Source organism: Notothenia rossii (genome assembly GCF_949606895.1).
Source record: "Notothenia rossii genome assembly, chromosome: 1".
NCBI classification, from domain to species: Eukaryota; Metazoa; Chordata; class Actinopteri; order Perciformes; family Nototheniidae; genus Notothenia; species Notothenia rossii.
In genome coordinates this window covers 70160514-70232602 of record NC_136912.1, presented here as the reverse complement: position 1 = coordinate 70232602, position 72089 = coordinate 70160514, and the positions used below count along the sequence as shown (strand labels likewise).

The following is a 72089-nucleotide window of genomic DNA, read 5'->3' as shown; positions in this document are numbered from 1 at the left end:
CAGCATTACAAATGATACATGGAGTAAATAATTAGTTATTATTAAACGTTTTAAACAATAATAATATAATAATAACTTAACATGTTCATGATTGACTGATTTGATACGCGTTGATAGGCTACTAAGTTAGGCTAGGGCCTACTATAAATCAGGTCAGAATGAGACAGAAAAACACTATTTTACAAGGAAATACAGTATTTCGTGCATGAAATCTGTTTACCACAAATGTATAAATAGCACGTATTCACGTAGCCTATTCGCTAAACAACCAAACAAGTTTAAATTATGTTTGGGTCATTTTTCAAACTCTCGTCATATTTTTTTTAACTCGCAAAGATAGAACAAACCCGTCCAAAGATTTTGAAATCACACTTACAGTAAAGAAAACCGTTGTTTGTCTCACCTAAACATTTGTTTTCCTCCGCGTGTTCCTCCGCGCTGTGTGGAAAGCAGCGGTGTGATGTTCAGATGAGCCCCGAGCAGAGAGCCAACACTGCGGCAGAGTGATGCCGCTGCTCCCGCCGGGCTGCGGCTCGTCCTCCGGCCAGCAGGCGGCGCTGCTCGCACACAAACCCGGCGGGGCTCCCAGGCCACAGCTGGTCCAAAGCTGAGCATGAACAACAACAAACTCTCCCTAGGTCACAACTGTCCTGAAAAACAAAACAAACACACATTTGTGGTTATTAACAAAGTATTAGCTACGTCCAACTCACCGACTTTTTATAAACATAAATTATATAGCCTAGGCTCACTGTTTATCACTTTTCTTCTCCCTATTTAATCTTTTTGTATTCTTTTTTCTGATCTCCCTATCTCCTCTCCTTACTTTCTTCCTCTCCCTTCTTGTCTCTCCTCTCCTTTAACAACATAATTGTTTTCTCCTTGTCTTTTCCCTACTTTTAAAGTTGTTCTTCTTTTCCTCTCATGCTACTTTGCTGTGTTCTCCCAATGTCCCCTCTCTCTTTTCCTTTTCTCACCATTTATTTATTTTTCCTCATCTAACTTTCTTTCCCTTTTTCTTTATCTTTTCTCTGCCATTGCCTTCTTCCTCACATATTATTTAATTTCCTCCCTTCTTCTTTCTCTTTGTTTTTATACTTCTCTTCTTCATTTATCTCTGCTCCTCTACTGTTATTATATTATTTACATTTCTCCTCTCCTCCCCTCCTCTCCTCTCCTCTCCTCTCCTCTCCTCTCCTCTCCTCTCCTCTCTTCTCTTCTCCTCTCCTCTCCTGCCTCCTGGCCACGCTCCAAGGACGGATGGAGGGGGAGCATCTGGAGCACGCTCAGTGGCGCTGACAGCTGTCACTTTGGCTGGTGCTAATGCAGACGGGCTAACCTGAAATGAGCAGGGACAGGCCTGAAGCTCAGCGCGTCACTGACCGCCGCCGCCTCCTCCTCCTCCTCCTCCTCCTCCTCCTCCTCCTCCTCCTCCTCCTCCTCCTCCTCCTCGGGGAGCGGTAGCAGCAGAGTATGTGGTGAGGGCTGAGGTGCAGGGGGCTGTGGTGGGTTGGAGAAGATAAGGCAGCGGATATAAGAGGGGTCAGCGAGGTCACAGTGTGGTTAGCACTGACAGCGGGGCTCTGAAAGCGATCCAGCAGCAGTGCTGCTAACAGAGAGGCACAAAACGAGACGGGGGAGGCAGGAGGAAAACGAGGGAGGAAGCCGAGAAGATGAGGAGCAGGGTTGGAAGAGGAGAGTTTATATGGGGGAAACATTAGAGCATGGGCTCATAACTTTTATGGCTTATGATCACTTATTTGAACTGTTTTTAGATCATGAAGGTGAGAAAATGGTCCAAACAACTTTGGTCGCAGGAGAAAATAAACACACAAAAAAGGATTTAAAATTAAACAACAACAAAAATGGAACACAACTATTGGTTATTTTTTGTAAAAGATCATAGAATTGAGAAAAAAAAGTGTATTCTAGGCTTCAAGGACACAGACTGTCTTTGAAGAGAAACTTTGAATGTGAACACTCCTTCGTTTGGTTTTAAAAGAGAATATATGTCCATTTCATAACCAATCAGATGAATCCTGTGACCTCATCTGGGGTCCCCATTACCATGACGGGAACCACTTCTGAGGAAGAGGATGGAAGAGAGACAAAGAGGGAGAGTTAAGTGTAGAAAAACAAAACAATGAAGGGATGAAGTGACGGTTGCTTCTCTAAACAGGAATCTGCTCATTATAACGCCTGGTACAAGTCTTTGTCTTTCTTTCTGTATCTTTAGGAATGTCAGATTCATGCGTGTGTGTGTGTGTGTGTGTGTGTGTGTGTGTGTGTGTGTGAGTGTGTGCGTGTGTGTGTGTGTGTATGTGTATGTGTGTGTGTATGTGTGGCCCTTTGCATATCCACAGTGCGTGCTGATTCAGCTCGTTATCTGATGGAGCCGCAGACAGAATGAGTTTAAATCTCAGCATCCCTGCAAGCTCTCACACTGCTTCATCTACTGTTTGCTCTCTCTCTCTCTCTCTCTCTCTCTCTCTCTCTCTCTCTCTCTCTCTCTCTCTCTCTCTCTCTCTCTCTCTCTCTCTCTCTCTCTCTCTCTCTCTCTCTCTCTCTCTCTCTCTCTCTCTCTCTCTCTCTCTCTCTCTCTCTCTCACACACACACACACACACACACACACACACACACACACACACACACACACACACACACACACACACACACACACACACACACACATACACACACTCTTACTGTACACCGCACATATTGGGATTCACACACACACTTGTGAGGAGTACAATAGGCAACACAAAAGTATGAAAGATGGTATTTTCACAGAAGTTTGCATGGCTGTGAAGTGAATTCCTTCATCAGAAGGGAAGAATATGGACACTAATTGCACCTTTTATTTTATACCTGAAAATCTAAATTCTCCACTCTTCTAGTTTCAGACTCTACACCTGACTTTACCGCCTGGTTGCAGGGATTTGCTCCCATTCAGACGCTCTAGAGCAGGGGTTCCCAACTTTTTTCCCAAGAGCCCTCCCCAAATGACTCCTGTTGGAATTTGCACAGGAACATTGTGATGCTAAAACTGGAAAAGGAACAAACACAAAATGTGACAGAAGTTGGAAGGACATTGTTATCTAAAACATAATTGTGGGCTATTTAACATCCCCCTTCATTGGAACTTAAAGACGTTAACCAAAAGAAGTATGTTGACAGAGATGTATACACATTGGGCCGCAGTGTATAAAACGGTAGCAAAATGTACAGCAACAGCAGCGTATCCTGCGAGTCCGTATGGGGCCAGCTTTGCAAGTCTGCGTGGGATGGTCGGGGATAATAATGGTGATACTCTAGTATGGATTGATATTATTAAAGCATTATATTAGCCCAAAAGCATTAGTGTATAAGTAACCAATATTTTAAAATGTTGACTGCTGTAATAATTTGCAGAATAATACAACAAATAATGATAAATGTATCATGATTATTTTCCTGAATAGTAGCCAAGTACAGACAGCATACCCAACCATATGGGTTTAACAGCAAAAACACACTGAAAAAGTGGCATTGGGTACTAATGGCCATGGATATAAAGAAACAATAAGAAAGGATGACATAAACAAAGTTCCTGGCAGTAAGCTTGGCATTTAAGACAGAGGAGAGCTTTAGACAACGCACCGTCAAAAGTGCTAAGTCAGTCATGTTTTATGTTGTTATTCTTGTATTGTCTTTCACTTCCTGTTTTGTTTTGTCACTCAATTGTCACGTCTCAGTTCAGTTCCTTGGCCCTTTCTCATTTCATCAAATCCCCCTCCTCGACTCCTCGGTCCTCCGGTAGTGACCCGGAAATGAATTTCAGCGCGCCATGTTGAAGGACATCTCATTTCTCTAAATGCACTTCGAGGACCGAGGATCGAGCGTCGAGGAGGCTCTCTGGAGGAGCTCTAACCGAAGATACACTGATGGGTCCTCCACGGTCCTATGCATTTCCGGGAACAGAGATTTTTCAAAGAGTCGTGACGCCCGGCCGGACTTATCTCACCCAATGACAGCTCTGCATGCATCCCCTGGATATTATTTATTAACTGCTCTCATCGCGACGCGATGTTTACAGCGAGAATAGCTGTGAGGTCCGTGCAGAAAGCAGAGCAGTGTGTAAAATATATATCACTCAGTATAACAGGCGTACTCTCTTTATTTGCTGTAGTTTAGTAGATATCTACAAACAAAGAGTCGATATTTTTCTAAAACCCTTTAGTGCTTCACATAATAAAACACGGCTGTAGCCTGATTATGTGCTTTGGGGCTGTAGATGTGTATGGTACAGTGTGTAGGTGCGTGTGTGGTACAGTGTGTAGATGCGGCGGACAGACTGGTCTCAGTTGGTTTGGTGTCCTCTGCTTACTTTTAATACTTGTAAATAAAAATTGTTGGCCCGTAATTTCAATTCCTCATTGTAGCGACCAGAGAGGGGAGGGGGGGGGGGGGGGGGGGATATATCCAGTCTCTGATTGTGTTGCGTTATTATGAGAGTGCTCTGTTTGATTCGGAAATTGTATATATTTATATAAATATATACATATGTGTAAGTGTGTAAGTGTGTGTGTGTCCGCATCTGTAGCCTGTTATTGTCTCATTATACCGCACTGTGAATGAATTAAAAGTAAATATATAAGTGGTCATGAACACATCTGTCCATCAGACAGAGGGCTGCTGTGCCTCCTGTCATCCTTAATGGACGTCTCTTTAAAATGACCGCTCAGAGGAGAGGAGTTTTCATTTCTCTAACCGCCTGCTGCTTCCCCTCCTCTCTCCTCGGCTCCCCTCCTTGGCTCCTCCGCTCGCATCTCCTGTGGGCGGGACTAAGTCTCGAGGATAGGAGTCGAGGAGGGGAGTTAGAGAAATGAGAAAGGGCCCTTGACTCACTTCCCCAGTGTGTTCCCCCGCGCTCATCAGCCCAGCCCCGCCCCCGATTGTTTTCACCTGTGCCCAGTTATCTCCTGTTTATATTCCCCTGTTTCCCGTTGTTTGTTGTCAGTTCGTCTTGTCCTGTCCTCGTGCCAGAACGCTGCTCTTCAGTATTTGCTTTGGATTCAAAGCCTATTTCTGCTCCTGAAACTTATGTTAAGTTTAGTTCCTCATGTTGTGAGCGATTTCCTTTTATGCAAATAAAGTATATCAATTATACTTTACCTCTGGCTCCCGGGTCGTGCAATTGAGTCCTTATCTTTGTGTATCCAAGTTCGTAACATGTACTGAGAACTTCAGTTGTAAACATCCCAGGCTATGTGACATCTTTGAATTGTTCAATTAGTCCAACCAACAGTCCAAAACATGTTCAAATGATAATGATATGAAAAAGAGAAAAGCAGCAACTCCAAATCTGTCCTCAAAGACATTTTCCAACCTCTCATCTCTAGACTAAATTTTAAAAAAAAGGATGGCACCTTAGACAGTTACCACATTCAGGCTTTACAGGATAATGAATCCTATTTAGGGATTATTCCAAAGTAAAAACTGACACATTTTAAACCAACTCCTCTGGGTAATTTGGGCTCAGGGCCGAGTGAGCCTGTACTAATGTAATAATGAAGATAATCTGCCTGTAATAGCTGGATTACATCAGGTTAAAGAGACTGAACTCTTCAGCAGAGACCGCCTCTGGATCTAAAGTCTAATTCATTAATCAAATAATGCCCATTCAAGGCCTGCTAAGAGACCAGAGGGAGCAGAGCTCTCACAGAGGGAGCTTCAACTCACTGTGTCTGTCTTAACACAGACAGGCATTGCTCGAACACAAGGAACTGTATTTTAAAGGGTAAGCTGAATAATTGTTCTTATGGTCAACAAATCCTATGAAAACACTAAAATGTGAAATTTGTTACAGTTTCTCAGTACTTTTTGACATTCCTGTCCAAGCCTTCGGAAAACTTGAATCATACATAATGGCTAACACATTTTTTAAACTCCTGGTGTTTTTAAAGAATATAACTCAGAACAGGAAATATTGCAGTTTAGGGGACTATTTTCACCGGCGGATTATTCCACATTTGATACTTTAGGGAGTATTTGCCTTTTTTAAAGAACCAAAACCAGTATGATTTGTTTATTGATATGATTTGGTATTTTCATGGAATTTATTCATGTTCATATGAGGATTAAGAACAAGTTCAATTTCAAAGCGTCATGTTCAACGCATTTTGACTTAGGAATTTGCACCGTTGACCAATAGCAAACCTTTAGCTCTGCATGTTGTCCCTGCTACAACATTTATTTTTGCCAGACTGTTATTTCACTTACAAGGCATTGGCTTACACATTGTGCTTTTTCCCCCCAAACTCAGCTGCCTTCTTATGGAAATATGTCTAAAGAATACAACGTTAACGTTCCGCCTTTCTAAGGAGTTAAAATATGCTGAAAGTAGACATACTGTACAAAACAATTGGATCATTCATTTGATACCACACAAGGGAAAAGGGAAGGGACAATCATGATTTAGGTTCAAGCAACCACATGATATGTATTTGTATATGTTTTAGGATAAGTGCTGATGTTCATGTACAATACATCTCTGTCTCAAGCATCAATACCAAACATACTGAATCTGTGACCCCCCTCCTCCTCCCCCCATGTAACCACCAGCCCCTCTGCGGGGCCACAGGTCCGGTGTGAAAGGCACGCAAACATTTAAATATTTCAGACAGCACTCTTGCTCACCAACCACACATTTACACACCCACCACACACACACACACACACACACACACACACACACACACACACACACACACACACACACACACACACACACACACACACACACACACACACACACACACACACACACACACACACACACACACACACACACACACACACACACACACACACACACACAGAGAGAGACGGCGGCGACAGCTTCATAAATAGTCCATGAGGAACGAACGGCCCCTCCTCACCACAACCTGTCAAAGGCCCGCAATGATTTATTGATTTCTTTATTTGTCACATAAAAAGGGAAACTCTCTCCTCGTGTATATCCATCTTTTCTCTCTTTCTCGCACGTGTTTTTTTTCCCTGTCATCTCTGAAAAAAAACAGAACAAGGGAGGACAAATCGCCACTTGACAGGATGAACAAGAGGAAATGATGTGTGTTTATTTGTGTGTGTGTGTGTGTGTGTATTTATTTGTGTGTGTGTGTGTGTGTGTGTGTGTGTGTGTGTGTGTGTGTGTGTGTGTGTGTGTGTGTGTGTGTGTGTGTGTGTGTGTGTGTGTGTGTGTGTGTGCGTGCGTGCGTGTGTGTGTGTGTGTGTGTTTGTGTGGGAATGACCTGTTACTGCATGCAGACGACTATCTTGTGATTTCAATTTTTTTTTAAATTAATATTGCAAGCTTTATATATGAGTTAGTAGAGCAAAGAAGTGACTTTACGGTGTAATATAAAAACACAGGTTGTAATCCCTTCTTCACTTTATTATTTCCATTTAGTTCTTGGTTGTCATTTCTACCTCTTTTGACTCCTGTTCCTCTTTGCTTTCCTACCTTCCACCTTTCCTTTTCTTACATTTAGACCATTCCCTAAATCCTGTCCTTTCCTCTTCTCACTCCTTCTTTCTTTCCTTCATTCCACTCCTTTCCCGTTGACCTCACTCGTCTTCCTTCCCATTTGCTTCACTTTCTTTCCCTTTAATGTTTCATTTTATTCCATTTTTCTTTAATTTCTTCTAATTCCTCCCTTGCTTGACTTCTTTCTTCCTTCTATTTTAGCCTTAATTTTTTCACTTCCTTGTTGCCTTTCCTGCATGTCCAGCATTATTTTGCTTCCTTCCCTCATTTCCTCTCCTTCCTTGTTTGGTCCCCTTACTTGTTTCTCCCCCCCCCCCCCCCTCATGATACTCTGTCCTTTCATTTCTTTCTTCCTTAATTCCTTCCTTTCCATTGCTTTTCTTAATTATTCCTCTTTTGTGCTAAATCGTATAAAACACTAATCCCTTCCTGGCCGTTACAAACTCTACTGTCCCATTTTTGGACTCCACCATCCAGCATCTAAAAAAAAAAAAAAACACAAACATTTAGATGTTACATGAGTCTCTTCACAACATCATTGAGTAGCAAAGCAGAGGTTGACAGGGACAGTCGTTGCTGCTGAGGACACGAGGTTGACAGAACAATGTCTTCAGGTTTTTTGTATTCCCTCCAGACTCTCTCTTCTCTTTGAGTCACCCTTCAGTCTGTCTACTCCCCCTTAAGGTAAACCTCACTCAGTTAAACATATGAACCACCTTGTTTTACTCACCCCTGACTCTCTAGCTGTCTGTTCCCTTCTCTCTGTCCCAGCCCATCCCTCCCTCCCTGTCCCCCCTCTGTCTATCTGTCCCCTGCTTTCAGAGCCCCTCTGAGCGCTGGCAGTCTGTCGATGAGAAGCATTGGTTGGCGGCCGGCGCAGTCGATGACCCTGACAGTGTGCAGTTATCGTTCTAATTAAGATGCCACACTTGAGTTAAACCGCAGCATTAGGATTTGATGGGGAATTGATCAGGGTGTCAGAGGCGGAGTGAGACAGAGAGAGAGAGATGGGGAGGGGGAGATATGGTGGGGGAGGATGAGGGGGTGGGAAGGGTTGACATGATGTAGGGGTATTTGGAGCGAGAGTGGAGTAATAAACAGGGCCGTATAGAGACACAAAGAAGGAATAGAGTGGACCAACTCATGCAGGTTTTGCTTTACGTATTCTTTCTGCATACAGTATCAATGACATGTAAGATGTGTATGGCGGCCCTGAGTTTCCAAACAAATCATTTTAACAGAACAAAATGACTTTGATACGTTTTGTTGTGGTCTTCAGTGACAGAATGTCTTTGCATAGTATTTGGCTTTTAAATTCTAATTAACAATTACTTACATTTAAAAAGAGGCATGATTTCATTATTAATGCAATTTTTCTTTCTTAGTTTCTTACAAATAATTTTTTTTAACAAACAATGATAATCCTGTACTGCACAGAGAACCTGGGAAGTTATAAAACAAGCAGACTTCGAAAATGTAGATCCTTTTTCTGTCATCTCAACAGTTATTTTCCCATGGTTATATATATAGGTTTTTTCATATACAGCCTTCATGGAAACAGTAATACTTATTTTGGTGATTATAAAGAACAGGATCAATGTGCAACTTATTTATAACTCCTCTGTACATTTATATATTAATGACAGTGTCATTAATATCTGCATTTATGACAATATATTTTAGTACTGTATTCATGTTTAATCATTTTCATAGTCTCTATTAAGGCAGATTTGATCCTCCGTAGTTCTCACTGTAATGGAGCTTCCTGTATGTTTGTGGAGTCTGAGGAGCAGCAGGGCGAAGGTTAAGATGATCCTTGATACCACTTGATCACCACGTCAATATCCTCAATGACAGGACCTGAGTGTGTGTGTCTGTGTGTGTGTGTGTGTGTGTGTGTGTGTGTGTGTGTGTGTGTGTGTGTGTGTGTGTTTGTGTGCATCCTCTGCACATTAGCTTGACACTGAAAGCTTTCACGGTTTCTTATTGCTTCTGTCTCTTGTGGTTTCACTTGAACCGCACACACTTAAATGACGGAGCTGCTGCTCCATACAGAACATCGACAATAAGTACATTCACTCAAACTGTTTGCAAACACAAAAACAACAGAACACACTTGAAAAACTGTAAGTGTGCGATTACACGCACTATAACAGCTGTTTGTCCGGATGCATGTATGTGCAGCAGATAAATATAAATGAGCAGCAGCTTCATGCATTAAAGTGGGTGCGGCGATGCATATTCACTCAGCTCACTGCACACATTCACATGCATTTTAGACACATTCTCACATAGGACTTTACTAACAACTCTGCACGCACAACACAGTGGGCACTCTGGCCTTTAGAGAAGGGACTGGTCGAGGGTCGAATTAGATCCTGGCTGAGAAGTTGTGTTTATGTGTGTGAGCAGCGGGTCTGTGTGGTATTAGCTGTGGAAGAATAATTCAGTTTCTTTATTTCATTCATAAAACTTTTCTCAGTGCTAACAATAGGCCTTATTAACTTCACATAGTAAAGATTAATAAGTATTTTCAGTTAAAAAAACGTAACGCTAGCCTGCTTTCAGACCTTTGAATCACCTCCAGTATAATCTCTAAACACATGCATATCATATGAATGCACAGTATTTAGGCAATCACCAATTATTGTGACCAATCACAATTAAGATAGCTTTGATTAATACAGGTAAGCAGCCTGTATAAAGGTCAACATTTGGGGAACAAATGGGCTGAGATGCAATCTAATGTCTTGGCTATCATCTGAGACAATTTACCTTTACAAGCTTTTCGATATATTTATCTGCATTCAATTACAGATATGTGTTTATAGAGATGAGTTAAGACGTCTCTCAACTTCACGTTTATTTCACGCCTCAAGTTGCTAATAGAACTGCAAACAATGACGAGGAACTGAGGAGGAAAATCCCGATATCCATAATCAAGATATCACATCCAAAATATTGGACATTGCCTCATTGGTCTATATTGCAGACCGTTAACAGATGGATTCCAAAATGTCCTCCAAAAAATACCCACTTTATTCAGAAGCACAAATGGTCTGGCGTTCTGCTCACTGCTCCCTGACAGCTATTTCAAGTTGTTGGAGAAACTGTTAACGTTGTGTAAATAAGAAAGATAGAAAATGAATGCGCCATAGTCGAAGCTAGCTAGCTAGCGACCATAAAAACAACAACAAAAATGGCGGATGAGTTTGATCTCAATGCAGCTGTGCAACTATGTTATTGAGCCACACGTACCCTTCGCCCTTGGCTGTGTTAGCATGTCTCCATGTGTGTGGGTGTGTATGCATGTGTTCACTTGCATGTGTTTGTGTCAGGTCTGGTCAATCAGAGTGCTTTCAGGCAGCTGTTAGCAGCAGACAGAGTTCAGCCATGTGTCAGGTGTCATTCATGCTTCCTGTCAGGGTTGATGACGAGCTGGTCCCTTAGGTGTTTTATGTCACTATGTCCTTCTTCCACTCAGACAGCAGGCTTATCACGACAGACACAAGGTAAAGCTCACAACATGACAGTAAAGTTAGATGTGGACTGATGGCTAGCAAGAATCTTTTTATCTCTCAAGCAACAGTTTTTTTAAATGAATCCACTAATTTGTACAGCCACAGTATGGCCAGTTTGGAAACTGGTTTGAATGCAGCAGGGCTAAAGATGCTAGTTCTCATAACGTTTTCAACCACCGAGATTTTCACTTGTTTATTCCTCCAACAATGATTCTGAGGCATATTTTTAAATCTGGTATCTTTGTGTCCTACTCTCTAACAACATGCTTGTCTTCTTCGTGTTGGCTGTGACAAAAGTTCCAACGGTGCCTTGCCTCTGAAAACATGCACGTTTCACGCTTTTCAATGTTAAATATCTCCATGAGTTGTTACTTTGCAAGATAAATGAGCTACTGATCATCCATAGTTGCCAGGTGCTGAAAACCAAATAATTGTTAAAAGGTTGCAGGATTGTTTCATTTCGGGGCAACTGTTGTAAATCCAGTTTGCAGCATACCTAGAATTGAGTTTACAATGAATACAAATCTGTGTCAAAGGTCAGCGACAGGGTTCACAGGGAATCCATGTCAGGTTTTTTGTCAACAAGAGTTGGATGACATTGGCCATGGAACAAAGAACATTTTTACTCTCTTATTGAGGATCAAACAGATCGACTACAAGAAAGATTAGTAGCAGGCTGAGTACTCAAATATAACATAAAGAAGTCATCTTCAATTGAACACCCTTTTCAAATGACCATTATGTAAAACAGGGTTGGAAGGAATGTGACCCCTCATCTTGTCTTACAAGGCCGTTATAACCAAGCCGGCACTGGGATGCTGTTTAAATCGAAAAGGTTCTCAGTAACATTTAAGACCCTCAAGGCTATTCCATCCATTGATTACCACTGATGGCGATCATTTACATAAGTATGGGAATGTTCAAGGTTAGTTCATGCTAAAATCATTTTTCTGAGACCGTTTCAGGTCATTTTCAAAAATAATGCATTTCCTATATAATATCAAGGTCCATGCATGCCCATCTCCATGCTCTCTTTCTCTCTCTGACGAAGGAGAAGAGCTATCGACTAACCATCAAATCTTCTATCTTCACGGCGGGCCATTTCTCCTTGTCTCAGCACTCCACACCTCCTCCATTATAGCTTACAATCTCATCTGAACAGGCAAATGACCCTATGAGACATACAGGGAGAGGGAGAGATGGAGAGAAGGGAATAAGGGAGAGAGAGATTGAGCAAAATGAGCATAGCATGGTTTTAATAACATCCACCTGCCTGGCAAAAGAAATGCCTGCTGGAACAATGGGATGGGTATTTGAGGTGTGCATTTGTCCCTCAGAATGACAATAACACATACAAAAACAACACAAAAGGAATTATGACACACTGTTTTCAATGCTGATTTGGGATAATTCAGCTGTGAGTTAAAGGAAAACTATGATGGTATTATTTTCGTTCTTACTACCAACACATCCCATGAAATGGACATCAAAACCAACAATGTCTTTTTGTGTCTGTTTTAAATCTTTCTGACTTCCCTACTACAGTGTCTGTGTATCACAGCACAAAACCTACTAATTGTTATTGAAGATGTAAATCTTTAAAAAAACGGAAAGGTGATTTAGTTTAACCAGTTGAACCCCAGGGCCTCGCGGGCGGGGGCAAAACGCAACATCTTGCAAGAAACAGCGTCTGAGGGCTTCTTAACATTTAATAAACTATGAATGTGTCATACTCACTTAACGGGAAGAAACTCAGCTATCAAACAATATTAACCATGTTTAGCTAAACGAAACATAAGGGGAATAACAAAGGCTCTGAATTAGCCCTGAGCGAAGAAATGCTAACACAATTAGCACAGAACTCAAGGTAAAATACCCTTATTACTTATCGTATTTGCACAAACAATATATAAATTAGCAAACTGAGATTCCACAGATTCCAGACATATAAGTATCATCACCGAGTGATCTGAACTCGCGACAGGGGAAACAAAAACAGACATCACACCACGTAGCATTACGGAGCAAACACGGGAGAAATGTTTACCTATGCTGTTGTTCTGATCAAAAGTTGTGTTCAATGGCATTAAAACGATGAAAACGCTGCTGAAGGTTAATCCATAGGTTAATCCAATGTGTCTGTGTCACTTTGAAATGATTACTGATAATCCATCTTCATGTTTATGTCACTAACGGAGATTTCATATTAGCTGCTACGAGAGTTTATGGCAGCTTCCGGTTTTGGGCATTCTGGCTACGCATCACTCTATTCACCAATGGGTAATGTTTAGATGGATTTTAGGAACTTTCCCTCGATTCTATTGGCTCTAACAGTTAAACAGAGGTGTCAATCATCAAAATCAACCAAGGGGGGCCATAGATATGGAAAATCCACCCAAATGACCCCAGAAGTGGGTTTTTTTCTTCTAAATCTCATTACAAAGGTCAAATGCCACTTGTTTTGCATCAATATTGATACAGGGTACTTATTATATGTTATAGTTTGGATTCCTAAAGCTTTTAGTCTAATATTCCATCATTCAAGGGTGGTTTTCACTAGGGACCTGGAAACAAACACAGGACCCAAAAAAAAATTCTATAGTGAATGTTAACTTGTTTTCTTACATAACATACTCAAATAGCAAGGTAAATAACAAACATACTTAATTTACCCAAACTTTGATATTTTCCTACGCAAAACCCCCACAAAGTGGCTACGTAACTCTGACTTTAGTTGCATACCTAACTAATTATACTTACATTGAAAACGATTGTACTTTCCTGCATGTTAAAAAGTGTCAGCAAGGAGGTCTAACCAGGGGCCTTATTTGGCAATCCAGGAGGAAGACTATATGGTATATACAAACATAAAAACTATTATCATCAGTCACAAAAACACTGCACCATGGTTTATAATACATTAAAATATTACAGAACACTTGCATTAAATCTAATATCCATTTTCTTCAGCATCCCCATTATCACTCTACAAACAGAGTGGGTTATTTAAACATGGTTTATTTCACGTTAACAATCCATCTGAAAAAAATCTTGACACCTATAATTACTGAGCATCCTATATTGGCCACATGCCTTTTTTCCTGTCCATGTCCTTTTGTGCTTGTCGCCATCACATCCTGTCACTCTCCGTGTCTTTCTCTGTGGGTGGCTAACCACTGCTACCCCCCCTCTCTTTTTACCTACCATTGATCATCAGTGACAGTGATGTCTCTATACGCTCTCAGACAGCCCTGCGTTATGCACCCGGGATCTCTCCTGACCTCGGCGGCTTCAGTACCGGCCAAACCAGGAAAACTATCTCCTGAGCGGTTATTGGTCCAGCATGCCAGCTCCGATTCGCCTTCTGTTGGCAGCCATAACTCCTGGCAAATGAGGCTTATGATCCCTTGCCTTCTACGCCCTTTATGGGTGCTTGGGGAGACAATGGGGCGATGCAAACCCCCCTCCCTTCTCCCCTCTCAACTGTATTTCTCTTCACCCCCCTCGGTCTTTCCTCACATACACACACATATATAGGTATATATGTATGGCTGAAAGTGGTCCATCACCCCCCTCACCCCTCACCCTCCCTCTCAGCTGCTCAGTGATGGATGGAAAGGCAGAGGAATTAACCTTGGCTTTATGGGGACTCCTCTGCCACTCTCCACTGCTGTCTGAGATCCCTGTTTGCCTCTCTGACTCTTTTTTTCTTGATTGTTCTGAGTGTGTGTGTGCGTTCCTCGTGGCGAACGCCCCATGAAAAGGGCAAATGATGCGCTTCGACAATTGCTTCCAAATGAGGAGCGATTTGTCTCTCCTCAATTGGAGGCAGTAAGTCAAACACAGATGGCCGTAGCCATGGTGACACGTCTCAAATGTATGTTTGACATGAGATGACAGCGACGGATATGATAGATATTATAAACATACAAGTTCGATCATTTGTCTCAAGAATGAATGCTCTGTCCAAAATGTCTCCATTGTTCGTTCATTCCCTATCCTTCAAATACACATACAGTACATGTGGCGTCACACAGGACTTTGTTTAATGCTGCATTGAGGCTCTTTAAACTTCCTGGATCACAAGTACATAATTTAATTAGATTTTTTTAGATATACTGTATATCAGGGGTACTCAAACTTTTTTGTTAAAGGTCCACTTGTGAATTGTATACAAGGTCAATGGTACGGATCAATGCCAGTAAAGACTTTGTGATGTCTTTTATACATAAAGATGTGTCCCCGGTGCGTCGGGGAACTCACGCAGCATCAGAAAATAAAACCCTCTCTCTTATCCTCCATACCCAAATCTTTTAAAAAGAGGGGTACAACGAGCGGATACAGATTTGCTGCCGATCTGACGTCAAATCGGCAGCGGACCCACAGAAAATTGTTATGAGAAATAATGCCTGAAGAGTTTTGGACGTAATCTCGTCTTTGTTTACATTAGCAAGCCTCGCTAACACTCAGAGCTAACCTGTACTGTAGAGCACATTTGTTTAAAAAGCAGGAAATAAAAAAAGGAACTCACCTTGTGATAAACCTGCAAGAGAAAAAGCATTTGAGCTCCATACTGTTTCAGAAATAATCTTTGATGTGGTTTAGAACAAGATGGCGTTTTATCACAGCAGAATTTAACTTTATCTCCGGTAGAATTCTGATCAGGCATTAGCTCCGCCCCTTTTTTTTTTTTTTTAAGCTAAGGACCCAAAATCCGCGTTTCTCTGACAGGGCTGCAAAAGAGGGTTATGAGCAGTATGAGGCATGGCTACAATGGGTGAACTGTTTGGTATTTTAAGCAAAACTTCACAGACATGTAGTGTATAGCAGCGCCGTATAGACTGAGAGTTATGTCATCTCCGTTCACTCCAATGGACCACTTTTTTACAGCAATGGCGGATCGTGGAGCCTCTCGATCGTTCCCCGGAAGTTAGCGCCAAGGCTAGCAGAGCTGTAGAGTTGCAGCATAATAGACCGTTCGTGACGGACTTTTAAAGGTAAGAAGAAGCTTAAAGATTTATATTGCGGATATTATCAGTACATCTGATTCAAATTAACATGTGTATTAAAGGATGTCAGTGGATTATCCCTAAATTAGTAGATTTAGGGAACGTTTACAGATAACAGATTAAGCTAGGATACCATACTATAGTACCATACACTATACCATAGTGGTTGAATACACAGTATTAGGAAACACTTTATACTTACTGGACATGTTATACTCATTATATACTGTATATAAAATATGACCAAGAATGTGAGACAACTTTATAGAAATTCATATCACATCTGTTACTGATGCCATTTGTCATACTTTGTTAAACTCACAAATAATAAAGTTCCATAACTTCAGTTGGGAACAAAGACCACACCTTATCTCCCCAAGGCAATTTCCCATCCAAAAGGTGTGCTATATAGGTGTGTATAACCCTTTCTCCTGTCTGTTACTCCCTCTTTCAGCACAAGAACCAGAGGGGGATTCAATGGAGCCTGAATACCTGCACTGAGACCCTCACCCTGCACCCTGAGTCTCAACTCTCAGTGTTTTTCAAGCCTTTCCCTGTTTTTTTGTATTAAACAAAACATTAAGCTTTCCCAATGGTGTGGTTTTCGTTTTGTGAAAAAGTGCAAATGCAGTGTTTGTATACAATAACCTAACCTCACATATTTTTTTGCTGTTGGTCATGAAATTGCTCCTGCTGACTTGTGCCAGCCATTTTTTCCTCCGCTCTGTGTCAGTGGGGAAGCCGTACATTCGTACTCCTTTCTCAGAGCGATTTGAGCATCCCCAGGCAGCACAGCAAACCATGGTGGCGACTAGGAGGCAGCACAGCAAACCAGGACAACACGGAGGAAAAGGCACAGACAAACTGCATGATATGCTATTCAATGTTTATTGAATTCCATGTATTTGCAATGGATGTTCCTAAAACAACACATTTAACATCATCATCATCATCATCATGCTGCTGCTGCTGCTGCTGCTAGTCCTTTGATAGTCACCTGTCGGTCTCCTGTCCTTTCTGAAAGCCATAAAGATGACAGTCATTTCGATAACTTGTGTCCTCAATTACCATGGGATTACTGAAACTACCATGAATTTAAGAAAATGGTAGAAATTAATCTAATCTGAATTTTGAAGCATTCCTTTAGATCCCCTCCCTCTAAATATATCAATAAACATTAGAAAGTGATGCTCCTGACTACTATACAAGTTTAAGAAGATAATATTGGTTTGAAAGAATTCAAAGCTATAAATAAACAGCAACAGGCTCTTTAACCAAGGCACTGTTAGCCTAACATGTAAACTAGTTGTTCACACTAATCCTAATATTATCACTTAATATTAGCAAATTCTATTTTATTTTTTAAAACATATTGATGTAAATACATACACATATCGATTTGTTGTATAAATATTGCAAATCAAAACCTTTATTCACTAATAATTACCAAAAGTCGAAGTTCCATCTCCTGTTATCAATGCATTCACATTGCCCGCCATGAACTTCCGGGGAACGATTCTCGTCTGCATGAACCACGTGACGATAACCGTTTTTGGACTTCCACTGTCGTAACTCTTCTATCTATACGGCGCTGGTGTATAGGTATGGCTCTACAATATATTTTGAGAAGCCCTGCTGTATACAGTGGCAGCGCCAGAGATTTTATCTAGGTGGTGCTGTGGGGTAGCTTGACGTTTCATAGAGGGTGCTCAAACATTAAAGAGCATCTTGCAGGTTTTTATTTTTTCTACATTAATTTTTAAACTTGCTTGAAAATTACAATTAAAAAAGTGAATGCAGGATTTGATATGTTTTACGAGAGATAAGAGCAGGAATTCAGAGGGAAAGGAGCAATTTTGAGCTCTGCTCTTAAAAACGGCTTTTTTTCAAGGTCATACGTCAAACGTGTCATATTACATCACACAGGGGACACATCTCCGCTCTCTGACCGCGGGTATAGTAGAGTTGCGTTGAGTAGAGCGGTTGTGTTTTAAGGAGCTGGTATTTTTCGGTAGTTTTACATTGTATTTCACCATTTGTAATCATGGTGCAGTATTGTGTTTGTGCAGGTTGCACAAATACCTGCCTGTCAGGACATCGAGTCCACAGTAAAAAGGACCGGAGCTAGCGTTCGTTCCTGGGTGCGTTGTGCATCCACCTCCCTGCAGCACATACTCTCCACCAGTGTTGTGCTAGTTACTGAAAACCAGTAACTAGTTACATTACTAGTTACTTCATTTCAAAAGTAACTCAGTTACTTTACCGATTACTTACACCCAAAAGTAATGCGTTACTATGAAAAGTAACGTTTTAGTTACTTAAAAAAAGGGCTCCCAAAAAAAAAAAGCTCCCATTAATGCCCTTATAGCCTTCATTTAAGTACTGTTATTGCATTGGAGAATAATACAATCTGTTGATCAACTTGACTTGCATTTGCATCACTGAACTCTGCTAAGCAATGTGGTCTATACAAAAACAAAGATATGTTTCAAAGTGCCAATTTATCGTCGTCAGAGAGCGATTCCGGTTGATACATGGCAAAGGCTTTCACAAAGTTAGAGCCGTTATCAGTAACCGTGGAGGTAACTTTTGTTGACACTCCATACAAAGAGTGAATGTGGTCAATCTCACTAGCAATAAGATCGTACGTGTGCCTACCCTTTATCCTTTTAGAGGCCAACGCAGCTTTCTGGCGTTGTAAAGTGGTGGGGTTTATCCAGTGAGATGTTATCCCGAGGAAGCTTCTGTTGTGGACAGAGCAAATGTCTGCGGTGGTCGAGATGTATTCCAGCCCCTCAAATGTTTTCTTTAGCTCGCTATCCATTTTGGTATATTCTTTCTCCAGGTAGTTGGAAAACGTTTTGCGTCCCATATGCCGTGTGCCGCCCGGACATGGTATCATGCTTACTAGCTCCCTGAAAGCGGGTGACTCCACTGTAGAAATAGCCTGCACGTGTTCAACAACATACCGTGCAATGGCTTTATCCACTTTCACCTGACTAGCAGTCCCTCGGTTGAAATCCAGCCGCTGTTGCTTGGGTGGAGGTGGGGGTGGGGTGGCGTCGGATGGCTCTGGATCTGTGGTCTTAACTAATAGCTTCGTCCCAGCATGTTGTTTTTGCAGATGTTTTAACAGATTGGAATTGCTGTTTTGAGCAGTAGATAGGATCTTTGACCCGCCAAGACACAACTTACACTTAACTAACACATTCTTTTCTTTATGCTCGAGAAAAGTAAAATAGTGAGCATATCTCCATGCGGAGAAACTCGACTTGTGCTCCGCCGTCGCCATGATAGTACATTACATTACATTACATTACATTGCATTTAGCTGACGCTTTTATCCAAAGCGACTTACAATAAGTGCATTCGACCAGGAAGATACAACCTTTAAGAAAACAGAATCATATAAGTACATCAGGTTTCATAGAGCCAAACATTTCAAGTGCTACTCAACTGGCATTTAGAAAGCCAGCCCTTTATTAGTATATAAGTGCTTTGTTAGTAATTCTATCGCTCGAAGTGGAGTCTAAAGAGATGAGTTTTCAGTTTGCGTCGGAAGATGTGTAAGCTATCTGCTGTCCTGATTACAATGGGGAGCTCATTCCACCATTTTGGAGCCAGGATAGCAAACCCACGTGTTTTTGCTGACGGGAACTTGGGTCCCCCTCGCAGTGCGGGTGCAGCGAGCTGTTTGGCTGATGCAGAGCGGAGTGCACGTGCTGGGGTGTACGGTTTAACCATGTCCTGGATGTAGGAAGGGCCAGATCCATTCGCAGCATGGTACGCAAGTACCAGTGTCTTGAAGTGGATTCTAGCAGTTACTGGAAGCCAGTGAAGGGAGCGGAGGAGCGGTGTGGTGTGGGAGAATTTGGGAAGGTTGAAGACCAGACGAGCCGCTGCATTCTGGATGAGCTGCAGAGGTCGGATGGCACATGCAGGTAGACCAGCCAGGAGGGAGTTGCAGTAGTCTAGGCGTGAGATGACGAGAGCCTGGACCAGAATCTGCGCTGATGTCTGGGTCAGCTGGGGACGTATCCTCCTGATGTTGTAAAGCGTGTATCTGCAGCAGCGGGTTGTAGCAGCGATGTTTGCAGTGAAGGACAGTTTGTTATCTAGGACCACACCCAGATTCCTTGCAGTCTGAGTCGGGGAAACAACAGAGGTGCCGATGTTGATTGTTAGGTCAAGAGTGGGACAATCTTTTCCCGGAAGGAAGAGCAGTTCAGTCTTGTCAAGGTTGAGCTTGAGGTGATGAGCAGACATCCACCGAGAGATGTCTGCTAGGCAAGCAGAGATGCGTGCGACGACCTGGGTCTCTGAGCGGGGAAAGGACAGAATTAGTTGGGTGTCGTCAGCGTAGCAGTGGTATGAAAAACCATGCGGGCTAATGACAGACCCGAGCGAGTTTGTGTACAGGGAGAAGAGGAGGGGACCAAGAACCGAGCCCTGAGGGACCCCTGTAGTTAATTGACAAGGGTCGGACTCGGACCCTCTCCAAGTAACCCTGTAGGTGCGGTCGTTGAGGTATGAGGTGAGGAGGGAAAGTGCAGTGCCTGAAACTCCAAGTTCTTGGACAGTGCGAAGGAGGATCCGTGTCGAATGCAGCAGACAGGTCCAGAAGGATGATGACAGAGGAGAGGGAGGCTGCTTTAGCAGTGTGCAGTTTGTCAGAGACAGCAAGGAGAGCAGTTTCTGTTGAGTGACCTGCCTTGAAACCAGACTGGTGCGGATCCAGAAGGTTGTTCTGATGGAGATAACAGGAGAGTTGTTTAAAGACAGCGCGTTCAAGTGTTTTAGACAGGAACGGGAGGAGAGAGACGGGCCTGTAGTTAATAACATCAGACGGATTGAGAGTGGGTTTCTTAAGGAGAGGGTTTACTCTTGCCTCCTTGAGACTGTTTGGAAAGTGACCAGAAGTTAGAGAAGTGTTGATGAAATGGGTGAGAAATGGTAGAATATCAGGAGCGATAGTCTGAAGGAGGTTTGAGGGGATAGGGTCCAGAGAACAGGTGGTAGGACGGGCAGAGGTAACGAGGGTAAGAACCTCACTTGGAGAGAGAGGGGAGAAGGAGGTCAGTGTGTGGGTGAAGGGAGGGTCTGGTGACCCAGCGGTGAGTAAAGGTGAGTCAGAAAAAGAAGAGCGAATATCATCAACCTTTTTTTCAAAGTGGTTAACAAAGTCGCTTGACAGAAGGGAGGAGGGGGGAGGTGCTTTGGGGGGGTCCAAGAGGGTGGAGAAGATAGAAAATAGTTTTTTGGGATTGGAATAGGAAGATTGGATCTTATCTTGAAAGAAAGTGCTTTTTGCCTGAGAGATGGAAGCAGAGAAAGAGGAGAGGAGAGCCTGATAGGTTAGGAGGTCGTCATGGTGTTTGGATTTCCACCATTTCCGCTCTGCTGCCCGAAGGATGGTTCTATTAGCACGCAGTGCATCATTTAGCCAGGGAGCAGGAGGGGACTGACGAGCCGGCCGCGATGTGAGAGGACAGAGAAAGTCCAGAGAGGATGAGAGAGTCGAGAGGAGAGTTTTTGCAGCAGTGTTTGGAGGCAGGAGTTGGAACGAGTCAGAGGAAGGGAAGGCTGAGAGCACCGATGAGGCAAAGGTAGAGGGGGAGAGGGAACGGAGGTTACGGCGGACAGGAGCAGAGTTAGAAGAGATTAGGTTGTTATGTTTGGAAAGGGGTAGAGAGAATGAAATGAAGAAGTGATCGGATGTGTGGAGCGGGTTTACAGAGAGGTTAGAAGTAGAGCAGTTCCTTGAGAATATGAGATCAAGGACATTGCCAGCTTTATGAGTTGGTGGGGATGGAGACAGTGAGAAAGCAAAGGTGGTTAACAGAGATGTTAGTTCAGATATCTTCCCTGTCTGGAGGTTGAAATCTCCGAGAAGTACAGCGGGAGGGCCAGTTTCAGGGATGTGTGAGAGGAGATTATCTAACTCCTCCAAGAAGTCCCCCAAGGCGCCTGGTGGACGGTAGAGAACAACAATGGTTAATTGTATAGGATGGGTTACTGTGACGGCATGGAATTCAAAGGTGGAAGGAGGGAAATTAGGTAGCTTGAAGAGGGAAAAGCTCCATTTGGGAGAGAGCAGGAGACCAGTGCCACCTCCTCTGCCAGAGGGTCTGGGTGTATGGGAGAAGGAATATGCTGTGGAGAGAGCTGCTGGGGTGGATGTGTTGGATGGAGTGATCCAGGTCTCCGTGAGAGCAAGGAAATCCAGAGACTGCAGGGAAGCGTAGCCAGAGATGAAGTCAGCCTTAGGGACAGCTGTTCCACAGGCCCCCTGAAACGAGATGTTGGATCTCAGTGGAGCATGTGGGATAGACGAGAGCAGGCCGGTGAGATCGATTAGGAGAAACACGGGGCCAGTGATAATTGCGAGAAGACACATGAACAGGAATGCAGAAAATACACATGATTATAGCATGAGGGGCTAGAGAACCCAAGAGAATTGAATAAAACTAAATAACACCAGCGATACTTGGCGCAATCAGAGTAGGATTTGCCTCCTCTTTGCCTCCCACAGGACTCTTAATGTCTTTGTCAGTCTTCGTCTGGCTGACGCTGAAGCTGACGCTCCAGGAAAACGCAACCTAAGATGGATACCTGATTGCTCAGTTCTCACAGCTTTGGGGGCACGCCCCTGTAATTAGTTAACTATTTTCTGCTGATGGGCGACAGCAGAGTCTTCCTACCTATTGTAATGCACACTTGAGGGGCGTGACTCACTGAGACCTGAGTTACGCCTGGAGTTGAGCAGATCTGAGATTTTAAAATCTCTCAGAAATCGCCGTTTTAGCTACAATAACTACAGAACAATTATACAGAGTAGAATAAATGAAACAGAGAAGTCTATTTAAACAAGAATATAACTTACAGTGATTGCTGAGTCAGTATCGATAGTAGGGATGGGCATTTTAAGAAATCTCTTTAATCGATCATCGTGAGACGTTAACGATCAATTATCGATTAATCGTTAACATTTATACCCGTCAAAAAAACTGTATGACGTATTGTAACGTCCACCCGGACAGGTCGGAATGACGAGCGAAGCGTATACAATCTTAACAGCTTTATTGCGGTTACAGGAAGGGTCACTGTGGGCCGGGACCACGCCAAAACAACCAAAAACAACAAACCGCTCAACAACGTGCTGCTCTTCCTCTCCCTAACATGCAGCCTTTCTCACCCACACGCACGCGCCCACACAGACACGCACTCAAAAAGCCCTCTGCTCTCCACCCCGCCCCTAACTGCTCTCCTCACAGAAGCCTGACCATAAAACAACCGTTAACAGAACACGTGAACATTAATGCAGGTCGATACAGAATAACAGAAGTGAGAAACTCACTTTTATGTTTATTTAAATGTGCAAATGTTAAACAAAAGAAATATCCCCGACGCCTCCGCGACATTAAAAAAATAAGAGCCAGTGTTCTTAAAACAAACAAAAACAAAATAAATACAATTCCGCCTCTTTTAGACATAAAACATTAACTAACAATAGTATAATGAGAAACTCCTGTGTTTAAATGTGCAAACAATAAACAAAACAAATGTCGGAGGCGTCGGGGATATTAACAAAATAAGAGCCAGTGTTCTCAAACAAAATAAATACAATTCCGCCTATTTTAGATATAAAACTTTAACTAACAATAGTAAACACAAAACAATAACACGTTATAGGCCTCGGTCTGACTAAAGGCTACGGTGGTTAGGAGGCTATAGCTTACTTAACCTACTGGTTTTTGTTGAGGAAAATTAGCATGTTAACATGCTCGGGGGTGAGACGTGAACGGAGCCGAGTGACGGTCAGTCCAGCGGCTGAAAAGACCCGCTCTGACGGGACCGAGGTGGCGGGGATGCAGAGATAGCGTCTAGCTAATTTAGCCAGCCTGGGAAACTTTCCACCGTTCACTTTCCACCAATCAGTCGGGCTGCACTCCAGAGGTGGGGGTATGTCCCTCAGAAAGTTCTGAGTCTCTGTTTCAATGCCAGTGTCCTGTGGGGTAGATGAGTATTGCTCCCCCAGGAGAAGTGCCATCGCAGAAACGTGCGTAGTGGCAGTGACAGTTGTGGGACTTCCCCGGCATGACAACACCGCCTCCTCTCTCCCAGTCTGTGGGATAGCCGCCTCACCTGCATCAATTGCCTCTCCCAGTTCAACCAGTTTAGCATTAGCAATTAGTCTCTGTGGTGGCGAAAGAAAGCTCAAATGCTTGTGACGGGGATCCAGCATGGATGCAATCATTGGGGCGGATGTCACAAACTCGTCAGACCAAACCTGTATAAATAAATTATAGAAAAATGTCGGATGATCGATAAAAAACGTTTGAAAATATGCCATATCTAAATAAGCAAAGCACATAAGCGACATTTAGCTATGCCTATGTCAGTCTCGTCATCAGCGGCTATTTATTATGAGTGTCATGTCAACTAATTAGTTAGTTTACCTTCATTCTGTTGCTGAGGGAGGACTTCACTTTGGTCTTGAATTCGGTTACTCTGGTCTCGTCTCCTTCTCTCCGCATGAGATGGGTGTTGATGAGGCTGAAGCTTACTGGATAAATGTTTGAGATGGAGACGTCCTTCTCGGCAGACATGGCAGTTGTGACACACTTAAGTGCTGCTAACACAGGCTGTGCGTCCTCCATGAGCCGCCAGTGCTCATCCTTCAGCTCCAGGACCCTGGCATCTTGAAGCTTGGTCAGGGTTCTGTCCGAGAGGACAGCAACAACAGCCCAGCGCTGCTCCACAAGTCGCTCAAACATCTCACAGACTGAGTTCCACCGTGTTTTGCACGATTGAATAAGCCGGTGGGTGGCGAGGCCCATTTGCTCCTGCTTCTCCTTAAGCGCATTGGTTGCCACAGTGCTGTGATTAAAGTGGCTAACGAGTTTACCAGCTGCAGAGATGACCCGATGCAGGTATAGAGCAAACCCGTCATTTATGGCTAATTGGAGAGTATGTGCAAAGCAAGCAACAGACACCCAGCTGACTCTGGTGGGATTGTTGGCAGCCGTAATGTTGGCCGCGTTGTCGTGGACGCAGGCGATAACTCTGGCTTCAAATCCCCACTGCTCTACAGCTTCATTCATCTTCTCAGCGAGAAGGTCGGCAGTATGCCGGCCTGGAAGGCTTTCAGTGAGCAGGACCGCTGAATTAATTTGCCAGTTGTCGCAAATGTAGTGGCATGTGATAGTGATGTAGCTCTCCGCTGTTAAAGCGGTCCAACAGTCTGTTGTTATAGCAACACTAGCTGCTGTTGCTAACTTGTTTAGGAGCTCCTGTTTTCGCTCCTTGTAGTGGGTTTCTATGACCCTGGTGATAGTGCGCCGTGAGGGAATCTGATACGCTGGTTCAAGTAAACTAACCACATCTCTAAATCCTTTCCCCTCGACGACACTTGTGGGGAAGATGTCCACTTCAATCATTTTGGCGATACTTTCTGTGATTTTCTCCGCCCGCTTCGCATCACAGCTCCTCCGGTTTAAAACTGAGGTGATGGTGGGCTGAACGGAGGATTCAGTGCCTCTTAACACGCTGGGATGAAGGCTCTTTAAGTGGTACATCATCGGAGTTGTTGTCGTGTTGTACTTGTAAACCGTGTCGCAGTGTATACAGTGAGCGGACTCGTTTTTTATCTCAAAATGGTCCCACACCGGACTTCGTTTCGCGCGCTTCATGTTGTTATCTTTGTGAGTGAGCAGCTCGCAGGAAGTTTTCTCTGCTGTCGCGACTCCTTACGCTATATCGCCCCCTGCTGGTAGGATGTTTTATTACCGATCATCGATAAGAAAAATACGAAATCGACAAAATCCTTAACGATCAATTATCGATCATCGATTAATCATGCCCATCCCTAATCGATAGTGTCCTCACCGAGTCTGGATGCACACTGAGTTATTCTGATTTGAAATGCGCTATTTAAAATGTTTTTCAGCTGGGAAGCGTTTTGCACTTCACGCAATCAGCAGAGTCTTCCTACCTATTGTAATGCACACTTGAGGGGCGTGACTCACTGAGACCTGAGTTACGCCTGGAGTTGAGCAGATCTGAGATTTTAAAATCTCTCAGAAATCGCCGTTTTAGCTACAATAACTACAGAACAATTATACAGAGTAGAATAAATGAAACAGAGAAGTCTATTTAAACAAGAATATAACTTACAGTGATTGCTGAGTCAGTATCGATAGTGTCCTCACCGAGTCTGGATGCACACTGAGTTATTCTGATTTGAAATGCGCTATTTAAAATGTTTTTCAGCTGGGAAGCGTTTTGCACTTCACGCAATCAGCAGAGTCTTCCTACCTATTGTAATGCACACTTGAGGGGCGTGACTCACTGAGTATTGTTAGTAGGCTAACTAAACACAAACACGCCCACAAAGCGTCTCCGCATGTGATACAGGAAGTATCTAAGTACATTTACTCAAGTACTGTACTTAAGTACAGTTCTCATCTCTGTTCGCGTCGCTGTTGGCGCCGCTCACCAACGTCTGGGAGCCGAGACTATATAAAAAAAATAACGGAGTAACGCACCATGTAGTAACGGTAACTGAGTTACTGAATTTAAAAAATAACGCGTTAGAGTACTAGTTACTGCCAAAAATAACGGCGTTACTTTGTAACGCGTTAGTCCCAACACTGCTCTCCACAGCTTTATCAGGAAACCGTAATACTTCTCTCTCCCCCCCCCCTTCGCTGCTCTCTCTCTCTCCCCTCCGGTACACGGCACCGTAAGACATAGTGTGGAGTTGCATTAGGTAACGCTGTGGTGGCTGTACTGCTCCAGCCGTCTCCTTTGTGTTTGTTTGTTTCCCCCTGTCTGTGTTGTTTGTGTGTGCGTGGTGGCTGTCACTCCTGGCTCCCGGCTCAACCTCCACTCACCTGCTGCAATCAGCTTGGCACCCTCCCCGACTACACACCTACTTTCCATCAAGCCATTTACAACGGCATATCAACGGAGGCTCCACAACCTTTCTCCGCCAGATCGTCAAGTATCAGCCGTATCTCGCGTCTCTCCTCCAGTACACAGCACCGTAGTGTGGAGTTGCATTAGGTAACGCGAGATACGGCTGATACTTGCGCATTAGTTTCTGTTATGGATCAGTATCAACAGTCCTGCCAGTAACGTTACTATATTATCAATGCTACTTTAGTTATAGCCTGATATATGATAGCTAACTTTACAATGTTGCGATGTGACGTTAGCTAACATTCTGTAGCTAACGCCGGTCACTCCCCAAGATAGCTGCCCAGTTCTCCACTGGTTCTCCACACACCACAGCTCAATTTTTCTCCGATTGCCGTTATTTCTTCTAATCCTTGGCTGCTCCTGGTCTCTTGGACGCCTAGCAGGCTCATAATTATAAGGTTGTGGTCCGTCATATGCATTCGAATATTTATGTTCAACTTCTTCTGTGTCTTCTGTGTCAAAACTAGCATTGGGATCCATGTTTATTAATACGTTACACCGGCCGCTCTCCCCCTTGTGTCCCCCGTGTTACGTCACACGCAGGAGGTCACGTGCCGAGGCTTTTTTATGTGGAAGTGAACATTTCTTACAAAAACGACGCCAGATGTCACTGTAGTGTATATTTCTGTATATCTTTTTGAAAATCTAGTGTATTCATCATTTTCCGACACATTTATTCACAGGTTTCTTTAACCTGGAAGTTGCTCTTTAAGGGTTTCCCATTAATTCACCAGCGCTACAGTTGAATGTTCTACTGCAACACTCCCCACACACAGTGTACCCGCGACTGTTACAATGAAGGCTCGGTAATCAGCTCACGGCATATAGGTGTAAGCAGGGGTAAAGTGCTATTTTTACAAGTGGGGAGTGGACCCCACCTCCTCTAGGAGGGTCCTCACCTCCTCTAGTGGGGTCCGGGAAGATTTCTTTTTAAATATTGAAGTTAAAGGCATCAATCTGGTGCACTTTGAGAGCAAAATGAAGAGATCTATGGATACATCTCTCAACATACATATGAAACAGAATTCTAAACAGATTTTCTATTTCTTTATAGATATTTTACAAATCACTCCTCTTTTAAAACAAACCGTTTGAGACCCACTGAGATAACTAGACTAAAGTTAACTATCTAAACACTGAGAGTCCTTTACTTCACCTGAGCTGAGGTTATCCGAGACTCTCAGTCTGACAGGAGAGAGTTCTCCCTCCACCTTGTTGTTGAAAATGCTCCTTATATCCGTTAGCTTGGCTAGCTGGCACCAGATGCTAACCACAACTATCTCCGGTAGATACCCACCGGTGTGCGAGCTCTCTCTCTCGCTCGCTTGCACACGCACACAAAATGGCTCGTGCCACACACACACAGAGCAGAGCTTGAATGAAACACAGAGACCCAGAAGTAAGCTAATTGTACTCACAAGGCCTATTATGTGCAGAATCCCTCTCGCTTTCAGTTGGTTTTGATTGAGTGTCCACACATGGACGTTTAAGGACTAAAAAACGATCCATTTGTCACTTTTCTGTTAGCAAATAATTTGGGGCTCCAGCTAACAGGAAGTCACTCAAGTGTCACAAAGTAATTTAGCCTATGGGTAGGTCAAAAATCTAATGGGTGCTGGCCATTGGCCTAATCATATCACCTGTGTTGGCTTTATATTTTTGGGAAAACATTTGTTTGTTTCACATTTGCATTGATGTAATCAATAATTTTCCTGATTTAATTTAATAAAAATAATAATTTTCGGAAAAAGAAAAAAAAACATATTTCTTGGGGGTCTTTAGGGGGTGCTTTGGCAATCCTGGGGGGTCCTTCAGGCCCTGGCTGTATATCAATTATAATACATTGCTTCTCATTTGTATGGCTACAAACAGTATTAGTACAGTAATAGTAGTAGTAGTAGTAGTAGTAGTAGTAGAGAGTAGTTTACTATCAAGCTCCTGTTCTGTGGGAAGAGCTTCCAGTTTGTGTTCTGGAGGCAGACATACTCTCAGCTTTTAAGAGTAGGCTTTCCTTTTTGATAAAGCTTATAGTTAGGGCTGACTCACTCTTGCCTTGAATCAGCCCCTAGTTGTGCTTCTATAGGTTTAGACTATCGGTGGATCCACTTTCACCTTAATTCTCTCTTCTTGTCTCTTTCTCTGTACATGTATACTCTAATGTCCCAAGAACGCATGTTACTAACTAAGCTTCCCCACAGTTTTTTGTGTCTGTCTCCTGGCAGGTGTTCAAAGGCTACACCTGGATCATGTGAAACCCTGGGGTTTCTCTGGGAGTTTTTCCTTCTCTGATGTGAGGATCTATAAGCACCAAGAGTGTTGTATGCGTATTCTGTCAACATCTTTAAAGCCCCCTGATACAAATGTAACATTTGTGATACATTACATGTTACTTGTTAGATGCTATTATCCAAAGTATCCTTACATACTCAATACTGTGGGTGTGGGCAATCCCCACAGGAGCAATTTGGGGTGAAGTGTCTTGCCCAGGGACACAACGACATGCTGACTGCAGTGGGACTCGAACTTGCTATCCTCTGATTCGAAGATCAGCGCATTAACCCACTGCGCCACACGCCTCCCTGATATAAATAGACTTTGATCGATTGATTGATAATAAAAGTTCAACTTAAGACCTAGGCGTGTACAAATATATTTGATTTCGTTGCAATACAGAATAGAGAGACTAGCCTAAAGGTGTAAAGTAATTATAGCACACAAGGCGGTCATCGGAAATATTTTTTTTCTCAAAATTACCATCCAGTAATTTACACACACACACACACACACACACACACACACACACACACACACACACACACACACACACACACACACACACACACACACACACACACACACACACACACACACACACACACACCAGCTACAATATGATTGCACTCCTGTATCAGCGGCTGTATCAATCCAATAACCGAGTACTTTGAGACAGAGCGATCATCACTGCTGTACATGCCAATAAAACCACCGGGGTGACATGTCACACAAAGCCACAGACCCTGCTCTTAACCCCTCTCTTTTGCCCTGAGCCGACCCCTCCACTCGTAGCTAATTCCAGGTAGTGATGGCGGTTTGGAAGGGGGGACACAGGGGAGAGTGACAGGGGCTGTGAGGGCGAGGAAAGAAAGGGTGATGGAGGTTAATAGTCCGTCTCTCTTTACTGGCCGTAAAGGGCCCAGACAGTGTGTTAGTGCTTTAGTGCCAGGTCAATCGTACATGTCCCTTTGTATTAAAGCTCAGAGGTGACAGACAGCAGGAGGAGCATGGACTGTGGGAGCTGAGGGGGGAGACAGGGCAGGAGGTCTTGTAGTTTTACTAACAGGAAGAAAAAGTACTTCTTTAGCATGAGTCTATTTATGTCAGTAAGACCAGTCAGTGACAGAAGTGGAACATAAGAATGTGCGTTTCTGTAAGTGTGTGTTATGCAAGGTTTTAAATTACTTTAAATACTTTAATTTTACTATATCCATAAAGCAATATCTAATATTCAGATCCAATATGTCTGGGTTTTAAAAGAGCAGATGGGTTCATCTGATTTCATGCAGATGTTGACATTATGAACCCCAAAGTAGCATTTCCAGTGCAAGAAGACAATACTCACAGGCAGTTTTAACCTGGTCTCAAACAACAATGAGCTGCTACATGTGGATATGGTTTTTTTATTTCAATTTGTGTGTATTTATTGAATGATTCAATATAAACATTGACACATTTCTAGATTCCTTTAAAAAGCCATTAAAGGGTTACTCATTACAGTGAATATATATTTGTATCGCCAAAGTTATTTATATATACTAAAGCTGACACTTTGGACTCACCTGCAAAGTCCTCTGATGGTACATTCATGCCGAGAAGCTCCAAATAATGTCATATCAGAGACGACTGCATAACACTTGCATTCACAATATCTTCTAAGGGTAAAACACACTGTAAGCAACATTCTGGATGTTTATACATTATCCCTGAATTAGAGAAAAGTGCTGATTAGCAGCCAGCTATTATTTCATCATTATAACCCCTATTGTATCAAATGTATGCATCAATATTTCAACAATGAGTGTGTCGACTGCATACAACCATATACATATAAAAAAACATTTGATCAGCCCCAACAACTACATATAGTACGTCTGTGGAATCTACTCTCAGTTACGGGAAAAATTGCTGTATCAATGCAGTTTTTATCATACACAGATGCATTGAATGACATACTGTATCTGGGTGCAAACAAATTGGATTTTGCTCACATTGCTCTCAGATCATAAAAAACAGATATGTCAGCATTCAGGCTTGCCTTGTGATGGGAACTGTGCATAACCTGGACGCACTCCAGACCGATAGGTAAAGCAGGGAAAACTACTGCACTAACAAAATGAGATATATGCATAAAAAACACTTTCAGGCTGTGAAACCTAACACCAGACCGTTAGGAAACATGACAATATGAACACATTGTCAGGATTCAGCTTTGAGATCTTTCCACTTTACGGGAACAGTCATTACATGTGTGTTATCTTTGGTCATGCACCAGACCATAGACATACATTCATATGATCATCATGCTGGTATATTGCAATCAAAGTGATACAACAACAAAAATGATTTGACAAAATGCATACAATCAATTCTGTGTAAAGAAACTCAGAAATCGGTTTTATCCTATTGCACTTTTTGGGAATCTATCTTAAAACACGGTGAATTATAAATGATATATGTCTTTCACATAATCTGTTTGGATATCATGACTGTAAGACCCTATTTACAGGTAGCAGGCCACATCCTGTTTCAGATCTATTGGATGTTTGACATTCTAAGATGTCACGGACAAAGCCAATATTAGCTAACTTGTTAAGTTGCCTTTTCACAAAATGCATTCCCATTAAATACAAGATCTCTCTGCTTATGGAGGTTATTGTCAAGGGTATTTATTATTAAAAGTTTAAAAAGGGAGAATGTAATGCATTGCAGTTGCAAAGGACAATGCAGGAAGGCAAATAAGGGTTTGCATGGATGCCTTTGCAAAATATAATGGCAATCCATCCAATAGTTGTGCAGAGATTTCAGTCTCAAGCAGATTAGTGGATAGCCGTTGCCACAAAACTAACATTTTCTTGTAGAGCTTGTTTCCTGGTTTCCTTGCATATGAATCTCTGTTCGGCATGGCTTCGTTTAAATTAGTTGTAAGGATGATGAAGCGCTATTGCTTTAGCTTCCTTATATCAGAGATCCTGAACATGTTGGACCTCAAAAAAGGTATAGGTCAAAGGATCCAATGATTTCACTAAGAGTTCTTCATCGCCTTTACAACCGCCATCTTCCCTAAGAAATGGCTGTATGTGGCTGTCAGATGTCACTGGAAACACACACACAAACAAAGACACATGTTGAAAAGTCCATGTTGGCCCGTCACCCAGTCTGAATGTGTATCAGTGTGTGTATGACGGTGAGAGAAAGCGAATGTTCCGTGCACGGCTCCTGATGGCTTCAGAGAAACCGCGGTCCTGCTACATGATCAGGTGTGGCGGCTGGAGCTTGTCTGTCTCCCCATCACCCTGTTACCGTGACAATAGGAGCTGAGCTGTGTCCCCTTTTAGTGTCAGCCCCGGCGACGTTGATGTCATGTCAGTCCAAACGAATGGCAGGAGTGTGTGTTTGTGTTTTGGGGGAGCAGCTGAGTGGCCCTGGCAGTCTGTCCCTTAGGATCAGTCTTTCCTGTGTGACCTGCTAACCCTTACACACATACACACACACACACGCACACGCACCCCCACGCACACACACACACACACACACACACACACACACACACACACACACACACACACACACACACACACACACACACACACACACACACACACGTGTGTACAAGCCGGATGGCAATTTATAAATGTTGCAAGTTTGTTTTATGTTAGCCTGTTTAAATCTTATTTGTGTGTCTCAACTACGGAAGTGCGTTTGTTTTTATTCTGGTGTTTTGGCACTTACCAAGCTGATTCAGCTACATCAATAGCCAAGACAGGAGTAAAGCCAAGACTGAATTTTATGATGCCCAGGATTATTATTCACATGCATAAAGCTTGAAAATGTAATGTGCCAACATGAAAACATGTTATCATCTATCCGAGGCTGGAATAGTTCAAATCAATGCTCCTCTTTCATTCGGTCATTACATGCAAGAGTAAAGGCCAGGTCCCTTGGTAAAAGATAGAAGATATTCACGTATGTTTTTCATCATAGGGCATATAACAAATCTGATTAGGAGTGGGTGGATGGATATGAAAATATCCATACTGTACGTCTTGTTTTAAAGATCCATTTTAGCATCAAAAATCATTGGTTCAAAATGTGATCAAAATGTAAAACCGCTCTTGGCAGGTAATTGGTTGAACAATCTGTCTATAACTTCTTGCCAAAACCAGCTTGGTTCGAGAGCGAACACATCTCAAGAAAAGCCTTAAGACATGTTCTTTGCTCTTTCTTTAATGAATAAATACTCTGCAGCTCTAACTGATGCTATTGCAGCATGTATGCTAACATTTAGGAAGCAACACACCTAAAACACGCACACCCGTAGATGCCAGGAGCTCATAACAGGACGCTATAAACGCATGACTTGAAGCCTCATTTTTGCGTGATCTCTTGATAAGGGAACCCAGATACTGTGCAAGCTAATAGCAGCACATCATCAGCATAGAAGCCAAATATGACAGAGGATGTTACAGAGTTACAGAGTGAGTAGAAGAAGAAAATAAAATGACCATTTTAAACGTGTGTTGATGTCGGGTCAACCCTTGCTCTTTGACACCGATAAGAAAGGACTGTCAAACACACAGATGTAGCAGGCCAGTGGTTTGGCAGACAGGAAGAAGAGACCGTTTCCAAGACGTTGGGGGGGAGGGAGGAGCTGCTCTGCTATTTCCTGCGTCTGAGGAGGAGCATTAGACCCAAGACAATGTCACAGCCAATCACCTTCAACACTGTCACGTGACTCCTCGCAGTTGGCCGTCCTGTCATCCGTCCTCCTTCCTAAGCCTTTCTGACAAGCCTCCATCCGAAGGACTTCACTTGTCCAAACACACCTTACCTTCCTGCCCTCCTCCTTTTTCTCTATTTTTCCTTACATCCTCGCCTCCTCCTTTCTCCCTTCATCTCTCCTCTTTGTGTCCACGCCAGCTCATTGATTTCTGTCAGTATTGAATGTCAGAGACACGTTCAAAGATGCTTTTCGTTCCCCATTAATAATTCACACTGCCTGAATCATCAATAATAATTCTCACAGAGCAATCATTCAGCTTTACCACCTCTCTCTCTATGTCCCTCATCCCTCTTTTCCTCTCTTTATCCACTTCCTGCCCTAGGCCATTCTTTCCCTTCCACACCTTATTCCCTACTTAAACTCCTCTCACTGTGTAATATCTCTTTTTGCTTATTCGGCCCACTTTTATGTGTATCATATCTTCATCCTTTTTCCCTTGGCAAGGCACTTTCTCATGAGGTCGGGCCGGTGGTCTTACAGTTATGGATTATGGCTTATTCACACATAATTGTAAAGGAACAATCAGTCATGTTGTTTTTCCGCAATTTCCCTCATGCAATAAAGCATTAACATTCTGTGACTGGCAAGGATATACCATTCTGCGGTCTTCTTCTTTAACTGTAGCAATAACTCACGTCCTGTCAATCACCTGCTCAAAAATGAATGAGGATGGACTATGTGTCACCGCCCAGCCAGTGTATATTTACTTTAATAGATATAGTGGAGAGGGGGAAGAGGCGGAGGAGGACAAATAGAGGCAGAAAGCCTCTCTTAATGTACATGTAAAACTCTCCAGTGGGCCCATGCCAAGTGTAAGTGGTTGAGTGATATTGGCAAAGGGAGAGGAGGGGATGGAGGGAGAGAAAGTGTCAGATTTAGGCATTTTCCTTAATGCTATAAGAGCTTATTGATATTTTGATTTTCACTGGGGGCCGGCAGGTGCTGAGGCAGCTGCTTTTCACTCTGTCTCTTTACGGGTGAGAGATGCAGAGTTCATTTCATCCTGCTGGCGGAAAAACGTACGGAAAACTGTCTCATGGGAATGCCACCACGACACGAGAGAGAGAAGGAGGGAAACAGGGGGAAACAGGAGGGAGTGGGGAGCTGTTGCATGTTGGGAAAACGAGAATGGGTCATCTAAGGCCTGTCAGGTTGAGGACTTGTTTCACTTCATTTTTGTCAGTCAGTTTGTCCAACTGATCTGAAGCGAGATATCTCAGAAACCACTAGCCCTGGTTTCTAGAGTATACTAATCATTTTGTGACCTGTACTTTACTACTGGTTGGCCAGCCACATCTCCATTTCTTTATGTGATTCACATATCTCTGGTGTTTTGTTCATCTCCCCATTAAAGTCAAGAGACAGTGGTTTTCAATCTTTTGTGCTTTTGACCTCTTTATATGTTCTGGGTGCACGTCAATGAACAAGAAGGAAAAATCTTAAATAACTTGAAGAAGCTTCAGGAAGTACAACTAAACAGTTTGTCACAAGAAAAAAAGCAAAGATGATTAGAAAAAAGTGAAATTAGGAGAATATGCTTCATATTGCGTTGCAGATATAACTCAAGTGCCCTAGAGCCCTAGGATTGGAACACGGGAAGAGATGGTTAAGATGGATACATTCCAATGGTTTCTACTTATATCTTGAATAATTTCCACAATGGAAAGTGATACAAATAGTTTGAGGGTGTCCAATATATTTATATATATATTTATAATCGCGTTCCTGAGGGAGCCGCTGACGTCACTTCTTCTTCTTCTTCGGTGGTGGATGTGTGTTTGAAGAGGGAAGAGGGAAGTTCAACTTTAACTCTTTTGTTTCTGTTTCAATCGTTTCTTTAACTGTATGATCTTTCGTTGGGATTTTTGTACCCTTTGCAAGTACGGTTAATTTGTTAATTTAGTGTTTTTCCGTGCCTCGTGGCGGGGATGGCGTCCTCCGGGGCGCCGCCGGTGTCTCTGAGACACGGAGTGCGGCTGGTAGCTCAGGCCGCAAGCACAGTGGAGCAGGTGCTGCTGGCTGTGGGGGATCAGGTCGGTCATGTAAATATCTCCTATGCTTCCCGCATGAACAAAGCGGTCGTGGTCTTTTTGAAAGACCAGAAATATGTGACGGAACTTATCGAGACCGGATTAATGCTAAACGAGGAATACATTCAAGTTTCACCGCTGGCGACACCGTCCACGCGGATCACTGTGTTTGGCGTTCCTCCGTTCATCCCGAATGAGGCGCTGGAACGGGAGCTGAAGCGTTTTGGTAAGTTTGCCAGTAGTCTCCGCACTGTTGCTCTGGGGCAGGGGTCTGCAACCTTTTTGACCAAAAGAGCCATTTTGCTCCTTTTTCCAAAACATTTTTTTTCTGGAGCCGCAAAACATATTTCATAGCTTGATAGCTAATAAAGTTGCATTTATTGTTATATCAGACAAAAACTACATTTTTTTTTGCATTTATTAGGCTATTTATTACATTATATAAAACTGTTAACCTCTAATAAGAAACAAAGAACTCCTATAAGGACTGCTACAGGATTTGATTTGTTTTTGATCTGTATTTTTGAAAATTATGTAACTTTTTTATTTTATTTTTAGCATATTGTTTATTATATTATAACTTAGTACTTTTTTAGCATATTGTTTATTGTTTATTATATTATAACTTAGTACTTTTTTTTAACGCATTTCAGATATGCTACACTAAGCTGTCTGTGGCTCTTTCCTGCCGTAACGCTGCAAATTTCCCCTCTGTGGGACTAATAAAGGGATTCTGATTCTGATAAGGAGAATTAAAAATAATACACAGGCCTACTTTAAAATAAATTAAACACAGCACTTGGGGAGTCCTCTGCACATTTGAAGGGAAAAAATATTATTAAAATGGGCACACTTTGAAATAAATAAAACATATAGCTGCACCCTAAAAAGAGTTAAAAGTAGGGTAGGTAAGAATGGAGAAACCAGCTCGAGTGCGCTAGAATTTGAAAATACACAACCGGAAAAAATATGCCTCTTCCTTCAGACTTTCTTACAGAGTCCCTCCTCCAATACACACGAACGCACATCATCAATAAGGCCACGAGATAAGTTTGTGCACAGATGGAAGGCTGACAGTAGTGATGGGATTTATGGCTCTTTGAAGGGAGCCGGATCTTATGGCTCCGTTCCTTTCAAAGAGCCGTTCAAAAGAGCCGTTCAAAAGAGCCGTTTTTTTGGCGGGGTTACTTGGTTTGTCTGTGAAATAATCACCAGGATAATGATTGACTGTATTGCCAGACCTAATGTCAATAATCTGCTTTGTAAACACGACACAAGGTGGCGCCATATCCATGTCATTCATGTCCGTGAATGTACTACTTTGAATTTACCCTCCGTATGTGTTAAGTAAATAAAGTTGCCTTGCCTTGAATGAAATTCACGCAACTCTTAATATAGATACTGTGTTTTTAAGTGGCGATGGAGATCATTTGTTGGCCCTGCTTTAAAGGATATTTTGCCTTTACAAATGGTGCGCTTTTTTGGTTGAAGTGCATCAAAATGCTGCTGCGTTTTCGCGTTTGGCTCATTTTCCATCCGAAAAACACGTCGTCTACCTGTCCTGTAGCCTACCACTTGTTATGACTTCTCTCTCTCGCGTATTCCGTTAAGACCCACACCATCTCACTCCTCCTGCTGAAACCTACTAATCAGAGTAGGGGCGGGTCTTCACAGAATACGTTTGGGGAACAAAATCAAGCTTTTTAACAGGCGAGTGGATTTTGGCAGGCAGTGAGTGCGGACTAACAATTGAACGATAACAAGAACGGCTCTCACCAAGTACGACTCGGTTCCCCTCGTTCATACCAAAGAGCCGTTCAAAAGAATCGGCTCGTTTGCGACCGACACATCACTAGCTGACAGGCAGGTAGGCCATCCAGTTATTTTAGCCGGGCCGGCTAAAATGATGGCACCATTGAATTATGACTGAAGATCGTCAGCTGTTTTCCTCTCCCTTGTTGTTCCTCGATACGTAAAGGCTGCAGCACCGTTGACAACTTCTCTCTACATATCAAACATACCGGTAAACCAGCATCGTTTGCTGTGAAAGCATATAGCTCTGTCCACGCAGAATTAAATCCTGTTTTCCTCCGGTACTTTTTTTTGATTTAACCATAGTTCGCTCATCGAGCCGGGGGTCCCCTCGCGAGCGCCTCCAAGAAATGGCGCTCGCGCGGGACCGTAGCAGGATGTGACGCATATTTTAGTTGAGTTGACCTCATTAAAACCGTTTTGTTTTTTATTTATGTGTCACAGTATCACCTCAAAATACAAGATACGAAAGATTTTCAACCATGCAACAAAATATAAATATTCATACAAATACTTTTATTTTATATCCTTCTTATTTTTGTCTAAGCTCAAGGGAGCCAGAGCAGAGGGCTTAAAGGGCCGCATGCGGCCCGAGGGCCGCGGGTTGCCGACCCCTGCTCTGGGGTGTAAGGATGAAAAGTTAAAACATGTCCATTCTCTGCGGAGACAGGTGTTCATGTTTCTGAATTGTCCCACTCAGACACTAGATGTGTCCTTCCGGGTGAGGCACGAAGAGGGTTTTTATATGGTTTATGCGAGCTCAGGGAGCGTAAAGTGTTTTGAGTGCGGGGAGTCGGGTCACAAACGTGTTGCATGTCCACAGAGACGGCACGCCGCTCCGCCGGGTGCGGCTGGGCCCGGGGCCGCCGAGCCGGGGGCCGCCGGGGCAGCCGAGCCGGGGGCGGCCGGGGCCGCTGGGGCGGCCGGGCCGGGAGCCGCTGGGGCGGCCGGGGCCACTGGGGCGGCCTGGGCCGCTGGGGCGGCCTGGTCCGTGGCAGCGGGACCCGGTGTCGCGGGGGCTGCTGCTGCACCCGCCGGGGCCCCGGTGGCTGCGGAGGAAGTAGGGATGAATATCGTGAGAGATGAAACAGGGACTGTAGAGAGTGTGGTGAGTGTGAGAGGAAAAAATGTGGAAACAGGTAAACGGGTGAGAGATGATGTAGCAGGACAGGTGAGGACTGGTGCTGTGGGACAGGTAGAGGCTGTTGGCACACAGAAGGAGCTGCCGTCTGGCTCTGGGCGGAAAAATGAGCTTCAACAGGCTGCAGACATTAATGAGGTGACAGAGATGGACACAGACGGTGAGGGGGATTCTGACTGTGGTTCAGTTGCAGATAGTCTCTCTCAGAACGCAGAGATATATTCTTTGGAAGAGATTAATGTCTTTTTAGACGAGTCTTTTGGCAAGTCAGTGGAAGTGAGAGATTTTTTCCCTGACATTGACAAGTTTCTTCATACAGTGAGAACTCTTCAGAAAGTTGTAGGGTTAGACCTGCTGGGTGAAAAGAAACGTTATCGTCTCAGGAGGCATGTAACTGCTGTGAAAAAAGATACGACAGGAAGCAAAAGAGGGAAGAAACTGAAAAGGTCTAAATAATTTCAACATGATCATGCAACACTGGGTGTCTCCTCTCTGCTGTGTGTACCTGTCTGTTCTTTCTCTCTGTCTCCTTCCTCTAATGCAGGCTTTAAGGGTTGCTTCCTTGAACATGAACGGGGGTAGAAGTGCACAGAAAAGAGCTTTAGTGTTAGAAGTCTTTAATCAGAAAAAATTAGATTTGATATTTCTGCAGGAAACGCACAGTGATAGCCTGAATGAGACGGACTGGGGGATGTGGTGGGGGGGTCAGTATGTACTCAGTCATGGCTCAAACCTTAGTGCTGGAGTAGCTGTTTTATTCTCCCCCTCTCTAAATGTAAAGATTTTATCCGGCACTGAGATAGTGGCAGGTAGAGCCTTGATGGTGAAAGTGGAACTGTTAGAGTTCAGTTTCACCTTTATTAATGTGTATGCACCCAATCAGGGCCCTGCACATGTATCTGTGTTTCAGTTATTAAAAGACAAGCTAGACACTAGTGTACAGGGGGAGTGTGTTATACTGGGGGGGGACTGGAACGTTTGCACTAATGTCACTTTAGACAGAATAGGACGGGAGCCTCATCCTCAGTCGTCCCTTTTACTGTCACAGGTGATAAGAGAGGCTGACTTAGTGGATGTGTGGAGGATGAAGCATCCCTCCGTTAAACAATACACCTGGATGAGAATGCTAGATGGGGGCGTCAGTGCAGCCAGGCTAGACAGATTTTACATGTCTTCTTCTTTTATTACTCGTGCAGTGAACTGTCACATCCAACCTGTTGGTTTTACAGATCATCAGCTAGTTTCTTTGGATTTGGTTTTATCCAACACAGAGAAACCTAGATCGTTCTGGCAGTTTAATGTTAAAATTTTACAAGATTTGATTTTCTGTGAGAATTTTTAATTGTTTTGGATCAACTGGAAATCAAAGAAAGAGTCTTTTCCCTCCCTGAGTCAGTGGTGGGAGGTAGGAAAGGCTCAGATTAGAGTGTTCTGTCAACAGTATACAGCCTACTCCACTGCAAACACTAGGAGAGCTATAGAGCAGTTAGAGAGAGAGATCAGAGAGTTAGAGAGTGTGTCTGCTCGAAATATAGAACAGTCCCTCCTAAAACAACAAGAGCTTAACTGTTTTCTTCAGGAGAAAGCCAAGGGAGCTCTGATTAGAGCCCGTTTTACTTCCATGAGAGACATTGATGCACCAACCACCTTTTTCTTCAACCTGGAGAGGTCTGTGGGCCAAAGGAAGCAGATGGTATGTCTGCGTCTTCCCGATGGACAGGTAACCTCTGAACCTGCTGAGATGAGGAGACATGCAGTGTCCTTCTACACGGACCTGTTCAAAGCCAAAGGTTGTGACGTGGAAGCCGCTGATGAACTTTTTCAGGGTCTTCCACAGCTGAGTCCAGCCGAAAGTGACACCTTGGGCTCTGACATTACGCTGGAGGAACTGACCTCTGCGGTGACACAGATGGCCTCCGGCAAGGCTCCGGGCATAGACGGTTTACCTGCAGACTTTTTTAAACATTTTTGGAGCATTCTAGGACATGATTTGTTGGATGTATTGATGGAGTCCTTTGGGAAAGGGACTCTTCCAGCTTCCTGTAGGCGTGCAGTGATTTCACTGTTGCCTAAGAAAGGAGATCTAACCCTGCTGAAGAATTGGAGACCTGTGGCTCTCTTATGTACGGACTATAAGATACTGTCAAAGGTTTTAGCTAACAGACTGAAGTGTTTTATCGAACTTCTTGTTGGTACTGATCAAACATATTGCATCCCTGGCAGATCAATTGTGGACAATTTGTTTTTGATGAGACACTTTTGATGTTTGCAAACTGTACAATATAAATGTTGGTATTATTTCTATTGACCAAGAGAAGGCCTTTGATCGTGTGGATCACACTTTTCTGGCTGCCACATTGCAGGCTTTTGGTGTTGGGGAGCATTTTTTGTCCTGGGTGAAGTGTTTGTACAGTGATGCATGTTGTGTTGTGAAAGTGGGGGGAGGGCTGAGCAGACCTGTACCAGTTAAAAGGGGGATCAGGCAGGACTGCCCTATCTCAGGCCTATTATATAGTATTGCCATCGAGCCACTTTTGTGCAGGCTTAGAAACCGGCTGAGGGGCCTGAGTCTTCCAGTGTCAGCTCAGGCCCCACCGGTGGTTGTATCAGCTTATGCTGATGATGTCAGTGTTTTTATCCAGGGTCAGCGAGATATCCAGGAGCTACAGGACAGTTTAGTTTTGTATAGGAAGGCTGCCTCAGCCAAAGTTAACTGGGAGAAGAGTGAGGCAGTTTTGGTAGGTCAGTGGAGTTTAGAAAATAGGCCCAGTCTTCCTGGTAACCTCAGCTGGGGAAACGAGGGTTTAAAGGTCCTGGGAGTTTGGTTGGGGTCTGAGGACATGGTGGCACAGAACTGGGAGGAATTGCTGGGAAAGGTGCGAGCAAAATTAGCTAAATGGAAATGGCTGCTACCCCAGCTGTCCTACAGGGGAAGAGTTCTTGTAGCCAACAATCTGGTTGCCTCATCTTTGTGGCACAGACTCCAGGTGTTAACCCCATCGCCGGACCTCATGAAACAACTGCAGTGGCTCCTCGTGGATTTCTTCTGGTCGGGTCATCACTGGGTGCCAGCATCGGTCCTGTACCTCCCTGAGGCGGAGGGGGGGCAGGGCCTTGTGGACATTACTGCGAGGACTGCTGCTTTTAGACTGCAGGCAGCTCAGCGGCTGCTGTATGGTGCCTCTCCCTGCTGGCTGGCTATGGCCCGGCTGTTGCTCTGGAGGGCAGGGGGCTTTGGTTTTGATAAACACCTGTTTCTGCTGAAGGCCCCTGCGTACAAGATAACTGGACTTGCGACTTTTTACTGCTCAGTCATCAATGCCTGGAAGATTCAGAGTTTTACCAGACCACCCGACCCCCGGCCTGGGATGTGGCTGTTTGAGGAGCCCCTGTTTGACACTGGTTTTCTTTCCGGAACCATTTTCTCTTCAGCCGCCCTAAAAAATGCGTTCATTGAAGCGGGAGTGGTAAAACTTGGCCATTTGACAGGGATCTCCACGGAAAAACTGGCTGAGGTGACGGGCATTCGATCAACTCGAGTTCTGGAGAACCTGGTAGAAGAGGTGTGGCAGTCGCTGTCGCCATCCCACCGGACTTTTGCTCTGGATGCAGATCTGGCCGACCAGTGGAGAAAGGGACATGATTATGTTTTTCCTGCCTTGAGGGTGGGTCCTGCGGTGGGGGAATGGAGAGAGGAGGATGGTCTCCTGCTATCACTGGGGACTCTAACACCTGGAATGTTCAGCTCCTGCAATGGGAAGAAGCTATATCTTAGCTGCGTAAAGGTGCTAAACCTCAGCTCGCTCGCAGGCGTCAGAGAGTCGAGGTGGACAGATGTGTTTGGTTTGGGCTCTTCCCCTCAGGGCAGCTGGCGGATCCTGTATAAGTCTCCCGTTAAAAAACGGATGGCTGACATCCAATGGAGAATTATACACGGTGCAATAGCCACTAACAAATACAGGGCTCATTTTGACCCAGGCACAAGGGGGGGCTGTCCGTTCTGTTTTATGGCAGAAACATTGGAGCATTTAGTGGTGTCCTGTCCCCGGTTGGCTGGTCTTAAAAAAATGTTACAGGAGTGGGTGGAGGGGTTCGGGGAGGTTTTCTCCATACCACTTTTTGTCCATGGCCCCAAATACATCCTGAAAAAGAAGGAAATCCTACTATTGATCAATTTCTTGTTTGCTAATGCAAAATTAGCAATCTGGAAAAGTAGGAAGAACAAACTTGCTGGAGTAGGGTGGACGGATGCAGTGCTCTGTCTGAGGGGGCTGGTGGCAGCGCGTCTGAGGGTGGAGCATGCATACTATACGCTGATCAATCATCTACAGGGGTTTCTGGATGTGTGGGCTGTTGGGCAGGTTCTGTGCTCACTGGGGGAAAATGACTCTCTAATATTGAAGTTTTAAAGGGTAGGTGAATTTTTTTGTTTTCAAGGTGTGTAAAAGATGATGTTTTGAAATGGGTAAAACGTTTTCAAATGACATTTATTTGGTAGACGTGAAAATCTGTTTATTTATTTGATTTGTGTAATGTTTTTTGTTTTTTGTTTCGGTGTAGGCCTATAGTTAAAACAAATGGAAATAAAATTTTGTTTTAAAAATCAAAAAAATCTTCTTCTTCTTCTTCTTCTTCTTCGGATTTACTGGCAGGCCGCTAACAACTTCACAGCGTATACGGCCACCCGAAGTCCCCGGCCGGAAGTCCCCGGAGTTGGGGACTGGCTTCTAATGAAGCCTTGCGACTAAATCGCCAGAAGCGCTGACACCTCCTCATCACTCCACCGCTCCCATGTTCTCTTTTGTGTTGCCATAAGTTAGTCTCTCTCTCCGTTGGTGCGCTGGGCTAATGCTAATAATGCTAATGCGAGCTAATAAAATGGCAGCTTTATAAAAACTTTTCAGAGTTTTACGGGGCGTGGTTTGAAATTCGCCCAGCCAATCAGAAATTGGAACCTTTTTCTCCCCAGGAAAGTCCTTGCTCTCTAGCAGGGACTAAAAAGGGGTGAAAGGGTTCGCAAAAAAAAGTTCTAGTTCCAGATCTTTTTGGTGTGAACGCAAAATCCCAGGAACTACCGGAACTATTCTTGGGAAAAGTACTCTGGTGTGAAAGTGCCTATTGCATGTTCATTCATGCTCTCACAAAGAATACATTTTTTAATTTAAATTCAACACTTTTATTATTGTAGGGTTGTGAGGAACATTGCATCTCCAGATGCTACTGACCATGCTACAGATGTTAGTGCAAAATCCATAGCTCCTCTATCACAACCATCAGCAACAAGTGGACATGGAGAACTACATGAACTACATGTTACTAAATCCACCGCGGAGAATAAACAGAAGGGCAACCAGGCAACCATGGCAACCATGCTCAGGGGGTCTTCTTCGCTGCTTTTGGTGTATTTTGTGGCGGAAGTACATCGCCACTTACAGGCCCGGCATATGTACTACAGCGTCTCCAGCGGGTCGAGCGGTCTCGTGTGGACGGACGCGTTTCTTGAGCCGATTCCGTGTGGACGGAATACTGTTTTGATATCGACTAAGGTTCATCTTCGTCTCTGTGTAAACGTGGCCTAAGGCTCTTCACCCACCCCGAGTCTCTGCAGCACACTTGTGTCTTTAATTGAAATGTTCACTAACAACCCTCTCAGGGATCCCGTCCTGTTTTCACAGCTTGTTCTCCCTCAGGAGGGCCTGCAGCCACGGAGGAATATCACACAAAACCAAAATCCATCTTGTATGGTTTGAACATAACATGGGTTGACTGTCACACACACACAGACACACACACTTTCCCTGTCAGAGTGTTGAGGAGGTCAAGGAGAAACAAGGAGTCGGTGTCCAATCGACTGTTGAGAATGAAACCATCCTGCCTGACTGCTGAATGGCGACACTCAAAGTCAAGATGTTTTGTCTGAGCTCAGTGTGACTGTCAAGGAGCTGGGACAACTGCAGAGTGCAAAATATCTCTCTATCGTGCAGTGAAACTTCAAACTAAATCTACACCTGATGTGAAAACCACTCATCCCAAGTAGACCTGAAAAGTAGCTGTGGAAAAGTTTGTGTTAACACTTTCACACTTGGTTTCTTGCCACTTTTGAAGGATTTTTTGATGAAAAAACATGCAATGCATGCACCTCAAGCATAATTCAAAAAAAGCTTAAATACACAATTTCTGTCTTAACTGATAAACTCGGCCATTGGCCTTAGCTTCTTATGTCACCTATTGTATATCGTTGTAATATTATGAATAAATAGCATTGATGTACTTGTAATACAGCCTTTATTTGAGAAGTTTCAATGGACGTTTTCTATACTTTTTTTTTTTTTTAAACTTATTTTATCCATTATTACTTGTTTTTTTGTATCAGTGACAAGAGTAAATTAAACATATACAAACTTTAAACCCACTGTCGTGCTTTTCAGGTCATCGGGAAATATATCCATGTTTATTTTAAGGGAAAGTTATTTTAACATACACTTTTATTTAGATGTGTAGTCTCTATTAAACATACATTTCTTATAACAAGCCAGAACAAATCTGATAATGGAGTTAGAGTCCTTCAGTCGGTTCAAACTAAATTCAAATAATTTCTTGAAAGTTTTTGAAATAATGGAAACTGCGGGAAGTGTTTGACCTCTCGACTAAATGGCCTTCTTTTTGGATGGATGTTTGTTGACAGAATTTCAGAAACACTGAGTGCTGCTGTCTGAAGCATTGCTGATTTTCACATTTACAAATCAGCTATATGATACCACTTTGTGGAGGCAAATGGAACAGGGCTGACTCGTTTAATTACAGTGTCACTGTGTTAACTTTAGAATAATGTATCTACTTTCTTACATATATATATATATATATATATATATATATATATATATATATATGTATCTGTTAGCCTAGTGCCCTTTATCCTCATTGAAACACATTCAATCGTTAAAGATGGCATGTAGATGTCTTCAAAGCAGATACTAATATTAATTTGATACTAACCAGAGGCCCACATTATATGTACATTGCTAAAGTAACTTCTAACATAATGGAATCAGATATAATTGGTTAATAAAGATAACACATTTGTTCCAAACACAATCAAATGAAGATATCAATATAATTGATTGTTGCTCCCTGATTACAGCAGCATTGCTATGGTTGTTACCCACATCAAAGATGTAGTCTGTGGCATAAAGAAATACTTATTTTGTATCATTAGAAGAAGCATTTTCCCCCATTAAATACATAAAACTGATACATTTTCTTATGAGCATATAAAAAAAAAAAAAAAGCTAACAAGACAGGTTTGTGGCTGGTGTTAACGTTTATAGTTTGTTTGCTGGACGGGCCTTTAAGTACTAAGCCTGTCTTAATATGCTTATTTAGTTTACTGAAATGTACCTAATGAATTTAGTCTCTTAAGTGTCCTTCATTCACAGTGTGCCCATGACGCTCGGGTTAACAGAGACCTCCACCTGTTTAAGGAAACAATTGATTTGTGTAGTGCAGCCCCGCTGAAGCCCACAGGTAAGGGATATTCAACACTGAGGAGGACACTCTCACCTGTGTGGCACCCTCCTCTGCTGCTGCACTATAACAATTAAATTACTGCGTTGCATTAAATACAGCAAGTTATTTAAAAATTAAATATATAAAATATATTATTTCTGATTATTTTGACACTTGTTCTGGTTCCAACTGTAAATTATGAACCTTTTTCTATTCTGAAGGGAACATAAGGAGCACCTTATGAGTGTCCTGGCTAAAAGGGAAATAACCTTAGAACTAATTATCCAGTGTGTGTGTGTGTGTGTGTGTGTGTGTGTGTGTGTGTGTGTGTGTGTGTGTGTGTGTGTGTGTGTGTGTGTGTGTGTGTGTGTGTGTGTGTGTGTGTGTGTGTGTGTGTGTGTGTGTGTGTGTGTGTGTGTGTGTGTGTGTGTGTGTGTGTGTGTGTGTGTGTGTGTGTGTGTGTGTGTGTGTGTGTGTGTGTGTGTGGTAAGGGATATCCAACACCTAAGAGGACAAACTCACCTGAGGCCGGTGCCAGTTTTCACTTCCTGTACTTATCGACACCTGCTTCCTGTTGCAGGAGGAAGTGGCCACGCAGCACGCATCCCGAGTGAAACTGGAGAGAGTGTTTGCACTGCTACGCTGGGATTGTGTCGGCAAAAAATCAGCCTCCGGATAAATTATGAATGAGAGTGATGGAGGTGATAAGAGAAGGAGAGAGGTAGAGACGGAAGGAGGGGGGTATGACGTTATATTGTTATCTTCTGTTTTACTGAAACAGCTGGAGAGCTAAGAGCGAGATAAGTGACATACACACACAGAGACACACACACACACACACACACACACACACACAGTCATAGCCACAGAGCACCGTTTTCTCCCTTTCTTGACGCAAATCAAGCATTTATTTTACCAGATTACTTGGTGACAAGTTAATTTCTGCCATCAAAATTTGTTAAATTGAGTAAAAGTGTAGTTTAATCAAGTTCAATTGTTCACGATATCAATGTTAAAAGTCAACAAGAGTAACAACAACTAAACGAAAGAAAGAACGATGGAAAAAGACATAAAGGAATTTTTATTACTTTATGTCCTAGGGCAGAAGGAAAACATAAAGATTATAATATAAGGATAATAGGACAAAATAACATAACAAATATGAAAATAATTATTAAAGAAGGTAACAAATAAAAGTAGTAAAGTAGTAAATAATAATTAAATGATTAAATACAAATATGTAATTTAATACAAATGAAACATAGCAAAATAAAAAAAGCAAGGGAAAAAATCGACAAATTTAAGAAATGATATGGGGCAGGAGGGAACATAAATACAAGTAAACAGGGACATTAATAATGGTAATGAAAGACGATGCAATTGAGGAAATAATAACATTGAAAATACATTTAATAAAGATGGATAATAGAAAAACGGAAAGAAACTTATAGGAAAATAAGAAAGGAGCAAGAGAAGAAGGAAAGCAAAAAGAAAACATGAAGAAAAAGTAAATGAATAAAGGAGGAGAAGTGTGTTGAATGATAGATGTAAACACAAAGTAAAATTGATAGCAATAGAATTAAAGGAACAGAGGAAAGGAGAAGACCAAAAAGGGTGTTAGAAAGAAAAAAGGTGGAGAAGATAGACGGGAAAAAAATAAAATATTTAGTCATAATGCAAAACCAGTGGAAAGAGTCACAGAAAGGGAACACTCAAGTTAATAAGTGGTACTTTAAAGCAGCATTACAGCGCAGCGCCTCAATAAATGTTGCTGTGGTGCGTCACTGACCCTGAACACTTCCTGTGACCCGGTGCATGCCCTGCCTGTGTTGATCCACACTGTGCAGGAGTGGAGGACAGACTGCATAGAGGAGAAATGAATTAAAAAGAAGCCCCTCATTTGATCCATAATTGATCGTCTTTATATGAGATGGCTGGTGAGCGAAAACAGAGGGAGTCTGATGTAGATAACAAGCGTTGTGACGGCTGTACGTGACCGCAGGTTGGAGAGAGTGCCTCGCTTTCCATCTCTTGATGTTTTCCCCCTTTTTTCTCTTTTAATGAGTGTCAGAATGCAGGTTTCTTTTTTTAAAGGGTGGGGGGTGGGAGGGAGAGAAACAAAACAACAAGAAAGCAGAAAAAGACCAAAAGAACAAGCATTTCTGATAAAGTGCTTACAGAGCGTTTATAGCAAGTTGTGCAGACACGCGGTTGAGCGATGATGTAGGGCACAAGCCCACAAATCGTGGGGTGGGGGTGGAGGGGGGGGGGGTGTTATCTCATTGATTAGAGGCACAACGGGAACAGAGAGGGAAACACAGGTGAGCCTGGGCATAATACACTAACACCCTGATGTACATATCATTATAATTAGTCTCTTCATCTGCTTGCTCTGAAAGTGATGGCTATTTCTTCAAAAATAAGTGTTTTCCAATTTGTCTTTTTCCACGTGTGTGGGTTTGTTCCGCCAAGCCAGACTTGTTTTTTCAAAATTCACTTTAAATGGTGGACTGTCGAGGATTGTTGGATAAGGTGATATTTAAATGTTTTATTCACGCCCGGTTCCAGAACAAAATGACTCAGGGTGCATCTGAGATTAGAGAGGGTGCAGTAGTAAAGTGTTATTTTTATAAGTGGGGAGTATACCTAACATCCTCTAGGAGGTTCCTCACCTCCTCTAGGGGGGTCCGGGGGCATGCTCCCCCGGGAAGATTTTTTTTAAATATTGAAGTTAAAAGCATCAATCTGGTGCACTTTGAGAGCAACATTAAGAGATCTATCTGCTCTTTGCTTGATTCATGCCTTCCCAGTCCCTTATCACGTACAAGAGCATGGCGCCAGTTGTTGTAGCAGTTGACTTACTTGAAATGTCTATATGCATAGCGGAAGATGGCATCTTTTTTATATGAATATTCCAGCCAATCTCTGTTTTGAAAACATGAGCTGTAAAATGAGCGCCTGTACCCAACTACAGGCAAGTTGGGTGCTTTTTTAAATATACCTGGGCAGGCTCTGTTTTGCCGAGGTCCTCTGGCACTTGCGGGCCATTGAGGGGTGGCGGTGTTTGGGGCAACGAAGTCGGCTGCGGCTGTTCCGCCTCCGTGGGCGTGGCGGGCAAAGCCGACGAGTCGGGCGGGAGGACGTTAGTGTCCACGACAGTGGCCGCGGCCCACGGGTAACGTAATGTCCCCATGATCTGAACTGTTATTACATGCAGTACATGCAGTGTTACTGCTGGCGATAAGGGCTGGTTTTGTTAACCATTTTCTGATGTCCATCACTGACTGCTGTGTAAGCACCTTGCAGATGACGAAGACGCAGCGGCACAGGTCTGTGGTGGCTGTCCATTTCCAGCCGCCTCCTTGGGGATGTTTTCCCTTTGCCTGTTGTGTGGGCGTGGTGGCTATCACTCTCGCTCCCGGCTCACCTGCTGCAATCAGCTGTTCACCCTCACACCTGATTCTCATCAGCCATCTACAACGGCATATCAGCAGAGGCTCCACAACCTGTCGGCGCCAGATCGTTGTTAAACCACAGTGGTAAACCTCCAGGCTACTCAGCATTATCAGCTACCTTATTTCTGGATGTTCTGACGCTAACGTGTTTTCTTCCTGTGCTCCAGGATCATTCTCTGACCGCCGTGTTGTCGTCACCAGCCTCCACTTCCTCGCCACTCCTGCCGGATTATCCTTCCCGCACCTTTTGTTCACTAATAAACCCTTTTTGAACACTCTGCCGTGTCCTGCGTTTGGGTCCTCTCAGATATCGTAACAGAACGATCTGGCCAGCATGGACCCAGCGGACACAGGCCACCAGTCCAAGACTGCGGACGAACTCAGCCAAGCCCTGGCCAGTCAAGGCGCTCTCGTGGGGCATCACGCTGTGGTTCTCCGTGAGGTAGTGGAGACTCTCCGGAACCTCTCCGCTAACGTGCAAAGGATCGGCACGCAAGTAGAACTGCTCACCACACAGTATTCTCCTCCGCAGCCCGCTGCACAGCCGGCAGCCCCTCCTCCCGCTCCTGCCGCACCTCTCTATCAGCTACGAGAGGCCGTCATTCCCACACCGGAGCGATACGCTGGAAATTTGGGGATTTGTAGAGCCTTTTTGTTCCAGTGTACGTTAGTTTTTGAGCAGCAGCCCAGTACTTATCATACAGATGGGGCTAGGGTAGCATACGTAATGAGTCTGTTGAGGGGGAGTGCTTTAGATTGGGCTACAGCTGTTAGGGAGAGCCAGCCACACAATTGCTTATCATTTGATACTTTCATTTCCGAAATGAAAAAAGTTTTTGATCACCCGGTACGAGGGAGGGACGCTTCCAGGCGCCTTCTTTCTCTCCGGCAGGGCTCCCGTAGTGTAGCCGAATTTTCAGTTGAGTTTAGAACAGTTGCTGCAGACTCAGGCTGGAATAACGAGTCATTGCAGGATATTTTTCTTCAGGGGCTGAACGAAGCAATTAAAGACGAGCTAGCTGCTAGGGATGATCCAGTTAGCTTGGATAATTTAATTGCCACAGCTATCAAGATTGATAATCGCCTCAGAGAGAGACGTAGGGATAGGAATAGCCGTCACCCCAATCCCAGCTACTCCTCACCTGATCCCCAAATTGGGACTGCCACTGCCCCAATCTCCAGATCCTTCCCGATTCCTTACACGGCCTCACCCCCAGAAGACGAGCCCATGCAAGTGGGAAGGGCCCGCCTCTCACCATCTGAGCGTGCTAGAAGGATCCAGGCTGGGGAATGTGTTTATTGCAGCCAAACCAGCCATCTCGTTTCCTCCTGTCCTAATCTGCCAAAAGGTCAGGCTTGTCAGTAGGTGTGGGGATTCTGGCGAGCCCTTCCTCCTCTCTCAACCCCCGACCCAGAACGCAGCTAGAATTCGTGCTTTGCTGCAACCAACAGTTCCTACCTCTGCTCGCTTTAGTGGACTCGGGGGCGGACCAGAATTTTTTGGACATTAATATTGCAGTTCAGGCAGGAATTCCCTCCGAAGTGTTAGATTCACCTCTTAATGCTAATGCTCTTAATGGTAAATTCAACCTGTCTCGCCCTGAGAGGAAATCCATGGAGAGTTACATCCATGACTCCCTGGCTGCCGGTGTCATCCGCCCATCCTCCTCCCCGGTCGGAGCTGGTTTTTTCTTCGTGTCCAAGAAGGACCGCTCACTGCGGCCCTGCATTGATTACAGGGGTCTTAATACCATCACTGTAAAAAACAGATATCCATTACCCCTCATCAACTCTGCCTTTGAACCCCTCCAGGAAGCCACAATTTTTTCCAAACTGGATCTCCGCAATGCCTACCACCTCGTCAGAATCCGAGAAGGGGACGAGTGGAAGACGGCCTTTAACACACCACTCGGTCACTTCGAGTATCTGGTAATGCCTTTTGGACTGATGAATGCCCCAGCAGTTTTCCAGTCGATGGTTAACGATGTGCTCCGTGACCTCCTCAACCGATCAGTTTTCGTCTACTTGGATGACATCCTTATATTCTCTCGTAACCAGGAGGAACACATTATCCATGTCAGGCAGGTGCTGCAAAGACTCCTGGAAAACAGACTCTTTGTGAAGGCGGAGAAATGCGCATTCCATGTCAACACAGTCTCATTCCTGGGCTACATCGTTGAGGGAGGAAAGATTAGGGCCGACCCTGAGAAGATCCAAGCAGTGGCAGGGTGGCCAAAACCAACCTCAGTGAAACAGCTTCAACAGTTTCTTGGTTTCGCCAATTTCTATCGGCGCTTCATCAGAGACTACAGCAGAGTGGCGGGCCCTTTAACCAGACTCACTTCCCCTACAACTGGCTTTTCCTGGACCCCAGAGTGCGATGTAGCCTTCTCGGAGCTAAAGAGACTCTTCACCACTGCCCCTGTGCTCATCCACCCTGATTCCTCTCGCCAGTTCGTTGTGGAGGTTGATGCCTCCAACACCGGGGTAGGCGCAGTTCTTTCCCAGCGCTCGGAAAGAGACCAAAAATTACACCCTTGTGCATTTTTCTCCCGCCGCCTCACTCCAGCTGAGAAAAACTATGACGTGGGTAACAGAGAGCTGCTGGCTGTCAAACTTGCCCTAGAGGAGTGGAGACACTGGCTGGAGGGAGCTGAGCTCCCTTTTATTGTATGGACAGACCACAAAAACTTGGCTTACATCCAAACTGCCAAGCGCCTTAACTCCCGTCAGGCTCGATGGGCTCTGTATTTCGGTCGCTTCTCATTCACCCTTACCTACCGCCCAGGGTCACGGAACCTCAAGCCGGACGCTCTCTCTCGCCAGTTTGCTTCCGAAGAACCAGCTGCCGGTCCAGACACCATCCTGCCTGCCTCCTGCGTGGTAGCGGCTGTTACTTGGGAGATTGAGTCACTTGTTAAGGAGGCTCAGCGGGCGCAGCCTAACCCAGGTAACTGCCCAGCTAATAATCTCTTTGTGCCTATCTCTGTCCGCTCCAAGGTCCTGCAGTGGGCACACGCCTCCCGTCTCTCGTGTCATCCTGGTGTCCATCGCACACTGTTTATCCTCAGACAGCGGTTCTGGTGGCCTTCCATGGCTCAAGACACCAGGGTCTTTGTTGCTGCCTGTACAGTATGTGCCCGCGCCAAGTCCTCCCACCAACCTCCCTCTGGTCTGCTTCGCCCGCTGCCAGTACCTAGTCGCCCTTGGTCGCATGTGGCCTTGGATTTTGTTACTGGACTTCCACTCTCACAAGGTTATACCATCATCCTAACTATTGTGGACAGATTTTCCAAGATGGTACACTTTGTTGCTCTCCCCAAGCTTCCCACAGCCCGAGAGACTGCAGATCTTCTGGTCAACCACGTTGTTCGACTACATGGAATCCCCACCGACATCGTTTCTGACCGGGGTCCCCAGTTCATTTCCCACGTTTGGAAAGTCTTCTGTCGGGCTCTGGGAGCATCGGTGAGCCTGTCGTCGGGTTATCATCCTCAAACAAACGGGCAAACGGAACGGGCCAACCAGGACCTGGGAGCGGCTCTCCGCTGTGTGGCTTTCAGGAACCCCTCTTCATGGTGCCCACATCTGCCATGGATCGAATATGCCCACAACTCCCTGTCAAATGCAGCCACAGGTATTTCACCTTTTCATTGTGCCATGGGTTTTCAACCACCCCTGTTTCCAGCAGAGGAAGAGGAAGTTGCTGTTCCTTCCATTCAGACCCACCTTCGACGCTGTCGTAAGGTGTGGAAGGACACCCGAGCCGCCCTGCTCCGTTCCGCTGCCCACAACCGCCTCATCGCAGACCGTCACAGGACCCCAGCCCCCAACTACTTACCAGGTCAGAGTGTTTGGCTTTCCTCCAAAGACCTCCCACTCAAGACAGAGTCTAAAAAACTCACGCCACGTTATGTCGGGCCCTTCATCATCGACTCTGTTGTTAACCCATCTGCAGTTAAGCTCAAGCTTCCCCCACACATGAAGGTTCACCCTACTTTTCATGTTTCTCTGCTAAAACCTGTTGCCAGCAGCCCCTTGTCTCCTCCAGTGACTCTTCCCCCACCCCCCCGCATCATCGATGGTCACCCAACCTACACCGTCAGGCGATTGTTGGACGTTCGTCGCCGTGGAAGGGGATTCCAATATCTCGTGGATTGGGAGGGCTATGGCCTGGAGGAGAGGTCTTGGGTTCCCCGGCGACACATCGACGACGCGTCCCTGGTACGGGACTTCCACCGGGATAACCCTGGTAGACCTGGTAGACCAGGTAGGCCGCCTGGAGGCGTCCCTTAAGGGGGGGGTACTGTGGTGGCTGTCCATTTCCAGCCGCCTCCTTGGGGATGTTTTCCCTTTGCCTGTTGTGTGGGCGTGGTGGCTGTCATTCTGGCTCCCGGCTCACCTGCTGCAATCAGCTGTTCACCCTCACACCTGATTCTCATCAGCCATCTACAACGGCATATCAGCAGAGGCTCCACAACCTGTCGGCGCCAGATCGTTGTTAAACCACAGTGGTAAACCTCCAGGCTACTCAGCATTATCAGCTACCTTATTTCTGGATGTTCTGACGCTAACGTGTTTTCTTCCTGTGCTCCAGGATCATTCTCTGACCGCCGTGTTGTCGTCACCAGCCTCCACTTCCTCGCCACTCCTGCCGGATTATCCTTCCCGCACCTTTTGTTCACTAATAAACCCTTTTTGAACACTCTGCCGTGTCCTGCGTTTGGGTCCTCTCAGATATCGTAACAAGGTCACGCAAACCTGAAATAATAACGTTACTTACCGTTTAAATTGACCAAATAAATGCAACAGACAATGTTATTTAACCACAATTACAATTTGTTTTATTTAAACTATTATTACTACTATTATTATTATATATGTAATATTTTTAACTTTTTTTTTTTTTTTTTTACTTTTCATTTTTCAAATGAGGGTGCATAACGACTCAACTGAGGGTGCAATGCACCCTTATGCACCCCCGTAGAACCGGGCCTGGTTTTATTACCGTGAACAAATTCCATGAAAAGACAACAATCATTGACACATGTCCACAAAGATGTATCGTCTTGTATCAACGCCTGATAAACTCCCCTGTGCCAGAGTATACAAACAAAGTACAAAGTATATACAAAAAAAGTATACAAAGTATACAAAGTTTATATTAAGTCCCAAGTCTCCTACAAAAGTATGTTCCTTCACACCTTAACTGATACTCATTTAAGTTTCGAGTGAAACATAATTTTCTATATAAATGGAAAGAAACATAACTAAACTTCTTGTTTGTAGTGGTAGGAAAACAACATGGTTTGACCTGATGTTTAGTATCTATATTGCTCTCTCTGTTGAATTTTAATCTCACATGGGATAAAAATGGTGTGTGCCTGAGTATACTGTCTGTTTGACCAGGAGGAAATTCATTCCCCTCAAATTGGAAATGACAATGCAGTTTCATTGGTACGGTGGCCGACAGGTGCAACGCGTTACAACGGCCCGAAACGAGGGGTTAAGTATGGTAACCCTTGTTATATAAGCACAGGTGGAGCCCTTTACTGGACTCTATGGGTACTACCCCTTGATCATATCATGCAAGCATTCATCCACTGAGACTTCTATAAACGTAGCCGGCCCCGGGGCGGGCCTAGTGGATTTGCGTGCACATCTCACCGTATAAAAAGGAGGCCTCGCCTCCTGACTGTCATCCTAAACCTCTCTTCAGCGAGCGGCATAGGACAGACAGTGCCCCGAGTAGAAGGCTCCGCCTGTGCTTATATAACAAGGGTTACCATACGTAACCCCTCGTTATATATCTCACAGGCTCCGCCCTCTACTGGACTCTATGGACCCACGCCGTTGAATAAGGCTGTTGACACAGCCACAGCCCTTGTAGAGTGTGCACGGACCCCCGCGGGGCAGGCTCTCCCCACCTGTCCTTAAGCATGGCGCTTCTTGGACAGAGCTTTCCCGGTCACCCCGCCCCCAAAGCACACAAACAGCTGTTAAATGTAGCTTCCCTAGCCCCACCATGGGGTGGAAGACTAAAGCCCCCTAACTGAATAGCCCTTGACCTGAACCTACTCCTTAGGCTCTTGGGCACAAAGGAGGGGTTCGGCCTGAGTGTCGCCCCGCTCTTGTCACCCCAGATCAACAAGCAACTCGGGTGCACCGATAGAGCGGTTAACTCGGACACTCTCTTGCCTGACATAAAGGCAAGTAGCAATGCTGTTTTCCACGACAGTGCTTTCAGGGAAGAGAGCTCCAGAGGCTCAAATGGTTCTGTGACCAGAGCCTCGAGCATCAACGGCAGGTCCCACTGCTGGGGGAGGTGTGCACTACAGGGCGAAGCCTCCTGACCCCCTGTAAAAACCGTGACATCAGTGGTTGATTAAAGGCTGACCTGCCGTCAAATCCCTCATGGCAAGACGAGATGGCTGCTGCATACACTTTCACTGTGGAATGAGCAAGCCCTCTGTCCACCAGTAACTGTAAGCAGGATAAAATAGAGCCTAACTCACAAGATAGGGGCTCTATTCTCCGCTCCTCACACCATCGCTGGAATCCTAGCCACTTCGGCCTGTAACAGGCTGTGGTGGATCCCGCTCTAGCTGCCTGGATAGACTGAATAACACTGTCACACAATCCACCCTGTCTCAGCCTGTCCCTCTCAGGAGCCAAGCCTGTGGCTCGCCGGATGCAACGGGCCGTAAAACCCCTGCCGAAGGTGGCTTACTGGCCTCGGTGGCAGCGGTGGGGGGGAGCGGTAGGCCCACACGCTCCGCCGCCAGGGTCATCACCGCCAGAAAGTCCAGACGCACAGACCTGTGTGCTGGACCCTGCTGGCCGCCGGACCCGAAAGGACCAGACAACGAGGCGTCCTCATTGTCCTTCCTCCTCCGTGCACCTAGCCACCCGGCCTCTCGGGAGGGTGAACACAAATGGCACCTCGTCATCCTGTTCACCCATCTCCACCACCTCGAGGCTCACCCAGAAAAGAAAAGAAAAATGATCGCCACGATGTCGGCAGCTTAGCCGAGGGATCATCCGGCAAGAGCTGCAGGCCGGCAACTGGCTTAGGCCGTCTTCGGCGTGGTCCGGCCCCAGGCACTGGAAACACAGGGGGTGCGGATCAGCCCCCGCGATTTGGCCAGGGCATGTCGGACAAGTCCGGTGTTCGAGGAGTGGTTCCATGCTCTTTCTCTTTCTTTTTCTCGTCTATGCTCAGGTTGTTCACTCCTGCTCGCTGAAGAGAAAAGGATGACAGTCAGGAGGAGGCCTCCTTTTATACTGTGAGATGCTCGCGCATTCAGGTAGGCCCGCCCCGGGGCCGGCTACGTTTATAGAAGTCTCAGTGGATGAATGCTTGCATGATATGATCAAGGAGTAGTACCCAGAGCCCAGTAGAGGGCGGAGCCTGTGAGAGATATAACACTTCCATTTGGAGAAATGTGCGGAAACAATGCAAATATAAAAACACAAATGTCCCAAAACACATGCAAATGAAGAAACATCTTCATCAACTTGACGACACATGCTCTGCAATTAGAAAACATTCACCAACTTGACGAAACAACAACGCTTCAAACACAAAACGCTGCAAATAAAAAAAAACTGCAAGAAGCTCAAACACAACCGAAACTGGGACTCTAAAAAGCGACACACACAGCTGCGACCCGAGCGCTAGTTGATGTTCGGGGATTATACATTTGGCCACCTTACGAGGGAACATTGTGACGCAATTACAGTGCAGTGGCAACACTTGGTATTACAGGATAAAACGACATACGCATGGTAGGGGTTTCACCAACTAATCGACTAGTCGACTAGTCGACTACCTTTACCACTAGTCCGCGCTGTAGGCCCTAGTCAAGTAGTCGTGAAAAAATTGAGGTAAACGAGGTGCTGCAAAATGCTCCAAAACACGTCCGACATTCTTATGTATGGCAGAACTTCAACGAAGATGTAACCAACTCCACAGTGAAGTGTCAGTTGTGTACAGCTGTACTGAAGTACAATACAAATGCATCTGCTATGCGCAACCATCTGAAGATGAAACACCCGCTGCCGACAGCTAGCACTAGAAGTAATGCTAGCACCAGTGAGCAACGGACCGGCATCAGCACTGAACAGAGGCAAACGAACAGCAAGAAAACACGGGTCAACAGTGATGCGGATGATGAGCTACGGCAAAGGTGCCCAGTACGTCGACCGCGGTCGACCGGTCGACCGCGGGGGCAATGCTGGTAGATCGCGAGTCATTCATAAATAAAAAAAAATCCAGCTCCGTTAAAATAGACAAAACAGGTTTTGATCCCTCCTCCCTTGGCCTCCCTGCCACTTAATTCAGGAGTTGACTAGATTGACAAAAAAAGCGACCTATTGCTTTCCAGTCTGTTAACCCAGAATGCAAAGCGATACAAAATCAGTCAAGTGCCGGGAGAGACAAACAACAAAATGAGTGCGGGAACGAGCAAAAAGCTAAAGACATACCACTTCCACACAGAATGGGAGGGAGAATCTTTTTTTGTGATGTCACATTCAAAGGTTATTTGCCTTATTTGTAAAGCAAGCGTCGCTCTGCCAAAGAAAGGTAACGTAGAGAGGCATTATCGGAGTGTTCACAAGGCATATGACAGCGACTTCCCTCCGAGTAGCGAGTTGAGAAAGAGAAAGGTCATGTATTATTGCTACACAAACATTATCTCTTAGTCTTAGTGTCGCCAACTCGTTTCTAACATCCAAAAAGACAAACAAACGCGTCTATGGTCGGTGTATTTTCTATCTTTCCAATCCAGAAGAGATCTCTCTCTCCCCCGTCTGTTTGCAAGGGGGCGGGGCAGTTTACACACACGCATCTGCTACATGCAGCAACACACGGAGGAGATGGTGGAGAGAAGCGCTCCAAGGTGTGGTTACATGTTACCCGTCTTGAGGTGGACAATGCTCGTCACCAAAAGTGTTTAGCATGTAAGGGCGGTAACACGAGCAATTTGTCTAAACATTTAGCAAAAGTGCACCACATTCAGACGGAGGAATGCACCGGGTTCGACTGTCTTTCTAGTAGCTCTGTAGCCCCATCCACGAGTAACGTTTCCACGTCAGGTGTTATGTATGCTAGCAGCAACACACGGAGTTAACTACATTATACAAACATGGGTTAATGATTAGAGGTAACTGAGTTATTTATTTTGTTAAAGTTTCAGCTATTCTGTTTCCAGTTCTGTCATCAGATTATTTAATAAGATTTGTTAAAACATTGTTGTTTCTTTTGATGTGAAATATTATTTATTTAATTCAAATAAAAAGCAATGTTAATTTTGTTCACAATTTGTTAAGTTAATTTAATATTTATTATAAATATGTATTTTTGAATCAAGTATTTTTGAATCAAGTATTCATCTTTATTGTCTTCATTGTTAGTTTCCACATGCCTAAAACAACTTCAAACTAAATCTAAAAGTTGATGGCTAAATAAGAGCGTTTGAGAAATTGCGCAAGGCACACAGTAGTAGTCCGAATAGTCGATTAATCGTTTCATTAATCTATAGATTAATCGATAATCAAATTAGTCGTTTGTTGCAGCCCTATTGTAGTTATCCCATGTAAAAATAAAACGTGTTATTCAGCAACCCTTGCAATTTGGGATTTTATTTTTGGTTGGTAGACCTCGGTTAGCTGGTCATTTCAAAAGTAGCTCACCAGCCAAAAAAGTGTGGACACCCCTGAGCTACGGGATTACTGCCAGCGGACACCGCATATCCCCACAATGGATAATCCACTGGAGTGGTGGGCAGAAAACGTGCACCGCTTCCCCCGCTTTCGAGAAGCTACCTGGCTATTCCAGCCACAAGCACCCCGAGTGAGAGGGTTTTTTCCCTGGCAGGCAACACTGTCACCCGAAAGCGGTCAAGCCTCCTTCCCTCACATGTCGATGCGTTGTTGTTCAAACCAAACCAAAAATATGGAAAGGTGGACGTTATCGTGGAGGACAGTGAATAAAGTGTTGCGCAATGCGCTGTTGCGCACTGGATTTACGTGGCATTTATGTAAACAAGAGTTTTTTGCTGTCGATTTTGGTGAGTCCAGTTACCGTTTGTTATTTACTCAGCCATGTAACACAAATTAAAATGCAGTGTTTAATGTTACTGTATGAGTTCCAATATAAAATACAGTTGTACACCTCTCTTTGTGTGTTTTTATTATGACGTAACGACTAGTCGACTGCTATTTGGAAAAACGTGTCGACTAGTAAATATTGGTAGTTGTGAAACCCCTAACGCAATGCTCAATTGTATGTTTTTCCCATTTACGATTATGACAAAAGTTGTAAAACGGTGAATAAATTGTACAGTCCAAACAGTCATATATTTTCAGAATTGTGTACAGCTGCCATAAATACTGACTATTCATTTTGTATCCATTTTGGGTACCACTTTACAATAAGACTACCCTTTTAAAGGATTCATAAAGGGTTTATAATTAGGTTATTAATTAGGTTGTAAATACTTTATTAATCATTAAGAACCATTTATAAACCAGTTCTAACATAGTTTTTATACATCAACAAAGGCTCACTATTTGACAAGATGACTAAGCCTTATATTGGCTACTTAGCGAGAATATACTCAGTGAACAACAGATACCAAGGATGCTGGCTGAAGAGGAAGATGAAGTAAGCTAAGTTGCCAATAAAAGGCTTAACAGTATAGATAAATGTAGGCTCACTATTTTGCAAGCAACCGGTCACAGTTGCCCTGTTTATCTCATGTCTTATAAAAGCTCTTATTAATGATTTATAAAGTGCTCACAACCTAATTAATAAATGAATTACAGACTATTAATAAACCCTTTATAAGGGTAGTCTTATTGTAAAGTGGTACCAAATTTTTTGATGAGAAAAAGTCCCCAAAAATTAACTGTTTAATACATGTTTGATGTCCAGCTGTTTTGAAAATTACTGAGCCTTTTTATTTTTTTGAAGTCTTTGTTCTTTAGTAAAATACCATGGCTAAATTATGAAAGCCACAGGCAGGAACTCTGTTAAACGCATAGCGACTGAGGAGTTCTCATTTGTCCAAACAGCTGTCATCATGACAGACCCTCTCCTCTTCTTCTCTCACTACGGGCTGCAGTCAGAAGAATTTGTTTACCTCTCCTCTCACTAAGATGGAGTAAAGAAGAAAGAGGTACGAAACAAAAGGGTAATGGCCCATCCTATAGACGAGGTGTTTGTCTGCTTTAAAGCCATGAGTTGTTATTAATAAAACAGCAGAAGCTGTCACGCTGCTCGCTTCTTTCTCGACAGGACAGCAGCGAGGAGGGGATCTAAGCATCGGAGCACAATAGATACTATCCCCTCTCTACACAAATAAGGTGAATGATGAACACCGGTGTTAACAGATCACAACAAAATGCCAATAAGGAGACAAAGAGGAAATATTTTAATGACTTCTCCCGGTAAACAAGAGGCCCCTCAGTCTCCTTCATCTCCCTGCACCCCCCACCCTCCCACCTGTCCTCTCCTCTTCTCCTCCACCTGTCTATTCTCGCAGACTGCCGCTGACTGTCGGAGACGCCACCGTGCGATGAGCTCTGACTGCGAGCTCGGGCTGGTTTTGGGACGCTGGGCCGTAGTGACAAGTGCTGTCCTGGCCCTGCCTCGCCCCCGTCTCCGCGGCGACGCCGAGTTTGTGGAAACTGGCTGTATCCACGGTGACAGGGCTGTCAGGGGCTGTTGAGGGCGAGTAAGAGAGGAAACACCTGCCCGTTACCTAACTGGTGCTGGGAAGAGGTCGACATATGGTGCTTTACAGGTGACTAGGAAAGTCACATTAACCAAACTCAAGGTAAAAAAAGGTGGAGGAGAATACTGTGTTGTAGTTTTATTGGAAAAATACTTTCTTTACTTACTGTAGGTGAAAAGCAAAAAAGAAAATCAAACGAAGGAAACATAACAAGACATAAATCAAGAAAAGAAGGAAGGAAGTCCAAACAGAATAATGGAAAGAATGAAAAAATTAAGAAATTTGGAAATAAATAATGCCAAAAAGGAAAGCCAAATTTAGAATTGAAGAAACATAAAAAGAAAGGATTCAAGAAAAGAAGGAAGTAAGTTTGGAAGGTAGGAAACAAGTTAAGGAAAGAAGATAAAAGGAAGAAATAAAGAAAGTAATGAGGAAAGAAGCCAAAGATAAGAAGTCAAAGATAAGAAGACAAAGAACAAATGTATAAAAAAGTGAAACTTTAAGATGGATTGAGACATGAAAGAAATGAATGCTGAATCTGGAATCTAGAAACATTGCGTCTTCTCTCATTCCATATGAACATAACCAACCAGCCATATACACACTGAACTGGAAACAGTCATCCGGATGTTCTGTACGGTAATGACAGTAAATTCAACCTGATTGAGTGGTGAAATAAAAATAAAGTGTCACCATAGGACCATTAGATAAATGCAAAATAAAGCCATAAGTGCCATAATCACCAGTGTGCAATTAAATATGAAATGAAAATGTCAGAGGAATAGACACCAAATGGCCGTAACTGCTGTCCCGTATCAGCATCGCCAGGCCGGAGTAGTAAAGCTCATGTTTGTTTGCTCCTCTCCATTTTACTGGTGTGTTTTTACGGTCGGGGCTCAATCATATACAGTATCTTAACGATGATGGTAATTAGACAGCGGGCTGCAGTGATGATTTAACCACACCAAAACATATTGAAGCCCGGTGATGGGCTGTAGGAACGCTGGAGGAGAAAATCTGAGAAAACTGAGCGAGGAGGCGCATTGATCTGCGGGTCATAAACAGCTCGGGGTCAGAGCCATGAGCCGCTCTTTGGGTTGGTTAATACAATTACTCTGGCTTTGCTCTGTGGCTTCATAAGCATATAAACACCCCCCTGTGGCCCTGTATTAATACACCAGGCGATATCAATGATAAATAAACCACAGAGTTGCATGTGTGTGTTTGTGTGTGAACAAGCAGGTGGAGTAATGATTAGATTTCCATTAGTAAAAGGGGTAATAAACACCCAGTGTGTGTGCGTGTGTGCACGTGCATACGGGATTGTTAATGTCCGTGTGTGTGTGTGTAAGAGGTGAATTAAAAGCGCATTGACTATGTGGCAGCACATGCTATATATTAAGGCCAGGCACAGCCGGCCTGCCAGCGAGTCAAGCTAGAGGAGCTATTCATCTTCTGTAGAATGCTTTACCCCCCCCCCCCCCCCCTCTCCCTCCATAAAACCACGGCCCCCACACGCCCACATCCCTGTCCACCTAAGCATGGACCCCTCCCCTCTGTGCACATAATCAAATTAATTAACATTGCTAAGATCCCACACTCATTAATCTATCCACAGTGGTCAGCAAAAACGAGGCCGGCAGGGAATAAGTTTGGCCATGGCACTGATCCGAGAAGTCAAAGAAGGATTCTGGTTGTTGGTTTTTACAGTCTCGTGTTGCTCTGTTTTTGTGATATTTTTTATTTGGGAGTTATTTGAACTTCTTTTTTAAAAGCTCCTGCTCGGGTTTGAATCTGAGCAGGAGCTGTACCTTCTTTTGACAAGAGGTTGGACCCAAACGCAGAGAAAAGAGAGAGGCAGGAACAGATATCAAAAACTAAGCTTTTAATTGAGACAAAGTGATGACAAAAACAGGGGGGACTAGACTAGGCTAAACAAAACAACGAAAATAAAGAAAACTGAAAGAGTACAGACCGGAGGGCACGAGGAACAAGAGCAGGAACGCAGGTAGGACTTTGGGGATCTGAGAACACAAGGGGAAGACAGGCTTGTACAGTAACACACAAGACTAATGACAAAGACTGCATGGGGCCTCACCTCGCGGAGGGATCCTCATCTTGCGGAGGGGTCCTCATCTTGCGGAGTGAGCGTTACCCGATGCGCAAATGTGGCGCACTGTTGCGCATTTATGCGGCGCAATTACCTCACTTCACCACAGTTTCGCCGCTGCGAGGCTCCGGCACGCTCCACCAGCACCCCCTTGAACTACACTGACTGGTTCAAGGGGCCGACCATGCTCATTTAAGGTTCATATTTCTATTTTTGTGCCTCTACTGTGACAAGTTTACATGCTTTAAAGTTCAAAAGGTTTTTATTTTTCTCATACTGGCTGTGCTGCAGCACCTCTTCTCACCCTCTGTCTGAAACCAGAACCCAGTCTGATTGGTAAGCTGGCCACCTCTGTTGTGATTGATCAACCGCAGAGATGTCCCACCCTTAACCCTTTCAAATAAAATGTGTTGGAGCGCTACCCAATAGAAGCCCTAGGGAAAACCCCCAAAAGCATAGGGCCCCTTTAACGCTGAAGAAAAACTGTTTATCTAAATAGTGTTGGATACAATGAAAACTTTAGAATACTAACAAACAATGAAATAATAAATGAAATGCACTAATAGCATAAATGAGTATGTTAAGAGTGATTAAGTCACTATAAATACTATTTGAACACTTTCTATGTCCCGACAGTAAACCCCCCTCATCTGAACATGACCCTCAGGAATCAAAAGATTCAATTTCCAAAGATCAAGTGTGTGAGACAAACAATTAAATGAAACGTGCCCTCTCTGTCTTGTTAATCCTCTCAAGCTGTTGAGTTTATTTTGGAGCATAAGTGTCTCACCTTTTTGTAAATGTATTAATATATGAGACTGCAAGGATGCCGGCGCTGTACCTGCTAATGAATTCACTTGAGTGAGCTGATAGAAGATTGATTAATTCATGACAGGAAGTTGATACTCCTAGCTCCGGGGGTCCCTTGTGGCCCATCTTCCCCTATACCTGTACCTCCTTGCTATCTCAGTGTTGTTACACCACCACCACCACCTCCTTATCTATCTTTGCTCACTCTCGCTTATTAATTAAAACTTCTGAGAATTAAACGATATTTATTTTCAGTCTTGGTTTGGTCTCTAGTGAAACACACTCAAGGGTACAGCACAAAGAACAGGAGGCAAACGCGAGAAAGAAGAGTTAGGAAAGAAGGTGAGATGTGGGGAAAAAAAGGATGTGGGATGACGGAGTTTTTCCACCTGTGCCGGAGCGGAGGCTCAGCCAGAGAGGAGAGCGCATGTGTTGATCCCTCTCTCCTCTCCTCAAACAAGGGAAGATTTGAGCAGATTTCCCCTCCACGTCTGGAGGACCACATCCCTTTCATCCCCCTCACGTCTCCCGTTTATCTCTCCACTCTTCCGGAGAGCACCTCCAATCCCTCCACCCCACCCCCAAAGCCTGCAAGAAGGGGGAAACCCTGTTTGTGAAGACTCCAGTAAGCCTCCCACTGCACGCACGCACGCACGCACACACTCACACACACACACACACACACACACACACACACACACACACACACACACACACACACACACACACACACACACACACACACCCACACCCACGCCCACACACACACACACACACACACACACACACACACACACACACACACACACACACACACACACACACACACACACACACACACACACACGCCATGCAAATGCATGCCCTATAGCTCACCTTTACAATAAACCTCAAAGGGGAACACCACCAATATGACACTTCAAAGTGTGTTTACAGAATGTTTTTGTGATACAATGCTATATTAAGCCTTTTGTGCGAAGAAGGAGCTGCGTAAATCATGATATTGCTTTAAGTTATGTCACTTAGTTCTGTGTGGGATAGAGCTGAAGAATACAGGATTGAAAAGAAAAAGACTTAGCGTGTGGAGTTCGCAAGAAGTGAGCTAACCAGCCCTTAGCTGACTGAAACTCTGAAGGAAATGTCAGCTGTCGAGTTGCATTGTGGGTAATATAGGTGGAAGGTGAAAGGTTGTACTGTATGTTTAATACTACTTAGTTTTAAAGAGTATCACAACAATGTCATAAGAGAATATACCGTAGAATTAAGGAGTACTCTTTAACAGTAAAACCAAGTCTAAAATGCTGTTTGAAGACCGGATAAAACCTTTTTACCGTATAATATATGGGCTCTTTATTAATTTCTTTAAATAACCTAGGCGTCCTTAAAAAATGTCTAAATGTGTTGACTCAACAACAGTCAAAAATAGTGTCACAGTCCAAAAGACAATTCTGTACCCGCAAATGTTCACTGTGTTCCCTTTCGTTCTATAGAGCTCTAAAACTTCCTCAAAAAAAAAAAGTACAAGACTGCATTGACACCAACACTGCTGCATACATGTGAGTCCTTGAATACACATGTAGGAACCTAAAAAGCTTATTTAGGATCCCTCCGTCTTGGACCAAAACATAATCTGTGTATCTGGAGTGTAAAAACTCCTGAGAAACTGGAGGTTTAAAAAGCAGCTAAAAAGAAGCTGAACACACACAGACACACACAGTCACACCAAACACAGTCAATATGGCTTACTTGAAATCTGAGTAATATTATAGTCTGCTTGTCATCTCCATTAATGTGCTTTGTGAGTGAGTGTATCATTCTGGACCTATTTCCAACGTGTCTGACTACATGGTCACTGAGGCTGGACTGTATGTTTGGTGAGGATCGGGGAAGGTGTGTGTGTTGTGGGGGTGTTGTGTTGAAATGAAACTCCCAACATCAGGGGAAAGCTTTGTGTCCCCTTCTCCCCTCCCCTCCTCCCCAGCCCCCCGGAGAGGCAGCGGAGTCATTTGCTCAGTCTTATGATGTTGTCACGGTGTGTTAGTGGCGAGGCCCTCACGCCAATCCAGCCCCCCTGCCGCTCGCCGCCTCACCATCCCTCCTCCCCTCCCCACCGTGGCTCGCTGACCCCCCCTCCCGACACGAGCCCTCTCCCCCCACCCCTCCCCATCTCTCGGTGGTCAGAGCAGGGGAGAGAGCTGCTGACGCAGGCCGGCAGAGGTAACAAGCTTACCTGCGGATAATCTCCTAAGAGAAATTTCAAGGGAAGAAATAAGAGAGCTAGAGAGGGTGGGAGACAGAGAGAGGGACAGAGGCAGGAGGGATGGATGGAGAGAAACTTAGCGAAGTTTTTAGTCCCTGAGTTGCTGCGCCAAGCACTTCCTTTTCTCCAGGCCAACTTCCCCTCCGTGGTCAAGCACTTACTGCTCTCACAATGCCCCCACTGAGGAGAGGGGAGGAGGGGGAGGAGGGGAGAGTAAGTGAGGCGACATGAAGAACTTTAAAAAACATGCAGAATGTGGAATCTAATCTCTCATTCGATAAATTCTCAGTCTCGGGGGGAAAGACCAGACATTTAGTGCCAGAGAAATAATGTGAATTAATTGTTATTTTGAGCTTTTAATGCCATAAACATAAACAGTATGTAAAAGACTTGGCTCAGCTCTCAGAGAAGATACATGTGGAAATATTAGACCTGCTGTTGGCAAGGGCTTCCACTAAACACTATTTTTATTATCGATTAATAGAACGTCTGATGTGAAGTCTGTAATTGTCTTGTTTTGTAATTTGATACCCAAAGATATTTGATTTATTATGATATAAAACAGTGAAAACATCTGTATTTGAGAGGCTTAAACATGTATGTTGTAATGTTAACTTTATTATTTCAAATCATGTGGTTTTGATAAGCAGCGTTGAAGCCTGCATTGTGACGCATAGAATGCACAGAACAATATGACAAATATATGCTAATGTTTAACTCAACATAGAGCCAGACACAGATTTAACATGCTGACTTTTTAATTTGCTACAAAATATTGTGCATGTTATGATTCACCCAAAATCATAATCGTATAAATACTGTAAACATGATTTGTGGGATTTCCTCCCTACAAACAGTAAACAAATCAGCTCATGTTACAGAATCATTATATTTGTGCATCTTCAATGAATCAATCTTACAATCAAAATATCTGATGATGTCTTGTTTGGTGAACAAAATCAAAGATAGACTGATTAGAGACTAGTTGTATCTCTCTGTTTAATGTTCTTTTCTATTTATTATTATTATAACGTTTTGTGCAGTAATACGACCCCATTTAAAAAAACTCCTCCTGCATCACTTTTTTGTACTATCTTGATCAATTATGATTCCAACGTTTTGTTATATCAAGCATATATTTATTTTATTGTATGTTAAATGACATGTAGGACAGGTAATCTAAGACCAGTCTGTATCTCTCACTCCTATGTTCAGCATATAAAGGTTTGATATTTGGCAATACCTTTCTCTTTACAGACTAACTGAGCTGAACAGGTTCTTTGTTTATCCTGCACTTTGCATGTGATGTTGAGAATTCAGAATAATGAATCTGGACATTTGCATTAAGAGTTTTGTCCTCTGAAACTCTGAGGTTAAAACTGAGACAAAGAAACCGGAGAAGTGGAGAGATTAAAAAATGCAGTGAGTCGGACCAGTGAACCGAAGGTGTGTGTGTGTGTGTGTGTGTGTGTGTGTGTGTGTGTGTGTGTGTGTGTGTGTGTGTGTGTGTGTGTGTGCGTGCGTGTGTGTGTGTGTGTGTGTGTGTGTGTGTGTGTGTGTGTGTATGTGTGTTTGTGTGTGTGTTATTGTGTTCTGAGTTTTGTTGGGTTCTCTCTCTTTTAATCAAGCCCAACTTTAATGAACTGTCTTTGTGCATCACTTTCATTAGCACATTTACTCAATCAATACGCACTGTGTATTCAAGCAATTCAATGAAAACTATAATGAGATGGTTGGATTGGAAAAGAGTGGTGTGTTTGTATGAGCATGCTTCTGTGGGTTTCTTGGGCATTTTGTGTGTTTAATCGTGGGTAATTTGTGTAGATGCGTTTGCATACATGCATTTCATTGCATGAGATATATGTATTTCTATGTGTGTGTGTGTGTGTGTGTGTGTGTGTGTGTGTGTGTGTGTGTGTGTGTGTGTGTGTGTGTTTGTGTGTGTGTGTGGGGTTATGTGTATATGTGTGGGTGTCCTAAACCTTGAAGATGCACCATGATGCCTCCACAATTAACTTTGTCATTCCTGTTCAGTCCGACCCGTCAATAGCGATATCCGTCACTCAATCCCTATTCATGCTTACTTATTTCCCATCATGCAGCAGTACCACCACAGAATGCACTGATTAGCCCTCTGACCATTTAATTAATTAGGCTCGGCACTTAATTATGACAAACTGCATTACTGCAGTGGCGCGCCGGGGCTCAGGCAGGTTATGTTCGGTAACAATTTGATTTGAGTGAAAATGGGGAGCACTGATGGAGGAGGGGGGGTTTATTGAGCGGAAAGAGACATATGATGAGATTAACAATAATCAGAGCAGCGGGAATAGCCCATGACCAGCCGAGGAGGGGGAGGGAGGGCGGGGAGGGTGAGTGAAGGGCTGAGATGGATCAAATTAGGTTTTTCTCTTCTCATTAGGATCTGGAGAGCAAAGTTATACTGAGTGAGCCTGTGTGTGTTGTGTGTGTGTGTGTGTGTGTGTGTGTGTGTGTGTGTGTGTGTGTGTGTGTGTGTGTGTGTGTGTGTGTGTGTGTGTGTGTGTGTGTGTGTGTGTGTGTGTGTGTGTGTGTGTGTGTGTGTGTGTGTGTGTGTGTGTGTGTGTGTGGCCTGTTGGATGAGGATTTAATCTGCTCAGTGCGTCCCTATCTTTTTTTACTGAAGCTGCGATAATCATCTAATCTACATTATTCCTCTTCGCCTCTTTGTCGGTATAACAGATGACAATAATTTATTCAGAAGAGTTTATTCTTCTCAAAGCTCTAATAGTATAGGCCTTCCTTAAAAGGTTCAAAAAGCCTCTGAGAGGTTCATTAAAGCCCAATAGATATCATTCCACTTTCTCCATACAGGTGCACTGATCCAAGACTTGTGGAGTGACAAGGGAATAACCCCTCACTGGCTTCCCACCCAAAAGCGCAAACATATTTTACCTCATGAAGTAGTTTGGGTGATATATTTGAATCTTTAATATAATGGACTAGATTAATAGTTGGCCATCAATATTGACTCTTACACTCAGAGAAGCAGAGGTCGAGTCCTGTCTCTTCTGGTGGACCACCTTATTTTAGAAAATATGTATAAAATAGTTAACGGTGAGATCTAAAAATATGTTTGATCCTTTTTGGTCTTTGACAAGAATAACATGTATTACATTTGTTAATTTAAAACCAAAAAGAAGTTTGTTGTAAAATTGTCGAGGTATACAACATTGAATGTATTGTATGTAATGAAGAATATTACACACACAAAAGTCAGCTTTTAACTTTGCAACTTCTGCTTGAGCACTGGGACTTGCACAAGTAATTCTAAAATCCATTCACTTGTGTAAAAAGAACAGGCTCAGGGTACCTGTAAGCCATGTCAGTGACCCAAACATTTTTTTAACCATTTTGTTCCAAAGTTCACAAACATTTAGCAGACCATCCAATATTTGGAGGATTTTATTTACTTATCCCGGCAATTCCAATATAATTAAGTGATTTTGACTATTAATTTAACCAAATACTAATACTTGTGTCTGACAGTTCTCATCGACCTCCCTATAAAACCTTGCGATTTAAAATCTCTATGAAACACTATTAAATAATTTCATAACTTACATTTTGATGGTCAATATTTGTATTTTATTTCCCTCCAAATAAGAACGTAAAAAATCCCCAACAAAATCCTAGAAATTGCATTATTTTCATTATTCACATCCCATTTTCTCTTGCGCTCAAGTCAATCTGCTTCTATGAAGCTTAAATCCAGGACCAGCATATGTTATAGGATCATAAATATCATATTTCTTTACTCTCTTATGCGTTTCATATCCATATTTCCCTGACAAAACGTCCTGTTGTAAAGCGTTTAGGAGCTGTTTGAGGAGGGTATTTAAAGGGATGAACTCTAATTCAGACACACTGTGCACACTCTTACACTCGCCCTGTGTGTTGTATACCCTGCAGCCACAACACAATATGATAATGCCCATGTGAATAGCGAGGGGAGTGGGTATGGTAAAATGATAAATTATGATAAATAAGGCCATAGCATAGGCATGAAGGAGGGGAAATAACCAGTCTAATGCACCATGGTGTTGGTGTTGGTGTGTGTGTGTGTGTGTGTGTGTGTGTGTGTGTGTGTGTGTGTGTGTGTGTGTGTGTGTGTGTGTGTGTGTGTGTGTGTGCGTGTGCGTGTGTGTGTGTTTGTCCTGCTGAACAGAGCCTCGCAACATCACAGGCCAGGACTGTTGACAAAAGGAAACAGATTGGATAGAGAGTGAGGGGTGTGCCTGGAGGGAGGAGGGGGATGAAAAGGCCGTCTCCCAGACATATATTAACCCCTGACTCCCCCCGACACCCGGAGTCTGATCCCTTCAGCTCACCCGTCACAGATCTAGCGTAGCAGGACCTCCTAACGGGGCGACAATATTAGCTTGATGCTGCCAGAGAGCGATAATATCCACACAACATCACAGCAACACTGACACAACCTCAGCCTCAGACTTTACTCGCCCTGTCAGCTGACTGACCTTTTTGTTTTTATATTTTGGAAAGCAAAAAAGGCATTGCATTTCTGTAACTGAAACCTGCTCAGTGTGAACACCTGCTGAAGAATAGAGATATTAAACAAACTCTCTAGGAGTCGCTATGGCAATCAACAACAAATCGATCAATCCTATTGGACACGCTGATGCTCGAACTAACGCTTCATGTCCCCATTGACCGGCTCACACCACACACACAGCCTACAGCCCTCACTGCTCAGCCTGTTTGTGTGTGTGTATTGCCACTGAACAACAATTGTTGATAAAAACACACGCTACTAGCTAAATGTTAACGCAATGAGCTGCACACAACCAGACTGAAGATTAGTAAGCAAAAGTTATCACGGTCCCCTTTCACGCCAAAAGTTAAAAGCTGTGGTTTTATTGGAGAATTGGAATACACCGAATAAAGCCAAAAATATAAGTCAATAGGGGCCTTTAACTTAGTAAAAAAATACAACTAATGCACTGGTACTGTGGCACTCAAACTCTAGCTTGTTTGAAAAATGCACATATCATTGATCAGATTTTCAATACACTTCAAGGTTGCATCATGAGTGATTATTTACCTGGTCTATAAAATGTCAGAA

General features: G+C 43.9%; 1 protein-coding gene and 1 long non-coding RNA gene across 2 annotated transcripts; one reads left to right on the top strand and one right to left on the bottom strand.

Moving 5' to 3' along the window:
* Positions 1-15944: 15944 nt before the first annotated feature.
* LOC307022234 lies at positions 15945-16650 on the top strand. The gene is made up of 2 exons (XR_013803331.1): positions 15945-16050; positions 16517-16650. It is a non-coding gene; the product is annotated as an uncharacterized lncRNA (long non-coding RNA).
* Positions 16651-23127: 6477 nt separating this feature from the next.
* LOC307012937 (E3 SUMO-protein ligase ZBED1-like) lies at positions 23128-25928 on the bottom strand. The gene is made up of 2 exons (XM_079640145.1): positions 24522-25928; positions 23128-24352 (listed from the first exon to the last, which is right to left on the bottom strand). Exons 1-2 carry the CDS (start codon positions 25752-25754, stop codon positions 23807-23809), a joined length of 1779 nt encoding a protein of 592 aa, XP_079496271.1. The 5' UTR covers positions 25755-25928; the 3' UTR covers positions 23128-23806.
* Positions 25929-72089: the final 46161 nt, after the last annotated feature.

Coding starts and splice junctions, on each gene's coding strand:
- LOC307012937 (XM_079640145.1), bottom strand. CDS start 25,754: ATGAAGCGCGCGAAACGAAGTCCGGTGTGGGACCATTTTGAGATAAAA. Junction 24,353..24,521: donor CCCTCAGCAACAGAATGAAG/GTAAACTAACTA, acceptor TTATTTATACAG/GTTTGGTCTGACGAGTTTGT.